The 71621-nt window shown below is 43.4% G+C and overlaps 4 protein-coding genes across 7 annotated transcripts; 2 read left to right on the top strand and 2 right to left on the bottom strand.

Annotated features, from left to right (window-relative positions):
* The first annotated feature begins 21587 nt into the window (after positions 1-21587).
* LOC121621285 (dexamethasone-induced Ras-related protein 1-like) lies at positions 21588-22801 on the top strand. The gene is made up of 2 exons (XM_041957696.1): positions 21588-21858; positions 21970-22801. The coding sequence occupies exons 1-2, from the start codon at positions 21588-21590 to the stop codon at positions 22491-22493; spliced, it is 795 nt and encodes a 264-aa protein (XP_041813630.1). The 3' UTR covers positions 22494-22801.
* Positions 22802-23010: 209 nt separating this feature from the next.
* med9 (mediator complex subunit 9) lies at positions 23011-24225 on the bottom strand. The gene is made up of 2 exons (XM_041957793.1): positions 24133-24225; positions 23011-23911 (listed from the first exon to the last, which is right to left on the bottom strand). Exons 1-2 carry the CDS (start codon positions 24210-24212, stop codon positions 23692-23694), a joined length of 300 nt encoding a protein of 99 aa, XP_041813727.1. The 5' UTR covers positions 24213-24225; the 3' UTR covers positions 23011-23691.
* Positions 24226-33328: 9103 nt separating this feature from the next.
* LOC121620471 (ubiquitin carboxyl-terminal hydrolase 22-like) lies at positions 33329-59825 on the top strand. 3 transcript variants are annotated; one of them, XM_041956510.1, is made up of 14 exons: positions 33329-33752; positions 34657-34689; positions 45750-45882; positions 47579-47692; positions 47788-47889; positions 50039-50205; positions 51893-52052; positions 52705-52810; positions 53995-54153; positions 55466-55592; positions 56399-56490; positions 56991-57053; positions 57534-57683; positions 57775-59825. In XM_041956510.1, the coding sequence occupies exons 1-14, from the start codon at positions 33633-33635 to the stop codon at positions 57815-57817; spliced, it is 1569 nt and encodes a 522-aa protein (XP_041812444.1). In that variant the 5' UTR covers positions 33329-33632; the 3' UTR covers positions 57818-59825. The 3 variants fall into 3 exon arrangements, with proteins under 3 accessions (XP_041812444.1, XP_041812445.1, XP_041812447.1); XM_041956511.1 differs by lacking the exon at positions 34657-34689; XM_041956513.1 differs by lacking the exons at positions 33329-33752; positions 34657-34689 and adding an exon at positions 42625-42673.
* A 3506-nt stretch (positions 59826-63331) lies between these two features.
* On the bottom strand, positions 63332-67202 carry LOC121620756 (somatostatin receptor type 2-like). 2 transcript variants are annotated; one of them, XM_041956937.1, is made up of 2 exons: positions 67141-67202; positions 63332-65125 (listed from the first exon to the last, which is right to left on the bottom strand). In XM_041956937.1, the coding sequence occupies exon 2, from the start codon at positions 65087-65089 to the stop codon at positions 63977-63979; it is 1113 nt and encodes a 370-aa protein (XP_041812871.1). In that variant the 5' UTR covers positions 65090-65125; positions 67141-67202; the 3' UTR covers positions 63332-63976. The 2 variants fall into 2 exon arrangements, with proteins under 2 accessions (XP_041812871.1, XP_041812872.1); XM_041956938.1 differs by lacking the exon at positions 67141-67202 and adding an exon at positions 66808-66932.
* Between the last annotated feature and the right edge of the window lie 4419 nt (positions 67203-71621).

The following is a 71621-nucleotide window of genomic DNA, read 5'->3' as shown; positions in this document are numbered from 1 at the left end:
TGGTTGAGAGAAATGTTTTATATGAAAACCCATCAAGTGAGAGATGATAGAGCACCAGAGGAGGATTTGAGGTATGGCTGCTGCTGCGGATCTAAAACAAGCAATTTTTAGCCAAAAGCCAAAACACATGCCAATAGTCAGTGCTTCTGATGAGGTTAATTTGCATTCTGCCCTGTCCTGATAACTCCCAAATCATTGCATTTGATTATGGACTGGGTAAGCAGGATTCTTTTAGTTGTATAGTTTGGCCTGGGTGAACAGCAGAATGTTTTCACACCTCTGAATAGCTTTAGTGTTTTTCTTGTGCATATAAGTAATTTGATTCAGCACATTCAGACATGACACAGTCTCATAAGAAGCTCAGTTGACATAGGGTCACTGTCAGTATATGGCATGGGCTGAGCGATCGGTCACCACATCTGCGACTACTGACTTTGTATCAGAGGGTGAAATCAGAATATTAGAACCGAACGTGATTATTGGTGGAGAGCATGAACCACTGGGGTAATTCTTTGTCTTTGCTCCGTCTTCCTTTCAGTTTATCAGAGACAGACACACACATCAAAGCACTGGCGATGATGACTCAGAGTAATACAAAACATAATTTAAAAGGGATCACTAAGGCCACCAAGCAGGCGGAGCGCTTAGATCAAAATCCAAACTGGCAGCTTCTCAATAGCCATATGGCGGGCCTTCAATTAAAGAAAAAACAAAGGCCTGTGGATTGTGATTGCTGCTGCGGGTACACGCCTCCAGCTCCCAATAACACAGGAGTACTTTCGCCACGTGGCCCTGGGACGCGTGTTTCAGATTGATCCGTTTATGTTATTTCCGCCTGTCGTGTGTGGACCAGTTACGAAACCATGATAAAGCAATTCCAGGCAACAGGTGTGAAACAATTCAGTCCTCTGAATTAGCCGCTTGTTTGTTGTTTTCCGCATCATCCAGTGTTCGTTTCATCCACACCGCATACAACACAGTGCATATGCTGATCACAGTGTGTGTGTGCAGCACATGATCTGCAGGATGGACTGTGCTTGTGCACTTTTCTTGGATCTGCATGTGGACCTGAATTTGCACCAAAAACTAAATACTTTACTTGTGGCCAACCAAATGCACACGAATCCTGCAAATACACACGGAGACACAGAGACATAGACCAGCTGATAGCAGATTCTCAGGTGTAACGTCAATGTGTGAACTCTGCAGCAGCAGCACAAAACACTTACCAACATGCGCCATGACAACAATGTCAACGACGGGAAATAAGCCAAATTAAAGCCACAATCATGTGGGGACTGGATCGCTGTGAATGATCTCCTGCTACGTTGGCGAGTTTACACTGGACACATTTGCCTATTATTGATTAATATTCTCACTCTCTGCAAAATTAACTTTCATGAGCCTGCATCAGCATGAACAGACTCCTGAGAAACCTGGAAAATCCATAATGATAACTAGATACCAGAAAATGCTCTCAGACCTGAGAGCTGCGGACAAGCAAACACTCACAACTCAACCAAAGCCTGGCAACACCAAGCATGTCTCAGCAGGATGTGTGTGTGTGTGTGTGTGTCGTATGTTTTCTTAGTTTGCTTGTGTTGTGTCTGTCCAAAAAAAGTCCAGACGCGAGTGTTTAAACAAAGTCTGAGAATGTCCTGCAGTCATTCTCGTGGCACGTCTTAGCTCCTGGTCCACTTACACTCACTCACTAACACCTGTGTCCATGGACCCTTCTGACAGCGTATCCCCCTCATGCTAGTTCTTTATGAGAAATAAATTGTGGCTGTTGCATATTCATGCATTATAAGAAGCAGCCACATGTCTTGCGCATTGAAAACATCCTGAACTAAGTGGGTGGAGGATTTTACATTTCTTTCAAAATTAGCCACTAATGCTTAGACAATGGCTGAATACGATTACTTGATAACGGTGGCTTTATTGCTGGGTTTGCTAATTTAGGCTATTAAATCACTCACAGCACTTTGACAAATTCATAAATCTCATTAAGCTGCTGCGTTTCCACGTTGCTAATGTATGTCAGTGATGGTCTTCATGAGCGCATGTGTGTGCATAACCGATGAGTGTGTGTCAGTGTGTCCAAGTGTATCTCCAAGTGGTTGTCTCAATGAGCACCAGGCACGTGTCCCTGTGTGTGAGCTGGAGAACAGAATCGACGTCAGCAGCTCAGTGGGCTGGTTACAACGTTGCTTTCATGTGCTCGACAGTGTTTTTTACTCCGTGTGTGTGATGTGAAGCACCCGCCTGCCACAGGGTTCTGTATCTCCCCACGTTGGGATGGTGGTGATTCACAGGCGCCACTACTCTAACCACCTGTTGTAAGTGCTGCAGTGTGAGAACAGATAGTAGCAAACATACAGCAGAGAGGCAAATATTGTACTTTTTAGATCAATGCATTTATTTGATTTTAATTATAAGGTACTTTGAGGTTGAGATTAATAAAATAAAATTTAATGAACAAATAAATTCTGATGTATTATTATAAGTTAAGATATGATAAAACTTTATTGATACCCGGGGGAAATTCACAAGCTCCCAGCAGTAGATCAAAATTAGCTCCACCTTTACTGGCTGCAACAAAGCAATGTGCTGCACACATGAATGCATTTATGATTATAATACATTAACATGATATATGTTATTTTGCTTTATTCTAGGCCATTCTGCATAATGAGCACTTTTAATGTTGGTTGAGTATATTTTGCTCCTACTTCTGTACTTATGTCAAATTTTGAACGTAGGGTTTTTACTCGAGTACATCGGCAACATACAGCAAAGCGGCTGACCCCAGTTTGAATTACAAACATTTGGTCAAGCAGGGTCCCGCATCAAGGATCACCCGGGTCACACAAGTGCCCGAGTTGCCTGATGCCATCGCATTATTTGTGCACACCTGCTACCTTTAGTCATCATTACTAACATTATGTTAAATTATGCTAAACTGTGGACATAATAGGTCAGCAGCAGCAGCAGCATTCTTAGTACCACCAGAAGAAGATGTTTCAAATGTCCACTACTTTTCATGAGGAATGAGCAAAGAACAAGCATAATGGCACTTGTTTTGCAAGTCAGCTGACAACATACATCGTTCAGCATAACCCCAGAATGAAGTTCTGGTCCTTCCTTATGATTAACGCGTGAGAATACTTCATTAGATATGTTTTAAGAGGCTATTTGCTGTAAAACCTTTATTGCTTTAATCATTTGGCATTTCACCACAAGACCACAAACAGCTTCACATGGCATCAGAAGACTCCTCAGTCATTCATAATGAACTCAGCACAGAGTAACTGTCTCTACAGACTGAGACAAATCAATCATGTTGCTGTGAAAGCTCCTTAATCCATGATGGACAAACTCTCTTGAAACACTGGTTTCTCAGAAATGATCTGACCAGTGATGAAAATGCACTTATTGGAAAAGCCGATTTATGTATTTAAAGGAATTGCAGAATAGACTGCATTTTTGATTTATTGTAGATTATCTAAGATATCTTTATCTTAGATAGATGTCTCCCAATGTTATGAAAAATATAAAGATCTGACCACAACTCTCCTGTACAGGGTCTCACCCCCATGTGCAGCTAAATAAGCATCAACCAGGCGAGCTTTGTTGTCAGTTATGTGGGAAAATCTTGCAATTGAAATAAGTGTCTTCAGCCAAAACCCGTAAAGCCAAACCTGCATGCTTGTGTCGATCTCATTAGGAAAATAATGTCTATCACCGGTTATACCTTCATGTTTGTCGGTATATACAAACAACAATCAGTGTTGGAGGGATCATTGAATCCAAATGTTGTTGTTGTTCCCTTCCACTGAACACATTTCCACTTCATTACACGGCATGTTTGAGGCATTAGACACAATGAAACCGCAGTCTGTCAGATGGGCTGATTACTCTACGAATAACCCCCCACTTCTTGCTACCCGTCTGTGCAAAGACACTGGCCACATGTTATCTCATGTGCCGAACCTTTCCCAATCGATTTTGTGCATCGACGCGGTAGAGGAAAGTTAAGCTTTACGGCTGTATGTACTTCATTAGATGTGATGGCAGGCTGCAGGGGATTAAAGCTATACCCCTTGACTACAGCGCTCCAAAATCCCCTGTTTGGAGTTCTAAACATACAGACAGTAGGCAAGCTGTGGACTTTAACTGCATTAAAAGATGCAATAGATCAAAATCAGAGATGTCAAAGAGTTTTCATTTAACATGAGAGAAGCTGGTAAATGCACACGTGTATTATGGAATAATGAACTCCAGCACCACCTGCACCACCTGGAATATGAAAGCTATGTGGACATGCTAAGCATCAGTTATTTAACAAACTTTTGCATGGATGTTTGCATGGATTTTATTTTACTCTTCATTCCAAATGCTTTTGTGTCTTTTTTTCAGAAAACATTAGGTCTTTTTCCACCACTGCTAGTGACCAACCTGACGATGAACCTGACGAAATCAACAAGAACCAACAAGGAAAATGAATCTAACGATGCCCAAAGCCAAAAGCAGATGCTTGTTCTGCTTGCAGGAAGCTCAGACTCTGACCATAAGATCTAATGACTGATTAAGACAATATGTTTACATGTATGACAAATGAAGCCCAGCTGTGAGAGGAACAAAGGCTGTGCATGTTCTCAAATGAGCTGTTTCTCTATTCCGTGCCACCCACCACCAACTCACCTACACTCTGACAGGATTAGCTGATACATTTGACACCCAAGCAGAGGAATAGCATGTTCTCATACGCACACGTACGGTTTTATCATCTGAAACGACATAGTTCAAGATGCTACCTGTCCTTGCATATTATCAGCGGGGATTAAAAGAGATCTGGCTGTGCGGTCCTGTGGAGGTGGGTGTCCACAGTTTTCCACAGTATGTTGTGTCTCTCTCTGTGTGTGTGTGTGTGGTTCAGCTGTTCTGATAAGGCACTCTGAATCAGTGTTTGAATCAGCAAGGTGCAAAGATGTGCACAACAAGAGCGCGAGCACACACACACACACAGGTTAGGCTGTGTTTGGCCTGCTGGGTGAGGAGCGAGAACAGCTTGTCCATTGTGTATGTTTGTGTGTGTGTGTGTGTGTTTGTATTTGTGTGTCTGTGTGTGCGTGTGTGTTAGCGAGCCAGATCTAGGCGTCCTCTCCTGCTAACCTTTTCCTCTACAGGCTCTACTTTTGGCCCAGGCCGTGCTAAGCGCCTCGGATAATGCCCAGCTCTTTCAATTGTGCTTTTTACTGTGATGGCCTTAGAGCGAAGGTCTTCTGGTACGGCCATCGAGCTTATGAAAGTCAGCAATTTTCTCGTCCGCTCCCGTCTTTCCCCGCGCAACTCCACATCCTCTCGAAAGAACAGACCGTCATGGTCAAGGTGACTGTAATTTGCATGAGATTTTTCTCTCTAATGGACTTGCTATGAAATGCGAGTGTCTGCTTGAAACGGTTTCACCCTGTGAGAGCTTCACTTACAATAAATAACCTGCCCAATAATTCGAGGAGCGAGAACAGTCTGTTCCGGATTGATCCAGAAAGACAGATTTTCAGACACGTGCACATAATTTTACGTTCCCTTTTCAGGTAAACCTTGTTACACACTTGCACAAGGAGGCTCATTTTTTATTTCATTCAGTTTTTCTTCAGCTCTTCTGGTAAACGTTTGACGAGCAGGCAGACGATCGTGCATACAGGGAGTTCGTGCCTCTCTTCAGCTCTGACACTCACCTGCAACAACACATTCTTGCTGCACTTGTTAAGCTTTTGTAACAGCGAGGTAAAGCATGCTGTGCATAACATTTCAGGGTTAATCAAGGATGTGCATATAAATGCTACTAAGCCCATTACACTTTAGTGAAGTTTTCTATATTCAGATGTTATGGGTCACTGGGTCCGCACCAGCCAAACACGCCTTTGGAGGTCTATTCGAGGGCAGGTGTGCCCTTGTCTCTGGCTGTGCTGAGGGAGTACATGTCTTAGATAACGGCCCTCCCTCCCAGCTGCTGCCGCCGCCGTGGCTGAAACTCCGTGTTCAGGGATATCTTCTTCCTGCGTATGTTCCAGCCGCAGCATTGTCCTGCTTAGTCCTTGTTAATGTTAATAACAACACCAAAATGTTGTGTTCTGGCTCATATAAATAGCTTGGACGGTGAGCGTTGTTTCATAAAGTGAACGGGACAAAACGAGAGGCCGCGACAGGAATAACCACAGCAAAAAGAAAAACTAATGGTAGATGCCAGGTTTACTGTTTTTTTTCTCTCTCTCCAGGTAGAAGAAAATACTGGTGTGCGCATCCACCCAAATTTCTGTTTAGACGTATGATGTAAAAGGTCTAAGTTTTGATATTTCTCTGAAATGTGTGCCATCTTTCTCTATTGAGAAAAATCCCAGGAATCAACATATACACATTTTTCACAAACACTGAAGTCAAGGAAAATCACTTTATATTCAAATTCTTATAACATGATCAAACTCACATGATCTGATCTGCAGATGTGCTAAAAACACAGTTTGTGGTTGGGGAGTGACAATGCATGTCAGTACGCTTATTAAAACAAGGTCTCGTTACATGTATAGTGCATAATTGCAACTCATTATGAACGCAGGCTGCTAATTGTTATGGTACATCTTGTATGTACAAAAAAGAACACATTTATCTTTGTCACATGCATCAGATACGGGCAGTAGGTAGATGGACCACTGTTACAAGTGTTTGCATTTATCTTCCATGCTTTGTACATACCATGAATGTGAATGCTCACAGTCATGTACGTGCAGTATGCCTATCGCTTTAAAAATCAGATATTCATACATAATGCAGATGGAAACAAACATAAAATACATGTCTTTAAATATGAAGTAAGAAGTTTATTTACCACGTCAGATTATATGACAAATACTGAGGGGAACTTTACATTGTTGTTGTGTATCTTTCTGACCAAGTGTATTTATATTAAGGCTCACTTTTTATTATAATTATGCGCCTGAAAAGGCTCAATTATATGGTCTCTGTACATCATAGATACAGAAAGGAAACAAATTATAAATCCATTTGCAAAAACTTCGAAATATACTATACATTTAATATTTTACAGTCATAAGATTAACTGTATTTGTGTCAAACATTTCTGGAGTCAATCATTTATTTTGGTCAGTAAACAATAACACAATTATGGCGTGAGCAAAGGGGGAAATCGGGCGATGTTGTTCTGCTGACAAGGTCTGACTTTAGCACAGGAGAACGCTCCTGCAGGCCATCGTTGGCTTTTTTAGTGCCATTTTTGTGCCTGAACTTCGCCAAACATTAGTTGTTTGTTGTTAGTTGTCACATCGTGCAACTGATTCATTTCACCAGTGATTTGTAACGGTGTGGAAGACACAGGCAAATGATGTCAACCTGTCGACAGAGGCGTCTGATCAGAAAGTGTCGTTCTGGGGTGCGTAGCATTTTGTTTTTTTCATTTTGAACACTTGCGAAAAAACAGCGATATAAATGAAAACCTGCAGCTTCCCATCGCTTGCAGGTGGCAAAGGTGTTGCAATTGCAGAAGCCGTTACTTTCCTTGCCTGTAGGTGGCGACATCGACATACACGTCTTGTGCATGAAGTGTTGTTGAAGTGTACTTTTTGTGCACGGTGATCCAACATATCAGTTGACCAGGCATGCTTGATAGCGAAGGCCTGATGGGCCCTACTCTGCCTCTGATTGGCATAACCGACCCACATAGTGAAAGCAGCAAGCACTAGCCAATCAGAGGGGGAGGAAGGCAGGTCATGAAACAGCAGCTTCACAAACTTCAGCCAGACTGGCAGCAAATTTGACACGCAGCGTCGAGTTGAAGCATCTGGCCAGTCACAGGGAAATATCTGCGCGTGAGTGATGATCACAAGAAATCATTAACAAGCTAACATCCGCAAAGTTCCTCCACACAGGTCAAACTCACAGCATTCATGAATGACCACTTCCCTTTATTTCCCAACACATGGACACACTTGTAACTTACTAGACTCTGTTGCTCTGATCTAGAGCTGCAGCCTTTGCAGCTCATTAAAAAACAAAAAAAAAAATGGATGTAATTCATTTTCATCTGAGTGAACTCACGCTGTCTGTAGGCCCAAACTTCAACTGCTTTTAATTTTCTATCTAATTGGCTGCCTTCATTTGCAGTGTGTCCCTGCTTCACGGAGTACAGATTGTCCCTGGAAAGAGTTTCCACTCAGGGTCAGAGCAACAAACAGTAATAACTGTGAGAGCTAAGCTCCCGGGGACACAGTAACATACAGTACAAGGTGTGTTGATACATTATGCTGGCAGAACTGTGAATGTATGGGGACAGTACGTACACAAGCAGACACATTCGATTAGCATTGGCTTGTGCAGCCGGCATTAGAGAAAAATGTTTTCATCATCAATTTTTTATTACAATTTAGCGTTGGAGGCTGAATAGTTACATAATTTTCTTTTCATTGGGTTGCTAACAGACAAAACGTCACAGACACTCCAAAGGCTCTGACATTTTGCAATTCTGCAGGATACGTGGTGTGAAAAGGCTTGTCTTGAAAAATGTTTTATGTGTAAGAACATTCCAGTAGCAACTTGTGTCCCTCCAATATTAAATTCAACAAATTACCTTGACGGGGGATTGTGCAAGCGCTGCAGATGTTCAGCCAAACATGCAGGTTGACATCAGTAAGTCTGTTTCAACTTTTATTACACAAGTGAGATGCAAACTGTGACAGTAGCAGGAATGCAGGTACTTTGAGGAAAAACGTCACTTACCGCTGTACAGTTCTGAACAGTAGAAATTCAAGACTAGTTGACCTGCACGTGCAAAGAGATATTAGCTTCGGGAAATCTGCTCAGTGAAATAAGCAGCTATTTCAAGGTACTGAATATCTCATATATTTGTAAATGGGTAGAGAACATCTTTTTTTTAATTCAGAGCGCTAAAAGTCGCCCATACGGCCTTGAAGGTATTCAGCCCCCTGCTTCTGTCATTGGCCACATTGTGTGTGAATGAATGCTCCACGAGGACCGGCGTTTGTCCTTGTCTGTTTCTTGAAAGCACGGCGAATGAAAAGAATCAAAATGAGATCTCCATATTTTCACCATGCCTCTTACCCAGAGTCAGTGAATAAAAAGCCGGCAGTGGTTCCACTCCAGTACGCAGAGTAAAATGGCTAAGAAACCCTGGTTTAATCGATGCCTGCAGCTCTTCACTGCCAAGAACCTGGAACACTTGTATTTTTCTAAGCAATTAAATCCTCTTGGCAACAACAGCAAGGTATTCCCAGGTGGCACACACTGGAGCCGGACACACACCGGTACACTTTGTACCTAGCAAGGCTTAAGTAGCCAGGTAGCCTGAGGTCAGCGAAACACTGGGTGCACAGGGTTGTCCATCGGGGATGTTGATCACTATCCCGCTCCATAAACATGGTCGGTCAAATTAAAATATGACAGATACTCCGAACACTAAAGTTGCCATGACGCACAGCGTGCTGGGATGGCTCGTGGGTCCAGGTGAGAGCTCAGGTAAGAGAGTGCGCTGAGGTCCAGCATCTGCATGTGTGAATGAGCTCATACCGTTGTTATGTGTGTTATGTACATCGGCTGTATATGATTGCACCTGTTCACCTCCGCGTCCATTCTCACATTACCGAACATCAAATCCTCCATATGGTTCGCCCCTGCAGCCACGGACACGACTCTGAGCCGGTAATGCACTCAGAGTGGCCGGGGTCAATTACACATAATTAGCTCGGTGCAGTGGCTAGGCTAACAGGCAGCCGGTATTGACCCAGTCTGTCATTTAGCCAGCTCACCGTGTGCTTCCGCTGCTGGTAATGACTGTTTTGGGCCCAAGAGTTCCAGCTAAGCAGTGGCGCACATATTGTAGGACATGGCCTTGTGTCCTCTCATCTTGTCACACGGTCCAACAATCTTCAGACATTTACCGCCGGCCATTTTTAGCAACAGGAACATGAGAGGAAATTCTATTTTGGTCATTTCCACGTGGAACACAGGATCATTTTGACTCCCTCCTAACCTGACCAAGTCACCCGTACTTTCACGCATTTGCGCACTCGTCTGTGTTTACGCTGAGCTGTCCTTGCATTTATCAGGTGTCAGCAGAAGGCCAGAGGGCCATACAGGCAGAGAGGACCTTGTCTCTCGCTCACTGCGACTCACTCTTATCCTCTGCCGCTGTCGGCATCCTGCACTCACCATCAGTCTGACCTGTTGGTATTTTGGGCAAATTATGAGGAGGTGAAACAAGCAGCTTTTGAATCAACTAGCCCACCAGCTTAGTGCGCCAAGATAAATGAAATCCAAAACTGCGGTGGAACATTTCACTCATCTAATAGGAAAAAAAGTTAAAAGTGGACTCTAGGAAAAAAATATATAGCCGTATAATTGCAGTGCATTTATGTACAATCACAACCATTAAGATTTTTACCTGAATTCACCCAGATGGGCTGTTTCATGGAAGGAGTATAATTGTTAAACTCTGTGAACTCTGTGATCCTGAAAACCTCTGTACTCAGTCAACCCTGGCCGCATAACACAGTTCATGCGCTCACAGATGCAACTTTCACAACTGAAACCACAGTACTCAGTCTTTTCCAATTGTGTCTGCCCCCCCACGACATTGTCTTTCTGTCGCAGAGGTGATACTGAAGGCATGTAAGAACCCTTCCGTCAGCCTTCTCAGTGACTGATCTCTACCTTTCGCTTCTTTGCTTACGAGCTTTCATTCACTCACTGCGCATTCAGGAATCAGGTTCGCAGACTTGGTGTGAAGCCACCCAGAACCTTCAGTTTCTGAAGCTGGAAGGAAAACTCAAGCATCATTAGGTGGGTAATATTAGTAATTTTCCTGTTTCATCTGCTGCCAGAGAGCATCGGCCTTTCCCTCAGAATGCATTTTGGCGTGCAGCAGGAAGAAAACCTCAGGTCCTACTGCACCTCACCCACGGGCACGTCTGGAGCGCCACCTAAAAAAGAACTGCCCCAGGACCCCATCAAAGTTCACCATGTGGTATTTGTTTGGGCATACAGTATGAAAACTAGAGCACAGTGTCAACCAAGAGACAATCCTACAGTGAATGTGTCAAAATCTATTTCTAGACCTTCAGCACCTCAGTTTAAACTGTGTTTAAATGGTTAATAGTTATGATCAAATTCCACTGTCTGTTGCGGGTATAACTGTGCTGTCGCATCCCCCCTCAGGTGTCTGCCATTAATCACGCAACCAATTGCCATCCTTCCAGCACAGCTGTTCTCAGTTCAGTCATTAACTCCTTACTATGAATAGAAGACTGTTCTGCCACTTTAGGTTTCCAGATTGTTGATGTTGCTACTGGAGTGGACTTGCCCTCTTTGTTCCATTTGCAGTACGTCACCTGACCATCTCAACTCGCTGACATTTTCAGTAACTTCCTTATTCCTGTGGGACTGCTGACTTTGTGCATGAAGGTAGAGCTGCAGACAGATTGATGCAGCAGCTGCACTCACACAGGAGAATAGGTGGATGGGCTGATTTGAGAGAGTATAGCCAATAAATATTAACCCACAATTTACTCTATTTTTAAGAATTTCTCTGGGACACATAAGCTTTGATACTTATCCGTGATAGAAAAAGATGAGATTTTATACCCACCAACCGCGGTTTAGCATTGCAACCAGGCAGGACTCAGGTGACCCAAAATGAGTGAATACAGAATGATTTATTGAATGACATTTGGCAGGAGCCCAGTAGCTGGAAGGGGGCAAAGACTGAATCGGGCAAGGAAGCAATACTGGCTCATCAGAGACCTTCCACTGCCGGTGGTTCAAAGGAAGTTACAAAGGTGAAGAGTCTGGCTGTGAGCAGCAGGAGACGAGCTTTTCTCGCTGCGGACTAATTGGCTGACCATCAGCAGCCACTGACAGTCTTTAATGGTGAAAATGTTATGCTTCTGCTAAATGATGTAATGGTGAGGCATTTCTTGAGCAAGTACAGGTTTGATACTCTAAGCTTTATTTTTGTAGGAGATTCCTCTTCAGATGCTGTATATTTTTGTGACAGCTATTTTGTCCACGTTAAAGTGACATATCAGTCACAATTTTGCTCCATTAGGAAATAATCTACTTTGTGGTATTTACACGCAACATAAAATACAACCCTGATTTCTCTGTGACATGTAAATAAAAACTAAATGCGATCATTTGCAAACCAACCATTCAGTGATGATGGTTGTACAAAGTGTTCCTGAGTCCATGCAGTAACATCCTTGTGTCCACAAAGTGATGAACCTCACTCCGTCCTCGCTTGTGAACACTGAGCCTTTCCAGGATGCTCCTTTCATATCCAATCGTGATACTATCACCTGTTACCAAGCAGCCTGTTTACCTGTAAATGTTCCAAACAGGTGATTTTGGAGCGTTCCACAACTTTCCCAGTCTTGTGTTGCTCCTGTCCCAACTTGTTTGAAACATGTTGCTGCAACAAATTCAGAATAAGCATAAAAATCAATAAAGCTGATGAGGTCAAAAATTAAATGTATATTGCCTTTGTGCTGTTTTCGGTTGAGTTAAAAACGAACGAACAAATTATCACATTCTGCTTTATGTTTTGCAGCGTCCCACCTTTTTTGGAATTGGAGTTGGATGAATGATGTCACACAGCCTTGTTGCATGAATGGCATCAAGGTGTTGAAAGGTTTAATAGTAAACATCGAAAGATATGTGGACACGAGCACTTGCAGCAATTCTAAATTAGTTTAAAATATTCTTGGCTCTTCTTTATACTTGCGATCCATACTCTGCATGAACAAACTGTGTGTGTGTGTGTGTGTGTGAGTGTGTGTGTGTGTTTCTTATTGCATTTATGTGTGGCTTGTCATCCATGTGATAGCTTCCTGTTGACATATCTGATCAAACTCCAAAAGAGGACAGAAACTGCCAAAGCAGATCAGCTCAAAGACACACACACACACACACACACACACACAAACATGCACATCAGAGGGCTATCATGTGTCCAACTTGAAGACCACTGTACCAGCACACTAAGCATGGCTGTGCATGCTGCCTATGCAATTATTAGAAGAGAACGTGCATATAATCCTCGTTAGCTGAACAGTAGGAATGTCCGTGCTGACCACTGAGCGCTAACCGTCCCAGCAGTTGGTGGGATCGGCGTCACACCGAGTCAGAACGGGCACCGGTTACACAGCGTTGATGTAAACAAAAACAGAGAAAATGGGCGGTTTGTGTGTGTGATGTGGGCATGCATATGATTTACTGTGGCTCATCGCGTGTTATGAAATCCTGCTTTGCCAGTTTGAGTCACAGCACCTGGGGCAGATATTCTCTCACACAAGGATTGCATGTGAAAATTCCAAAAGTGCTGTAATAGCAATAGTGTCAAAAACTTACACTTAATAGCAGGATTATTCGTGACAAGGTGTGCGTTGAATCGTGACGAATTGTGCCATGCAGGCCCGCTGCAGGGAGAGGGAGAGGATTTGGGGTGTCCAATAGGCGTCATTGCAATCAGCACAGTAACCACAATTAGAATTTTCTGAAATTTAGACGCGAAGATTTCTGGAAACAAACTGCATCGCTACTACTTCTCTGTGGAGAATACATGAATCATTGTGTAATACAATTGCACACACAGGCCGGGAACTGTTTCGTTGACGTTTTATACACCAGCCCAGGTGCCTGCTGGGGAGTTTATGTAATATTTGTTGGGGGGTGGGAGGGCGGGTTGGTGAGACATAACAGCCTGCGGGGAGGGTCAACTGATGTTGTTAGTCTTTGGTCTTAAAGGTGTGAGAACATGTGTTTGAGGTGAAATTAAATATATCAATCCTCCCCAAAGACTCGCCGCCTTTCTCTCTTTCCTTTCTCCCCTGCTCCCTCTCTTTTTGGTCTCTGCGTGAAGCTATTAGTGTTACGTAAACGGTGCTGCAAAGGGCAGCAGCACACTGACGTCTAAGGTTAAGCATTTATAAGATCACTCAGTGGTGGCCACATTTACCAACTACGCCGCTCTGTGAAGCAACACAGGTTTGGAATTGACCATTAGCACTGATACAAGTCTGCAGAATGCCTCATGGAAACAGTGAAACACCTACACGGCTAATTTTCCACAAGTGCTTTTCACTGAGCTCCTTTGTCTGCAGACTCACAAGAGGAAAGTCATCTCATGTTACATCTATAACATACAGCTCTGGATAATAGGCTGAGTATTCACCCTAAAACTTCACAGTGTGTCACCTCAGTTGCCTTATTAGTTGATACTTGTTGTCACACTACGTCCACAGATACAGGTAAGTATGAACTGAGGCCTAATTTGAGGGAGAACCTGTTACAGTTCACAGAATAATAACCCTGAGTGGACGTTTTATTTAAAGGCAGAGTGAGCAGGATTTCCTAAAAAACAAAACATAGACTCATACAAAAATAATATGTCTCAATCATCACTTATGAACCAGTAGAGGTGTGTGGCAGAGACCTTGCCTTCTGCCTGCAATTTCTTATTTTGTTGTGTTTGGGACATTTCTGGGCTGCAACCTTTGGGCAGTGGGTGTGTAGCCCCCAGCCAATAACAGCGGAGGGCGGAACTCCATGAAAACGTAGTGACCAGGTGCCAGATCATAATCCAAGAGAAAATGGTGCATGGTTTATGATTGTTGGTGGTTGGTGGTTGATTTAAAAACTCATACACTCGTACACACTGGAACTACATGCTTGAACTATTTTTTGGTCACTTGGGTAGTGTTGGAGGTAACGTGCTTGATAGCAATATATTGCTTGCAGTGCAGTAATAAAATAATACATTATTATTATTTCTGTTACTACATTACATAATGTGTTACCACAGGCTATTCAGCAGCTAACAGTAATGTTAATGTCATCACAACCGCTATTGTTCAGACCCGAGTGTTACTAAGTCATTCGCATCTTGGAACATAAAACAGCAAGCTTAACAAATGATTGATTCCAGCACGGCATAATGGGAAATGTTGGCCATCATGATAGCTCCAGCTTTCAGCAGGCTTGGTGTTGAAGTCGTATGTGTGTGTGTGTGTGTGTGTGCGTGTGTGTGTGTGGGGCCATGTATTACTAATGTTACAGGGACATAAATCTGTTTACACAGTCACATTGTTGGGACTCGCCTTACTTGTGGGGACGAAATGCAAGTCCCCATAATGTTGCTAATACAATTTTAGGGTGAAGACTTGGGTTAAGATTAGAGTAAGGTTAGGCTTAGGTTAAGGTTAAGGTTAAGGTTAGGTTTAGGGTTAGGTAAGTAGTGGTTAAGGTTAGGGTAAGTCTCCAGGAACTGAATGTAAGTCTGTGTAATGTCACCCGAAGTGACGGAAACATGACAGTGTGTGCGTGTGTGTGTGTGTGTGTGCATGCGTGCGTGCATGGCTGGCTCTGTCCAGAGAGCAGCACATCACCCAAATTGCAAATGTAGATAAATATATTTATTCCGGGTCTATTTATTGTGCATCACCTCACGTTTGTGCACGTGTTGTCGAAAAAATAGACTTGAAGCATAAATCAGTGAGTAAGTAATATATTACTTTTTTGCTAACCATGCTGGCATAGTGTATTAATGTTAAATCACTTAATTATATGACAAAAGTGATAAAACTGGAAGCTGAAACACATGATACGGCCCCGTGGAGCGGAGGGGAGGCTGACGTGCCGGCTGATAGTGTTCGGGATTAACCTGCCCTTCGGGTTCTTTCAAGAAGCATGCATATTGATTTGATTGACCTCCCTCTGTAGGGTGATTTCAGGTCTCCGGGTGCACATAATCAGACCTGTTTGTGAATTCACTGCTTTTGAGTCCATTAGGAAAATAACCACCTGTTCAGAAGAATCCCAGTTCAGACAGGTCAGACAAGGAGAACCCTCTGAACTGCCGTCTGCTCGGTGTACGCGAGGTCATCAACCAGTGCCAAATCGTTTCTGATAACTCACAGAAAGAGGCTGGAAATCTGAAAATACACTGCTGATAGTTCTAAGCTGTTCAGCCCAAGAGTCATCATCTTTCCAAAGGTTAAAATTACACCGACGGATGAAACATCATGATTTTCTGGTTCTGTTTCCCTCAGAATAAGATGAAATTGGACGCTGATATGCTCTCTAAAACAGATCAGGAACATAAAATACCAAAAACACAGGTGTTACCTTACTTGTGCATGTCTGCCATAGAGTCACACAGAGCGATGTTTTGTTTGACATATTTACAACCTCATGTTGTACGTCATGCAGGGAGCCTGACATCAGGTCGCATGTCACAGATAATAACACAGCTGACAGATTGCTGGTTTATCAAAACATACAGGTGGCCAGCAAACTAAAGCTGAACCGAAGGCCGGGACTCTGATTGGCTCTGAAGCCTGAAGCTTTTGTATTGGAAACGGCAGGCTCATGCTTCATTCAACAGTTTCTCTGCAAGATGGTCCAGTCTGACATGCAACAGCCCCAAGTCTCACGCCATGTACACGCAGAATGACCCCTCCTCCCCTCAGCGTGCAAGATCCATTGGCCTCTCCTGCACCATGATGACTGAGGTCATCAAGCTTTATCCCTCCATAGGGGAAGATTTTATCTCAAAGATCTAAACTGAGCAGTAGTTATTTCAAAGAGAAAATTAATAGCTTTAACTAATTATTCATCTGAGGAACTTGAAAAATGTAACTTCTTGGAATGTTCTTTTCCAGGAAGCACAAACACACAGATATCTCATGATTGCAGGCATAGTTGTTTGTCTTTGGTTTGAACTAGCCTGGTAAAGTTGGCTTATTGCATTTTTGTATTTAGTTGCAAGCAAACTGGGTCATGTAAACAGGTTACATGGACACAAAAACAGCTAATTTGTTACCTGTCACCTTGTGAGGTCAGAGATTTTGAACAGAAGGATGGGGACGAAACAAATCCATGTGGTGGACTTAATATTTCCCACAGTTTGCCTTATCTACTCATACTAAGGAACAATGGATACGGTACATTGCACCTGGACTAGAAAGTCCTCAATGAGCACAAACCTCCCTTAAGGCTGCACAAACTTCTCAAATTCATATGTCAAAAAATAGTATCAAGAAAAAGGCACCTGCAAGCCCTGCCATATGTCAGCATGTATGCGTCTGACATAATCAGGGCCCACACCTGTGCTGAATCAGGTGAAGCCTATGTTTGTTTCTTACTAACGCATATGATTGGAATGTGCATCAACTCCTTTGTGACCACATACCATTAAAAATAGAATTGCTAATCTGCATCTAGGTCTCGATCTGTATCAGAATTCACACACTGATAGATGGGTTAGATGGGATAGATTTTAAGAGTTTTTTGGGCTTTGCACAAGAAACAATTGTGCACAATTCCATGCAAAAAAGTGCAGAAATATTATAGCCCTGTCCATTTAAATTCATAATGTTTCTGTAGCGCCACCAATAGGTGAAATACCATGAAATTTTGCAGGACCACTTGGACGTGATAGGTGCACTGTATGTCCCCAAATCACCAAATTTAGTTTCAACTGCACAAATTGGTTCAAGAAGATTATGGTAGTTTGTGCTAAGTATGCATGCAAGAGTTGTGGAATCAATTAACAGAAAGCAGAATTCAGTGTCATTCACAAAATATTCACGTTTTTAAGCTTGGCCAAATATGCTGTGTATGAAAACTGACTCACCGAAATGAGCAGAGTAGAAACTGTTTTGCAAATAATTTGGCTGTAATAACTGGGAGCAGTTAATTTACAGTCTCACAGTCACATGGCCTGTTAATGCGTTGGAAAAAATATTCTGGAGAGCTCGTAAACCCAACAGACTTTCTTGGCCTTGCTGTGAGGGCAAATAGCTGCAGACACACTGACATCTTGATACACGCTGCCTCTGCGACACGGGCCAAAAACAGGCCCAGAAGCCTAAAGCCATGCAAGTCAATGTGGATCAGCTTGACGTCTCTCCAACAACACGCTCATACACGCACGCATGCAAATACTTACACGTGCACATATGCTCTCCTCGACTGTAAACCAGATTTCTCACTGAATATGTGTTGAGCATATTACGCACATGTGGCTGTTCATGTGTGACATGCGTAATAAAAACACGTCTTTGGTGTGCCTGGACTGAAAACTGCAACAGTATGTAGATTTGATGGTTCAGCCTATTCGCCGGATCAAAAAGCACAATTTTGTTTTCACATCAGCTGTGAAGCACTGTGTCCTCACAGAGGGCCACAACATCTTTTTTTTCACCAGTCTTTTCTGTCCTCTTTACTAATTGATGAAGGCAAACACGGCTGAGAAGGAAATTAGTCTAATGCGTATGATTGGTCATGGCCTGAGTGGGCTGCAGCTGGTGTGTTTACTCTGCTTGAGGGCCACGTTGCCAGGACAGTGCATGTGTCGAGGTCCGGCCATGTAACAGAACAGGCTGCGAACAGGCTGCGAACAGGCTGGGACACAAACACGGTTCAAGACTGTAGACTGAAGAGTCAAGACGCGCACAGACAAAGAGAGCGTGCCTGAGAGGCACATTAGACTGTACTGTATGTTTGCGTTTTCCCCCGGGACTGACCCTGAGCCGCTTCTCAGGTGAGCAGCCAAGGTCTGTGTGTTTGTCATTGAGCCTCAGCAGAGTGAAAAAAGCTGATGTTTCTCTTTCTCTGACAAAACAAATAAAGAAACTCTGTCGGCGAAGATCTTGCCATGACTTGTTCTGCGTCAGCTGATACCAAGAAATGGGATCATTTGTCAGGCATCCATTTGAATCTGAAGCAAGTAATATTTTCTGAAGCTCATTTTTTAAAATATTTTACAACGTATATATACAACGTATAACCTCTCTGTGCACATGCTATATACAGAGTATCTTAAATCTGTTCTTTATCAGTGCACTAAGAAAAACCCTCAGTTACCTTATTTACTACCACCAATATCACAAGAATTCTAAGAAAATAATCAGTTTAGTAAAGCTCTTGACGACAGCGATCTAAAATGCACAGAGACAGAGAAACATACATAATAGTCCCTCCATCGTGTTTTTCTGCAGATGATATATGGTAGGGCCTTGCAGAACGAGCCCTTCTGCACGTGTCCTATTATACACATCGCTGGGAACACACTGGCTTAGTTCCTGACCAATGGCCAAGGGTGCAGCACTGGTCCACTCCACCCTGGTTACACAAACCCATCGCTCAAGCCTTGAACGACCAGGCTTAAGTACACCTATCTGATTTCATCCCCAATGCCCCACAGAGGGCTAAAAAAGGTCATCCGCGTTGGCAAGTTTTAGGTTGCACATGAAATCAAGGTAAATACCAAGACTTATGACTACGTTTTTCTGAGACTTGTTGTGGCTGTTGTGTAAAAAGGTTGTTGTTGTTGTTGTTTTTTTAAAATATTTCAAGCTTAGTTAGAGCATAGAAGGAAAGAGATAAGAGGGGACAGAGGGAGCAATGAATAATTGAAATGTCAACCTTCTGAACCTTGCTGACAGCTGTGTTGCTTCATCTTAATCCAGTCATGATGTAGATTTGTAAACTCAGGGAATCGTGACACACGCTGTCAAAATGGGCACTAAAGAGCACAGGGCATCTTAAATTAAATGAAAAGTCCTTAATTTAGGTTATAGCCACTCTAAAATGTCCAAGAAGTGTGTGGTTTGGCTTATGCTCTTAATGCCCTTCAAAAGGATAAAAGATGGATATTATCTACATATATGTATATCCTTTTACTATTATTCGGAAATAACACACGAAGAACAAAGTACAGGCATGATAATACAACAGCAAATGCAAGAAGTAGTATGAAACGGGCAAAATTGCTTAAAAATAACAAATCAAGAAGAAGAGATCATTACACAATAGATGTTGACACTTGGCAGCACCAGTAACACATGAATCACAAGACTTTCTCTTTTAGGAGTAATTTTATCCCCCTCCACTGATTCACAGGTGACAAGGTAAGTAAAAGGTGATAAGTGCTTAAGGTAACAAAGTGGGTGAGCCGAGATTGAGTCACAAACAGCGGTTCTATCTTTAGACTGTCTGTGGGGTACTTCAATTAACACATATGAGGAAGTCGATACAAATTGGATTGGACGGCCTGCAGGCACCAGTCATGCACGGCTGTTATTCAGCTGCAGGGTTTCTGTCTGCTTTTTGTCTGATTGTGACATTATATACATTGTCACTTGCTTTCACAATGACATTTTTGTCTAATAGCAGACATGATTCGTTTTTTTTTTATTTTTGAAGGAGGATAATTCCATGAAACATCTTCATTAACTCTAAAGATTTGAAACGATCTGGATGATAGCGCTCCTTATAAATACAGTGTTTAACTTTTCGATTGGGAAACATCCTTGTGTTAAGACGAATCTGAACCAGATATTGTTTTCATTCTCATGAGTCCGTTGTCATGGCCTGTTTGTGTTCTATGGTGTTGTAACAATGTTTTTATGGTGTCTTCTTGGCAATTGCTGTTGAAAAACAGATTTAATTCCAAATGAAACTTTTTCCCTGAAATATAGGAAAATGTGATGTATGTCTGTTTAATTCTATGAGACTCCCCACTGTTCTGCTACTACTGATGAGGACTGAAAGATACAGTTTAATGGTTAGAGTAGCAGTACAAACTTATTTGAGATCAAATCAAATTTAGCTAGTTGCATAAGTGCTTTACTGACAACCTGATAATACAACAAATAGTGAAACTATTTGAGAGCAATAATGTAAAATGAAAAAATAAATAAAATCAAAATAGATTAAAAAAAACAAAAATGATAAGAGGACAATAACAAATAAAACAGATGAGAGGAAACAAAAACCTTTTAAAACAAGACAGTGAATAACACACAATGATGGGTTACACAGCGCCTTGGTAGACCGACACATAAAGTCGGACAATAAGGGCAAAAAGCACAGTTTCTCCTCGTTCACATGCCTCGCGTGCGCCGCCGCGCCCCCTCCGCTCTCCGAAACTCACATATTTCAACATCCTGTTGATTGCTGGTGATTGAAGATCCGGGTGAAGCCGATGGTCGAAAGCAATTCGACTGTTGCAAAAACGGTGCCTGAGGTTGCTTTTCTCATACATTAAAGCGCTGTGGTTTAGTGTGATGCACAAAGCAGAAGCAATCGCCTGAATACTGTGCCTGTGCCAGATTTAAAGCATTTCAAATCCTTTTATCCCAATTTCATTACTTAATTACGCACGAACATGTGGCGAAATGCTTAAACAATTCAGCATTCAACTTGGAAACGAGGCGGTTTCTGTCCCGTTTTCTGCAGACGAGGGTTGGACAGGGCTGACGCACAAAATACAGCCATAGTAACATTATAATTGCGGGTCTTGCTCCAGCTCCCCAAGCTGGAGCGTGACGCATGACGCATTGGGGAGGCGCGGCGAACTTCCCCCATAAATTCTCTCCTCGCTCCTCGACTGGCTTCAGAGAGACAGCGAGGTTAGACCCTCTCACATCACCGGAGAGGATTTAAACCATCTCTTGCTTTAGCACCGTCGACCACCGGGTGCAACCGCCGCAAGCATGATTAAGAAAATGTCGCCATCCGAGAACGAGTTCGACATACCGGCCAAGAACTGCCACAGGATGGTGATCCTGGGCTCCACCAAAGTTGGGAAGACATCCATCATCTCTCGGTTTCTGAACGAGAGGTTTGACGACCAGTACACGCCCACTATTGAGGACTTTCACAGGAAATTCTACAGCATCAAGGGAGAAGTTTATCAGCTGGACATTTTGGACACATCTGGAAACCATCCCTTCCCTGCAATGAGGAGGCTTTCAATCCTTACCGGTGAGTTGAGCTTTAAAACCCTTCAACCCCGCAGCACTTTGGCTGTTCACAGAGCTAATTATAATGTTACTGTTGCTTGGCATTGAACCTGTGTCCTCTCGTGTCTTCCAGGTGATGTGTTCATCTTGGTATTCAGCCTGGACAACAGAGACTCCTTCCAGGAGGTGCAGCGCCTGAAGCGTCAGATTTATGAGACCAAGTCCTGCCTGCGAAACAAGACCAAGGAGAACGTGGACGTCCCGCTGGTCATCTGCGGCAACAAGTGTGACAAGGACTTTTATCGTGAGGTGCAGGAGGACGAGATCGAGCAGCTGGTCGGTGCAGACGAGCACTGCGCCTACTTCGAAATCTCGGCAAAGAAGAACACCAACGTGGACCAAATGTTTCAGACTCTCTTTACCATGGCCAAGCTGCCGAACGAAATGAGCCCCGATCGGCACTGCAAAGTGTCCCTGCAGTACTGCGAGGTCCTTCACAGAAAGTCCTTCAGGAACAGGAAGTGCAAAGACGGGAACGCGTATGGGATTGTGGCGCCGTTTGCGCGGAGGCCCAGCGTGCACAGTGACTTGATGTACATAAAGGAGAAAGCCGTGGGAGGCAGCCAGACCAAAGAGAAGGGCTGCATCATATGTTGACACTCTTTGCCCGCGCGCATGGGACTTTCTGCGAGACTCTCCGAAGCTGAGGAAGAGGAGGCCAGCCGCTCTGCGCACAGAGCCCAAACACTGTAGACTCTGAGGCGACAGTGACACTTTGTGACCCACACTGCACTGACACATGGAGCAAGTGGCAGCTCACAGGCCTTTCGGTGCCCTTGTAGTGATGCAGTAGATGCTCTGAAAATGCTGTAAAATCTGCCTCTACATTAGTTGAGAAAAAAAATGTTTACATTTAGGTTTTTTTTTTAAAACTTGGTGGATCTTGAATGGTTGTTGCATCATGAACAAATTAGATTCTGAATGTGTATTTATTATGTCTGCGTCAACTTTTGCATAAAAGAGAAAATAAAACCACTTGTTACTTTCATAGTCTGTCTCCCTCTTCTCTTTCCTTTCAAGCAAAACACAAAGAAGTCACATAAAACACTTCTGCACATTGCAGTCAACAGTCCCCCCCTCCTAGAAAATGTCCCACATTTCCCTGAACACATCATATGTTGCCTGATAGATGATCCTGTCACTTCATGCACAGGCAGCCTACTGAACTGTGTCCATTAGGAGCCCTAAACACACTCCCCACAGCATTTTCACTACGGTGCTACTGATAACTATTTCAGCCTTTCCTGTTACCAGCTTGTAAATGTAGATACACATTTTCCATCATTGAATCACTGGATTCTGGATAAATCTCTCCAAGTCTAAAACTGAATGAATGATCGCTTTCCACACTGACAGCAGGAAAAAAGATGCTTGATTAATGATGAAGGCCACGGGATTCAATGAATGTGTACCACTAGTACGCTACTTTAAAAAGGCCTTTAAGAGAATCAGTTTTTACCAATTAATTTTATTACAAAATAGAGATGTTACAAGATATCACAGGATAAGAAAACGAAACACTGAAAAACTACATTAAATACAAATACAACTTAACCAAGTTTGCATTCTCGTAACGAAAAAGCAAAGAGAAAAAGAGGACATTGCCAGACGTTCAAACAAATCTCGAAATGCGACGCAACTGAGGAAGAATAAGTCTTTGTTCATCTAAACGTCCATCCCGTATTCATGAATCGCACGTTTATGTGCGCCATAGGCGAGCATGAAAAGAAGTCCTTCCAGCACCTGGCATGTCTGTGTGCTTCCTCCAGTCAGTACATTAACCCAGTCTTCACTTTCACGATGCTTTTGGCACGTCAAACATGCACAGGCTTTTGTATTTCTGCAGCAGCTGGTTCTTGGTACGGACCTGCTCCCGCAGCGTGGCCAGCTGCTGCTGCTGCTCCAGCGGACTGCTGTCTACCCCGGGCATGCTGGATATCTGCTCCCGAGCCTCCTGGATCTTTGCCTTCAGCTTGGCCAGTTCTTGGTGGACATCCTGGCTGTCCTTGTCCATGCTTTAAGAGAGTAAAGTGAATAAGGCAAAATGTTATTTCCACGATGTTAACGTTATGTCGTTTTGGACATTTACCTCTTTCTAAGTTAGCCTAGCTGTAACGTTAGCTTTAGCTAACAACAAGCTTAGCAACGTCACCACAAAGATTGTTTACGAGCAAAGGAGGTGACCACGGAGCCGTGAGTAAACACGTAACATAAACGAACCTGTCGGCAATCTTACCATTTGATAATATCATGAACTAAAGGCAGCAAAGAGCAATCGTCGCCCTCCTTCTCTAGCTTTGGTTGAGCCACCGCCATCACTCTTCCTGCTTCACGGCGCAGACAGTACACGTCATATGTCGCACGTTAACGTCACTCGGTAAAAGCCGTAAATGTTTTTTCAAATACGCGAAAAAGCTCCAAAAAACTTCCAAGCATTATTTATTTATTTATTGTTCCACGCAAAAAGGTCAACATTTCTTCTACAGCGAATAAGCTAAGTGAGTAAAAGATGACCTGATTTCTAAATAACATAAATTTTCTTCAATATTTTAAGCAAGATTACTTTTTTTGTTTCTTTCTTTCTGTCTTTTACAGCTTCAAAGTAACAAAAAAGGGAAAAGGACAGAAGCAAAAGTTTGGGCAACATGCATGGGCGACCCCCTTTCACAAGTACCTACTTCAGAACAAATTAGAGGTACTTAACTTGAGTATTTCCAGTTTATGAAACATTATGCTTCGCCACTAAATCTCAGAGGAAACTATTGCATTTTTTCCCCTCCACTGCATTTTTGTGACAGCTTTAGTTACTAGTTACTTTTAAGATCATTTTTTCTCATACCCTGCCTGCCCAGTGAAAACCACAGGTTTACGGATGAAGTGTTCCTTAATGGGTCTCCTTCATCTTAAAATAAACTTTAAAAACCCTCTTGGATTCGGTGGAAACACTGAAAACAGTGTTGTGTGGTTTTCATGGGACAGTGACACTAAGAACATATGATAATCTTAAAGAATATGATGCATTGATATAGACTAAACTAACCAGCAGTATATAAAGTATAAGCTCAACCTTAAACATCTACAGCGGTAAAATGCAACATATGCATGAATGCAGCAGTAATATTAACTAATTTGATTAATTAATACAAAAGCATCATTTATTAATAGTAAAAAAATGACACAATGGGTGCTTTTACCTTCTATACCATAACTGTGTGTTGCTTATAAATCTTAAGGTTTTTAATGCATTTTCAAAGTCTTATGTTTGACTAAACTAAGAGGATTTTACTCTTATTTCACTTCTTTCAAAACAAAAATAAGTGGAAGGATGGTTTCACACTTTACCATGTTTGCCTCCCTTAGTCCCAAATATAGGATTTGCAAGTCTAACTATAGTATATTCAAATGGGGAACTGTAAAAATATTATAATATAGTTGTTTTAGGGGCCATTGTGTTATATATTTTGGAGAAGCCAAATATGATTTTCTAGGTTTTAGTTATCCTGCTATTTATCAAACTTTAGCTAACACTGTTGCCCAAATGAGTTCTCTTTTGAATGAAACCCCTGATAGCCTATATTTCCCCTGAAATAGGCCACAGACGATCTATCAATACACAGAACAAACACCTCTGACCTGCGGTGGCTGAGAACGAACGCTCCGAGCAACCTCACAAGCACTTATCCCTAAATTCACCCTCCTACGTCTACGAGTGTGACATCACTTGGTGTGCATATAGAGTGAAGCATGGCAACCTGTGTAATCATGAGTGTGCGTGCCAATTCTGTGCATCAGTGAAGTGCTGTATTCAGGTCATGCCTTTTTATCTGGGTACCCCTCTTCCTCGGCTGTGTTGAAATTAGATTAATGATGTGGCGTGAAAAAGAAAACCTAACACTATATGGACAGGGGTAGCCATCGCCACTTCCTCTCTACCGTATTTCTGAGCAACAGCTTACTGCCTCTCAAACGCAGCTGGTGACATGTGCAAACGCATTCTCTCTCTGAAACGGGTACCAGTGCAACACAAATGAGATACACGGCAATACATTGTCTCTGCAAATGAAAACCCTTTTTTCATTGACCCATATTCCTGTGATATCAGGGCCTCAATCGCTCGCAGGTGTCCATCCTCTTAGTGCCGGTCAGAAGCCTCAGTAGCCTGGCGTTTTATATGGTTTTGCAATGGGCTCACTTAGTGTTTGACCACTGATAAGTCAGAGTGAGTTAACATTGATAATGGCCGTGTGTAGTATTGATTGCCTTGCTTATCGTCTGCCTGCATAAGGAGGGATTATGTAGACACCCGTGATGAACAGCATGGCAGCGTCACAGATTACATACAATGTTTATGATGTAGTTAATTCATCTAAAAGTATCAGAGGGGGACTGTCCTTTTAAAAACACACATACAGCGGCAGAGTCGGCTGCTCTCTGCTGTAGCTGTTGTAATTTTATGGGCTTTTTGATTTCATCTCTGGAACTTCTAAAACCCTCACTGACCTATATATTTTCACGTATGTTTGCATCAAAGGAGAGATTCAGCAGTTAATCCCCTCTGGCCCCCCCTCCAGCACACACACACACACATTACACACACCTGGTAAACACTGCAGGGACAAATTCTCATTAGCCACCACAGCAGAGAGACCACTGCCGTGACACAGCCAGTGAGGACCTAATTAAGAGTAGCTTCAGCCAGACTTCATTTAGATGTGAGGCTTATTGAACATTTTCTTTGGTCACACCTCCTACTGTGTGGTAGACTTACCACACTCTCATTTTCCAGGATGACCTTGAGCATTACAGGCTGCTTATACTTACAGAGGCGCTATATTTGACCCCGATTTGAATTTGTAAGGCATTATGCAGCAGCAGTGTTTTACCATTTGGGTCATGGGGAAAGCTCTGGCACCTCACATTTATGAACTGTGAAATGTGGGCCAATTCATGACCCAGCAGTCTCATCCCACACAAGCAATTCAACGTATTCGACTACTATAATTTGAATGATGTCCTACCATAACAGCTGTGTCATAGAGTAAATGAATTGCGGGGCAGTTGTGAAGGTAATAATACTTCCTGTCTGAGTAAGATAACATTAGTATGTGTGCATGACAGTTCATTTCATTGTGACTTTTGTTTCACCCTGATTCATCCTGAGCCACTCTGACCCATTTTCAGCTTGGCCACAAGACAGGAAGGAGCTTGTTTACCAGCCGACATATCGGTCACATTCACTGATATGTCTTTGACTGATTGACTGTGTGTTTTGTGTCTTTCAGCCTTTTAAAGGGAGACTAATTAGTCAGCAAACTATTTCATGAATAAAGGAAGAGAACAACAAAACCATGTCATCTTGTTGCTGTCAGCTTTGTTGACATGGCAATAAAGTAGCGAACTGAATTCTGATTCAGTTCACACTTACAGTTAACTCTCTGTTAAATTATGATCCCTCATTGGGCCGCTGTTCAGGATATTCAAGCAATATTTCATTTAGAAATCTAATGGCAGCGATGACATGAGGGTGATGATGTGAAATGAGATTAGGTTAACGGTTTTGATTATGTGCTACTTTTTTGTAATGATGTATAAATCAAAATAGAAAATGAAACTTAAAGACAAATACGTTTTGTTTTTTTTTTCTTTTCTCAGACATGGTGACAACTGCTGCTGTGCAAATGAGAAATGGTCAATGAGCCGACTGTGTATGACTTTTCCTCATTTCGACAATGAAGCATAATAATTGAACAGTGCAGCACCTGCAGACAGGCTGCAGGTTATTCTAACTATTAAAGAAACAATGATTTTTTTTCATAGAGCTTCATTGAGTTTTTTCAGTGATTCAGTCAACACAAGCGTTCTTGTTATGCTATGTGAGATATGCAGGATCTATCCGCCCCAGTTCGCATTTATATTGAAGCCCCACTGAATGAATTATTTCTGTTTCTATTATGTCTTTCTTGTACACAGTGTCATTGTAAGGCAGTCACAAAAGCATGCGGGGTAGGCTACTGTCCTTTCTTTCGAGTCTGAATTGGCGCTCCGGTTTTTAAGAAAGCGTATGTTTACATAAGAAGCCTGCACGTCTATGCCTCTAACAAATTTTAACAACAAACTATCAACAAAACACTTAAAATGAAGTCAAGCAGGAGTAAGATCGGTGAGAAAGGCTGGTTTGTGGTTTGTATAAATTCCAGCTTCTATAAATTCTCATGTTTGAACTCCAGAGATGAAGCGTAAACTTGTGCTTTATGACTAACGAGGGAGCTCTAGATGACTTTCGGGTCTGGGTGACCTCAGGCCAATTCCAGTTAAGCCCCTGTGGCCCGCCCCAGCCCAGCCCAGCCTGTGCGATGACGTGAAAAGGCCGCTGACAGCTTCCACCAGATGGGTCACCTCCCAGCCTCTCTAGCAGAGAGCTGGCAGGATGCAGATATCCTGTCTGCCGATCTGTGGTCTAATCTTAGCATGCTTCCCCATATGAACGATGGGCGAGGAAGCTGCATGTCATCAAAGCTTTCTGACAAGATAAACTTGTCTCAATTAGACACTGTCATTTTATTAAATCTAATAAATACTGAGCGGGACAGCTAAGGCCAGCTTTCCTCTGTATTTGACATGAAATGTTTTCTCATCATGTGAGTCCTGATTGCAGAGAAATTTCTTGGGAAGAAACTTTCACAAACTGTCCTTACGATGTGAAAGAACAGAGCCAGTCAGCTGCTGATCATTTTTCATCCCCAAGTCACATTTTTGTCGAACAAACAATGCTTCCCAGTCATGCGTATTTGGGGTAGTTTGGTCATCAAACCAAAATGTGTCTGGGAAATGGATCAAGATTAACAGAGTAAACCTCCATGTGCATGAGTGGTACTTTCAGTGACTTCCATTTATTTGGTCAATTCAGGCACAATTTGACACTTTACTGCAGCAACTTTCTGTTTTGTCATATTTCATTCAAAAGCTTGAAGCTCTTGAAGCTTCATATCAAAAACACATTAAATATCAATTACCTTAAATTATTCTCTGCAAAACTGAGTGATTGCATGCACTTCCTTTCACTCAGAAGTGGCTCTGACACTACTATAAGTTACCTTTTTGGTGTCATAGTTGCATTATTGCAGAGTCTACTCTCCATAATGTCAAAATCTCTGTGATTTCAGTAATAGTGAATAGTGAATTTCCAGAGAGTGATCAGTGTGACCCAGGAGTCCCTCAGCAGCGAGCTGCAGCTGGTGGCTTCTTCATGAATGTGACACACACACATACACACACGTACCTACACACAAAGCATGTCATGGAGTCAAATCTGCAAAGTCACACGCATATATCAAAATGTTTAATGTCAAATACTTTAACTTGCTGCATGCATACTGTGCATCTTGTCCAAACCCTGGGACCCCATCTGGTAGTATGAGCTTACTGGGGGACCCTGATGATGTATGATATTCAAATTAAAAGTCTGCAGATGGGAAGAGCTTACTGGGGAACTCTGAAGCGCATTGGTTTTTCAAAATAAAAGCCCCAAAAGGCAGCATGACAAACTGGCCCGTTGTGCAAGTCCCTCTTTTATTGGTCAGTTAGCTTTAATAGGCTTAGATCTTAATCTATTACACACAATAATATCTATTCACTGTCTGTCCTGATACTCACTGTCCTAATCATGATTTTATATTGCCTTCCCGATGATGCCAGACACCCATTGTCAATGCAAACACCACAAAACACTCAGCATTCATGTATTTGCACAGGAAAAACACAAGAAGTTAAAATGATGATTGAAACAAGGAAACTTGTTTACAACTTAAATATAATTTACTTTATTAACATTTAAAAATGACATACAGTACTGTGCAAAAGTTTTAGGCAGGTGTGAAAAAATGCTTGTAAACAAGGAATGCTATCAAAAATTAAGGTGTTAATAGTTTATTTTCATCAATTAACAAAATGCAGTGAATTAACAAAAGAGAAATCTATATAAAATCAATATTTGCCTTTAAAACAGCATCAATTCTTCCAAGTACTTGCACACCGTTTTTGATGGAACTTGCCTGGCAGGTTGTTCCAAACATCTGGAAGAACTAATCACAAATCTTCTGTGAATGTAGGCTTCCTCCAATCCTTCTGTCTCTTCGTGTAACCGCAGACAGACTTGATGATGTTGAGATCAGGGATCTGTGGGGACCTTACCATCACTTCCAGGACTTCTTGTTCTACTTTATGCTGAAGATAGTTCTTAATGGCGTTGGCTGTATGTTTGGGGTCGTTGTCCTGCTGCAGAATAAATTTGGGGCCAATCATACTCCTCCCTGATGGTATTACATGATGGATAAGTATCTGATGTATTTCTCATCAGTCCAGAGCGCCTGCTGCCATTTTTTTTTACACCCCAGTTACAATGTGTTTGTGCATAGTTGAGTCGCTTGGCCTTGTTTCCATGTCCGAGGTATGGCTTTTTGGCTGCAACTCTTCCATGAAGACCCCTTCTGGCCAGGCTTCTCCGGACAGTAGATGGATGTACCTTGATCCCACTGGTTTCTGCCAGTTCTGAGCTGATGGCATTGGTGGACATCTTCCAGTTTCCAAGGGAAAAAGGCATGATGTGTTTTTCATCTGCTGTCTACGTCTCCGTCTACAATCCTCAGCTTTGCCTGTTTCTTTGTACTTTTTTAAAAGAGCTTAAACAGCACATCTTGAAACCCCAGTCTTTTGACATCTTTGTCTGGGAGAGACCTTGCTGATGCAGTGTAACCACCTTTTATCTTGTTGCTGTGCTCAGTCTCACCATGGTGTTTGACCTGTTGCATAAAACTGTCCACAACCTCACCTTGGTAGCAGAGTTTGGCTGTTCCTCAACCAATTTTAAGACTCCTAAACAGCTGTTTCTGTTTCATTTACTGACTTTTTTAAACCTACGTGTGAAATTGATCATCATTAGCACATGTATGGTATAACTGGTTGATCATACACCTGACTATAATCCTACAAAATCTCTGAATGTGTGCAAGTATAGCTGTAAGAATTGATGCTGGTTTGAAGGCAAAGGGTAATTACACCAAATATTGATTTTTTTGTAGATTTTTCTTTTGTTCACTCACTTTTCATTTTGTAAATTAATAAAAATAACCTATTATTTATATTTTTGAAAGCATTCTTAGTGTACAGCATTTTTTTCACACCTCCCTAAAACTTTTGCACAGTACTGTAAATTACAAATCATAAGGGATGGAGCAAGCAAGGAAGACACAAATTGTTATTAGTAGTGGCATTAGTTTTGTACAGTGCTATGGGTAATAGCAAAATTTCCTCCTGAGAGCTGCAAAGCTCAGCTGTGACAATATATAGACCTGCACTGCCCCCAAGTGAACAATCAAGGGAAGTAAAACAATTTCCACAGTTTCACAAACAAGGCCAAATAGCTGTATTTTTGTTGTTTGTTTGTTTTTTGATATTGAGAATAAAATGGGTCTGGAAATCATAAAAAAAAGCTGACTATACATTAATGCATCATTAATTATAAATCCCGAGGATACCCCTGGAGACAGTGTTACATGTTATATATTATTTTGGCCTGTTTTCACCACATCAAACCCATCCATTGCCAAATCTGACCAATCTGAAAATTTCATTTAACGTTCCCACGTGTCTGTTAATACATGGTCCATTGACCATAATACAAACTAGAAAAAAAAAAATCTTGCATCTTCATTGAGAAAGGCCTGATTGGTGTTACTTTTCCAACACAAAGCAAATTGTGTTAAAGCCCACACAGCACCTTTATGCTCTATTATGGTTGTGTTAATAAAGTTTCCACTCCCGTATGACCCTAGTACTTGAGTTTAGACTCTGCATTCAGTGAGAATGTAAAATACTCTGAAAAAACAGTATGTACTTGTAGAACAGTTTAGTTTATTTATTCCCTTAGTGAGAAATGCAAGTTACCAACTTATGAGGGATTTTTCTTGCCAAATCAAAGCATGAGTTATTAAAGTGTTTATATGATCTAGTGGCAACGGTTACTCACATCATTCCTAATTTACTTCTTAATACTGTATAATATAATTTGTTCATTCTGATTCAACTGCTACATTAAGGCTCATCGTACACAACTCTTACATGTCACTCAAAGTCAGTGGTGCCAGTGGTGGAGGAAGTATTAAGATCCTTTGCATATGTAAAAGTACTAATACCACACTGTGGAAATACTTATCTTATTGTTAAATAATAAATTCATATTAATCAATTACTGCTGTAGGTGTTTAAGGTTGCACTAATTATCGCTACTTTATATACTGCTGAGCATTTTTAATCTACAGGAGTGCATTATATTCCATAGGATCATCATATGTTCTTGATGTCACTGTCTTGTAAGAACCTCATATGAACCCATATATATCAAAAAAGTCAGGTTTACACGAGCTCAGAAAAACAGCCCTGTTTTCATCTCTGTGACAAACGATTTTTCAGATAATCCAACACTCAATCCTTCAATTTATCACACACATTCAAAATCAACAGATCTGGAGATACATGGTTTTCACTGGACAGGAAGGTTATGAAAAATCTTCTGAAAAGTAACTTGTCATCAAAGCTGTCACACTGTAGTGGAGTAAAAAGTACAAAACTCCACAAAGATGTAGTGATGTAGAAATATTAAGTTGTTTAAAATGAAAATACTCAAGTACCTTAGATTTGTACTTGAGTACAGTACTTGGGTAAATGTACTTAATTATATTCAACACAAAACTGAGGTCCCAACAGAGACATGTGAGGCCCCAGTGGTTAGAAAAGCCTCCATGCTTTGGAGTAGAGTGTGGTATGCTGTCTATCACTGACAACATACATACACCATGTTGCCACTAGGTGGTAGGCTTTAATTAATGATACTGAAAGGGTTGAACTCCTACGAAGTATAACTTCAAAGAAGTACAGGGCTTTTTTCAAATTAAACTTTTTAAATTTATACTGTAGATGTCATTCAACCAAATACAGTCAGTAACTGACACTTTCACATGTGAGATGAGTGAGAAAAAATACTTGCAGATGCAATACGAGGAAGAAATCGGTCAAAAATAGCCGTCAACAATGACCGACATAAAGTTAAGGCAATAATCATTGGGTTCCTTTTTCAGAATATGCACAGCTTTGCACCATTCAGAATAACATTGTTTTAATTATTTTGATTCCAGACTACATTGAATATGAGTTGTTTTTGTCCAGTCAACGTCATCGATGCATCTCTTGCTTCAAAACCCCGAGTTCACTTAAACGGAACACGCTGGGTTACAAACCAAGCGCACCCAACGTGCTCTAAAACCAACGTAATGACGTAACGTCTTTGTGTTGGCAAATCACGATGTACGCTGGGCGGGCATTGTGAAGCTGTAGTTGAGTGTTAGCAGGCTAACTAGAGAAAGAAAGCTAACTAATCGTGAGAGTGGAAGTGGAGCTAACGTTAAAGGAAAAGGCAACTGTCAAAACAGCAAGGGGAACAGAAATTTTAGTGAAGTGATAATTCTGTTAGTTGGCTACATGAACAGCTTTGTTGGTAGTTCATCAAAGACCGTGTTTGTCAGATGCCCGAGGAGCATTTTGGATACTACATCGATTGTCCCATTTCCAAACGGAAACCATTTCTGGACAGACAGTTCGTGCTAGCTAGCTTGCTAGCTAAGTTAATCATCCAGGAGACTTTTCATTGTCACCTATAAACCCAAACTGAATGTTTTGTCTGTCATGAGTCCGGCCGGGTGCTCCCATGTGAACGGTTATAAGGTGGATAATTGGAAACAAAATCTTCGAGTCATATACCAATGCTTTGTTTGGAGTGGTACTGCTGAGACGAGGAGACGCAAGGTAAAAACACAGGAACTGCAACGTTAGCTTCAGAAACAAAAGTGAAATAATTGTTATGTGGCACAGACAGACACAGAAGTGGAGTGCAAATGATGTCCCACATGAAGCACAGTCACTGAACGTGTTGAACAAAAGAAAACGGTCTTGGTGAAAGTGTACTCTTGTAGCAGTGGTGTTACCAGCACTGGGGTTAGCCAGCTAGGTTATCACCGGTAAGTTAGCTAGCAAGACTCTGCTCGGTGAACTGCGGAGACTGGTTGCTTCCTTGCAGTCTCAACTGCAACATTCATTTTCTCCGTATTTAGCATAAGCAATGACTGTTCAACCTTCCTGTCGTGAGTCAGTCGGCTGTGTTAGCTGAGCGGTTCTGTTTAGTAGATGCTTAGCAGTTAGCTGGATGGCTAAACTTGGGTTTGAGGTGAGTTGTGGCCATGGGCTAACATCACCACACCAATTGGACCCATTGTGTCTCTCCACACGCACACACTGGGTCCACAGATTAGCGGTTCTCTCGCGGGCATCCCAGGTGCCAGGCCAGTGTTTTTTTCCTGCACTGGCCAATCACTCACGAGTTTGGATACTGGGACGTCAGCTGATTACTTTATTGCCAATTTCTTCTTGGACTCATCCCACACCTGCTCGGCCTACACAGCTCCGAATAGCTCTCTACAATGTGATGTCATCACACTGGACTGTGTTGCAGTTTCTCTCACTTTCCCACCTTTTCTCTTCCTTTTCTGTCAAGATGAACTTATTTTTTGTGCCATGATGTTCAGTTTGAAAAACCTAGACGCTACAGATTCACTGTGGATTAGCAACAATTTGTAGGTTGCTTGACTGTTCTCAAAAAATCCATGTTTCTCTTATATATGTCATACATTTTTATGTCGTTTTGATGAAATAGGTGCTTCAGAGTGATGGAGGATGGACAGAGCTGGTGAGTTGATGCTAATTCCCCTCCTCATCTACACTGACATACAGTAGTTAGTTCAGATGAATAAGAGCTGGCTTGCTTTCTCTTCTCTTGCTCACCTACCTATGTGCACCAGTGCCTTTTCATTTAATGGACTGAATATTATATGTAAACCTACATAGTGGAAGAATTCATCCTTGCATCTGCTGTGATACACTGTTAAGCCAGTAGGATTATGGGTGGGAGGGTGGACTGTGAGCGGCACAGCCAAAAGCATAGCTCAGTTACATTGCGGGCATGTCAAAGCAAATAGCTAGTGGAAAATGGACGATGACCCCTTTGTTTATACAGTGTTGTAGTGACACGCTTTGGTTTGAGCACAGCTTTTACATTGTCCTTACTAATCCTTTTTTTACACCATGAAATACATCATATTTAAAAGGTGCAAGAGCATCTGAAAATGCGGTCAGTCCTAAAAGGTTATCAGGCAGTGCAGTGGACGACACTGCAACAATTTAACCAGCATTTTATCAATGTTAATTTCGACTGTCTAGTTTCTTTCTCACACTCTGCCTGACAGGAATGCCATCAACGGGAGCTCTGTCATTCTGTCGTGGAAATGAGATCAGTCACGGGTTGCTCACTTCTTAAGCATTTCACAGTGGGCTGTTTAGCCACCTAGGCGTGTTTTGGCTGTTGCAAATTTGGCCACTTTTGGGGAAGCCAATTTGTGTATCGATTTGAAAGCCTCGCTGTCTCAGCACTGTCCCTGCCAACTTCACACCGCTACACTTTTTGCCAAGTTGATGTCTTTCACAGCTAGTGTGTCAACAGCAACCATCGCTTTTCACCTAAGATTTACCTCTGACAAAAACTCTTTACGCCTCTCGTGTTTCGAGAAACACAGTGACAAAATATGAGGGGTAACCATGGCCTGTACTTGGTGACGTTGTGCATGAATACCAGTCCTCCACGTTTGAAGCCCGCTAGCTCTCATAGTCGTCAAGGTTAGATGACATTCAAAGACAGTTTTTTATTGAAACCATTCAGGTTGTTCTGTCGTGAGCAGATTCCTGCATACTTTGAAGCTGTCATTGGCAGTTTCAGATTTGATTTCATTTTATTTTTTAACTCTCTGTCCTCCATCAGTCCATGTCATCTGTCAGTGCAGTTTTTTTTTTCCTTACAAATGAGCAACACCCAGTTCTTCTCACATGCCACTGCGCCACAATCCACCAGTGGCCTTGGAATCTTGAAGTAATCTTACATAACGAGGCCTTGTCTGTCGTTGAAAAGTTGCTTTTTAATGCCAGTACTGTATCTGAGAGTGGAATATTAGATATATAATAACTTTTACAGGTGAATGTTTGGCTGTGATGTGAGTGAAAAGAGAAGGGCAAGCTTCCGTTTTTATTCATTTATATTAGAAAAGCAGCTGAAAGATTGTGTCTACAAAGTGGTCATGCTGTTGCATTAATGGCTACAGTTGTTGAGTCAGTTTTGCTCGTGAGATCCATCCTTTAAGCTTTAGGAATGATTTTGTTAAACAGCTGTCTAACATCTGTTAAGGTGTGTACTTAGAGGTTCTGCTCTGCCCATCTGCTCCCGGACACTGATTGGACCGGTGACTGATTCGGAGAGAAAGGAGGCAGCAGCGGCTCCTGAATGAAGTGTTCTCTCTGCTGCCTAATTGCACTCCAGGATGGCTGTATGGGAGTGTTGTGTCTCACACCCCCTTCAATGAGGCTCTATACCACCTAACTAATCTGACATGCAGAGCAGGTGTAGTGCTGCTCCAGTGCTACACAGGCAGGCACCGCATCCTCCTGAGCTGCGGCAGTCTTGGTTTTTGTTCAGCACTGAATTATGAGGTAGAAGACAAGGTGCTTTTAACATCACATCCTGGTATGTACACGTTGTGGAACAAAAATACATACTGTGTGCAAATCCTGCATCTGTCCTTGCTGTGTCAAAATGTTTATTTGAATAGATGACAGTGGCATTGACGGGCACTCTAAGCGTTAGTATGGTTGATAAAACAAGAGCATATCACTGACCTGCTTACTGCATATTTGTCTTACAATAGTGCAACAGTGGCAAATACACATCAAGCACCGGTAGTAAAAGAGGCACGTTCTACATAGAGGGGCGATGAAAGACATTACCATTCAGAGACCAGGGGACACGTTTTGACATTGTATTCAGACTTGGTTTCATTAACCAGTGGCTTTCATCCTGAATTGCTGTTTTTCACCGCCTCTCTTTTTTCTCCCGTTTCTTTTTTCCCCCTGCAGTCTGTCCTCAACAGCCTACCTGCAAGCTGTCATCCTCTCTACCTCAGGCTAAAATCAATTCCCAGGCAATGTGCAGGAACATTGGCGGAAAATCTGTCACCTGCTCTGCATGCACAATCTGAAACCTACATGGGTAGCAAATGGCAGAATGAATGCCACGGATAGGAGATTGCAGAGATGACGTCACGGCCCAGCATGGCTTGGGAGCTGTTATCCTTTATTAGGAAACATTAAGATGATAATTCTTCTGGCATGTTGGTCCTAGATGAAATGCCCTATTAGCTTGGAATGAGGATGTAGATTTACACTTACAGTGTATGAGACAGTGTACTCTGGAATTGGCACATAAGTCTCCGCTATAAATGATGGATTTAACGTGGTGACAAATTTGATATTGTTGTGGACTCTTTAGGGCCTCCATTCTGATGTCCTGTTGCATTCACATATCTTAATTGTCCTATATGCACAAACACTAACTATACCTAAATAATTATACAATCTCCAGAGAGAAACCAATTAAATGCAAATTGAGCAGCGTAAGAAAGATGTCCCACTGAGGGACATGGCAAGAATAAACAAGTATGAAATTGTGTTTTCTCTTTGATGGTAATGGACATTAAATCAAGATTGTCTTTTGTGCATCTGAGCTTCATTATATTCTCTTCTGGTTGAGGTGTGCTACACGTCAAGGGCTGTCAGTTAGTACAAAGGTTTTGATTGGCCGTGCCACGTAGCCAGAGGGGCAACACCCACAGCTCGTGTCACGTAACAAAAATCAGCTCTGTTTCAGAGGAGGAACTATTTTTCTGATATACTTCCCCTTCTTGTCTTCCCAGGTCTTGACTTTGAACCCTGTCTCTTTAATCTGTTATTGCAGTGTTGTGAGCGTGTATGTTTAGTGAGTGATAGTTCGAGTACTGCAGGTGAACCTCATTGTGCTTTTGTCTGAACAGATTTCTTATCTTTCCTCTCATAATTGAAATTCGTGTTCCACCAGATTGCCAAACGCCATTTAAGCAGACTGTTACAGAAAGAAACGGCTCCTAGATAGAAACCTGCCCTTGTTTTTAACTGTGAATTCATTCTTCTTGAGGCCAAACTCCAGTCCTATTCATTATTTATAGTTTGTGAATGGGTGGTGGAGGGGTGGTGTGAATATTCATGAAGGTCATGGTTATTTATTTTTGTGTGCTGCTCCATCCAGCAGGATCGACTCTGTTTACTGTATTTATCTGTAAGAGGAGGTTTTAGGTGTACTAAAACACTACAACCATGAAGGAACCTGCCATGCACTTAAACCAGAGCTATTATCTTATGTTGAGTGGAATTGGACGAGATGAAAGCAGGCTGGGTGGGGTTGGCAGAATTTTACAGCCATAACTGCTTTGAAGAATGTGCTGTCACTTTGATTAAAGGGGTAAGGGTCGTGATTAGAGAGCTAACTGAACTCAACTTTTTTTTTTATCCTCTAGTGTTGATAAATCATATATGATCAGAGGAACCATAACCCCCACCCCTGCTCCACTCCACCCCTCACAAGTTCGTGCTTGTGATGAGGGAAGATGAGAGAGGAGTCGTTGGCTAGATGTTGCTGGGAATTTCAGTGCTTGGAAAAAGGATATATTTTCAAGGATGACACATTTACTTCCTTCTGTCACCCTTTTCTCCCTCCTGTTCTTTTGCTTCACACACACACACGCACACGTACACACACACACAAACGCAAACAAACACACAATATGCACTGGGGCACAGCCAATCCCAGAGAGCAGCTGATTCCTGTGCTGTGAGCAGATCTCTTTGTCAGATCAGTCTCCCATCACATCACAGGCCTGCTCACTGACTCATCAGCATACGTTTGTAGCATCAGGATCTTTTCCTCCAGCGTCTTCGTAGCCCTTGCTTGTTCCTCTTCTGCGCTCACTCCCACGCTTTTTTCTTCCTCTTTTTCCTTGCTTTCGCTTTTTTTTTTCCCTATTTGCAAACCTAGTTCAGCCCACGATTCTCATTGCCTCTTGATTATCCCATTAAATTTACACAAATAAATACTTGCATTGTGTAACCTTTTGATACTTGTGATACTGTAGTTAGAATTTTTTAAATTACACAAAAATATTTATCGCACTGTTAAACTGCCATACCAAAATGTAATTTTCTATCCACAGAGGTTTTCATCGGAATTTTTTGATCCTGTGAAATTCATCGCCTAGCCTTTAATCCTCTCATTTCCCCCTGTTCCCATCCAGTCCTTTTCCCTCATCTCTCTGCCTCATAGACAACACTCAGTGGGTTTGGTGATGTCAGATGCTGGTTTCTGGCCCCCATCCAGCCCCATTTCTTCCATGTCTGCGTGCTCTCTGTCACTCCCAGGTCTTGTCTAATGTGGCTTTCCGTCTGTCAGTCACTGTGGCTGTGGCTCAGTGACTCAGACTAAACAAATGGCACAAGGCCTGTAACCTCCTCCCAGAGTAATTGTCAGCCTGGTGTGTGTCGCTTTTCACATGCTATAGACACACCCAATTTTTCAAAATCAGACAATTCAGCCTCCCATAGACATTTGCCACCTTATTTAACATTATGAAGGTGCTATAGTGGACTTAAAGTCTTCATCATTGCACCAACTGTGCTCTGCCACAGTGCTTTCATCTTTGCTGTGCAGTTCAGGTCAGAGGTGCCGTATTTTGCCATCGACTGAGAGCTTGGGCCCTGTTAATGCTTAAGCAGTCTTCCACTAGAGAGCAATCCTAGTCAAGAAGATACAACGTGATGTTAGGCACATAAGGGAAATTGGTGGTAAACGATGTGGGTGGGATGCTGCACGAGGCTGGCAAGTGTAAGTGTTAAACTTTGCCTCCAGAGCAGTAATTGAGAGACATAAAAAATATATATATATATATAAAAAACAAGCATCATTTGGTTAATATAGTATGTGCAATGACCTTGTAAGCGTATGAGGATTGTAATGGGTTAGCTTTAAATTTGATTGTATGTATGTGACAGAGAACAAGCGTGACTTAGCGTTTTGATTGAGCTCATCTCTTTGTAACCTGCGTCCAGCTCTCCTCTCATTTGACTGTCCAGCAGGCACTGGAAAGACATCACTGCTACAAAGCATGCTGGTCAGGGCCTGCGCCAGCCAATGAGGCTGCTCTCTCCAGCCCTCCCTTAGTACCACCATCTGGCTAATGAGCTGTCAATCACTCTCCAGGGGCCGACCAAGCCCAAAACCAAGAGGCAATCAATCTCTTCGAGTGCGGACACTCAATTATTCCCTATTGTTAAAACCTTGGGCCCGAGTGACAGCCTTTCATGGGACAAGGCATTTTGTGTGGAAATGGTTCTCTGTCCTTGCGAAAAAGGTGAAGATTGTGGCATTGGACCTTTGCAAGATAATTTATTGCTTAGGTCTGCTCTATATATACTCCCTTTAAAGACTCTGTAGTGCACTAATAGCCCCACTGTGCCTCTCTTCTGTAGGTAGTTGTCATAGATTTTTCCTGGAGGTTACACTGAAGACTCTTTGCATCCTGATTGGTGCTATGGGTGATGAGAGTCCAAGGTGACCATTCAGAAGCTCTGTGCTATGGGCATCAGTCACATCAGTGGTCCCTCTTCTGTGCGTGTGTGTGTTTTCTTTCAGTGGAGCTGCGTGGTTGTGGGCATCTGGTAGCTGCAAGGTTTGACAAATGATCACCCAGCCTTTTGTTTAGCCGGAGCTAGACTGTTAACCATCTGTGCAGACACACACAAACACACTGCCGTCTGCATGATCTTCCCTGTTGCCGTACATGTTTGTCAATGTTTTACTTGATTTTTATTTTGATTTTACACCCTTCGGTCAACACACTGATGAATTGAATAAATGTTGAAAATAAATGGCTCGGTGCTCTTGTCTTAGGGGGTTTGTGTGAGTATTCATGGCTCCTCTCAGTGGCAGTTTTCTAAGCATGTGTGTCTGATGTGTATTCTACTAGTCTTGCGCTGTTCATGTGTATATGGATGATTCTTCCACACCATAATATCATCATTTTTCACTGTACTTGTGGAAACTATTCTGTAGTCTCTTCTTTTTTTTCCTCCTCCACCCTCTGATCTCTGGAAATCAAGAATGCACAGTCCCTAATCGAGTAATCTCAGTGAGATTCACGCGTGCATCCTATGTGCTGCAGCCCCTGCTTTATCACACCGGCGTACAGAACTTTCTCAAACTCCACCGACAAGCATCGGACTACATTTTTGATCGTGGCATCAAAGCTGCTCTGTGGATATCTGTTTAGTTCCACTCCATCCACATTTGATTTTCGTTTCCTGGAGATGGCAAGAAGCTAGTCTCCATAGGCTTGGGGCTCAGGGTTTAGCTATAATGTCCTTATAGCAGTGTGTGACAGTTTGAGGCCAAACTACACACTCCCAACAATCCCTCATCTCTCCCTCAACTCGGATTCATTTGGATGAGGTGGGAATATGTTCTCACGCAGAGACCACGCAGCATGTCATTGTCAACAGAGGTTACAATGAGCCGATGGAGGACAGAAGCAAAAAGAGAATAGAGTGAGATTCATATTACGTGTGTCTCTGGGGCTGCTTACTGAGACTGCGTTCTGCAGGCCAGGCATTGTCATGTGGAGATAGTGAGGAGGGAGGAAGGGAGGGAGAGTAGAGGGTAACAACATCATCCTGCCAAGGCACTGACAGGCTGCAGCCCCACGGGGTCAGTCGGCAGCACGGTTCTGGAGCATCACCATCAGTCTCCTTCCCCAGCCTCCCTCTGCTTGTTCACATTAGATATAGAATAAGAAAGACTGTGTGTACTGTATGTGTGTCCCATAACAAATGTATGTGTGTGTGTGTATATATATATATATATATACTTGTGGAGAAATTCTAATGGTCTTTTTATGCATATATGCAGTACGCATGTCAGCCATTGTTAATTTTGTTGATGTATGAACATGTGTGTCTAGAGGAGCATGCTCAGGCTTATGAGTGTGAGGCAGCATGGTGAGTCACTGCTCTCATATAGCCGTACTCTCGACGCTGTATTGACTCTCTCTCCCCTCCCTCCCTCACCCTCCCCGGACTGTTCTTTGCAGCAGCAGAAGCGTGCTCGGTAGAGCCAGACCTTTGCCCACATCATAATCGTCGTCATTCTCTCTCCTGCTCAGTTACAGCTCATCACATTACTGGCTCTGTTTGAATATATGAATGCATTAACCTAAATGCTGAGGGAGGAATAATGCAGGCAGAGATAGAGGGGCTGAGTGTAAGACATGGATCATTATATGTATATGCAGCTGCATTTAGAGCATTTGAGGATTCATCCTATTGTTGCTGGTTGTGACTCATTGTTAGCTTGACAGCCGCTCGCAGATTCAGTAGACCCACAAACATCTACGCCTTTAAGATGTATTGGAGATCTATTCATCTGCCTAATGCCTCTCTGCAACTGCTTTTCCATCAATCAGCAGCTCTGTACATTAGCGGGTCATTCCCCTGGACACAGAGCCCAGCCTAACTCGCCTCAACGAGCGCATCCCAGATGGGAGATGCAGCCTAGTGCAGCACAGACGTCAGCTCTGCTACCTGTCCGACACTTGTTCCAGTCATCTGAGCCAGCGGCTGATCAATAGCTGAGTTAATAGAACATTAAAAGCCGCGGGCGCAGAGAGACGCAGGACTGCTGACACCGAGGAATAGACGGCCCGTGAACCCTGGTGAGAGCACAGAGGAGCTGAGGGAGGGCTGGAGCAGAGATAGATTTTCTGCCCCGCTAAAGGGGTGTTGAAGCAGGAGGAGGGTGAGGAGGAGGGCAAGGCGTGGCATTGGCAGGGTTTCATGTTTTTGACTTGGGGCTCTGGTGCACTGGAGGAAGAGTGGGGATGAACTACGTCATTGCTTAGGAAGGACTGGCTTAAGTAGGCGACTAAGACACATTCAGGAATTCGGTTGGACTCACCTGTGTTTCCACATAATGTAGGGCATGTACGGTTTAATTTAGGCTCTGAAAACACAAGCCCTGCTTCACACTATCCCTTTTTATCTCCTCTGTGTCCTTCTTTTCTCTTAGCATGTCAATGACACAAGCTTTATCTTCAAAGTTTAATGAAGCTACTGTAGATGTCTGTCTCGATCTTGGTTTTAGTGACAGACAACACTTCTCTCTTGAAAAAGCACCCCTCGCTGATTTGGTGCTGCCTCTTGTCTCTCTCACACCCATTCAGAGCTGGCTGTCTAACACACCAATACGAATAAAAACAGAGCTTAGGGTCTGCAACCCTGAATATCCCCTCTCCTGCAATGTCATCACATTCTAGCCCACGCCTCCTAATGCTCAGCCAAAACACAGGCCTAACAGAGTATTGCAGCCCGTCTCTGCGACAGTGCATAGTGGCATATGTCTGGTGTTAATTAACATTGAATTGCTTCTGTACCTTCTGTCAACTCGTCCATACACATAGAACTCTGCATGGGACTGTTATTTCAATCTTGCACCCACCTGCTCGTGCAGAATTTCCAACCATTTCCGCCCACTCCCACAGATGAGCTATCCCAGTTTTGCAGAGATAGAGATCTCTTCCATCTCAGCGTTTTCTTATCTCACAGGGAAAATAAGGCGCAGCTGGCATATTATTTAATGTAAGGAAATGCACATAAAGTAAAGTAAAGCTAGGTGTTGTGGCATCAAGATTCAGAGCAGCCGTATTGGTGTTATTGTTAATACAAGAAATGTAAATAAGATGGAAAATTTGTGTAATCTTTTCAACTCTTGACCAAAAGAGATGTCTTGATTAGAGGGAGTGATTGATAGAAATAGAACTTAATTTGGCAATACATTTGGATGCACACAGTTTATTTGAACACAAAGCATTTATGCACAGTTAAGACCAATATCCTAATATTGGCCTCATTATACTGCATGCCCACTCCCAACTGTATTGGAGTCTACAGTATACTGAAATCCTTTGTTATATCAGCTTTTGCGTTGGTTGTTGTGGGAACCACAAGCTCCCAAACAAATCTTCGTAATAAGATTAAACGAAAATGCCGTGGCCTTGGATGTTGACGCTTTGAGTCATCCTGTGACTTATTTAGTGAGATATTTTGTGAGTTATTCCCACATAAGTGACATTAGTTTGAGTTGTGCAGTCACCCCATTGTTCTGTGCGATGTGTCACCCAGGGACAAGGAAGTTGAACTGACTGGCACAACCTATTTTATTTCACTGCAACCATACACTTTAATGTTGTTCAGATGGTGTCAGGTTCTACTATTGTATCTTTAGTCAAAAGAAAGCAATAGGCAGACAATACAGCACAGGGCTGTTGAGTTCATGTCCAGTAGCTTAAGCTAGGTGTGTAGGAGTGTGTGCGTCTGTCTGCAGAGCTAAATTCACACAGTGTACCAGAAACCAAAAAGTGGCAAAGCTCTCCAGCCAACGTTTTATTTCTCATTTCGTTTCTCTTCACCTTTGCTTCGTACCTCCTTTCCCTGTATCTTTTCTCTGTAAGTGGGTGAGTCATTGCGGCAGGTCGGCAACCTGAAAGGCTTTGATTAGATCGCCCTGTCTTTCCTCTCTTATTCAATTTCTCCCTCTCAAAGCGGGCGTGCAGACTACTTGTCTGCAGCACTTGCTTTCACATTAGCAACAGAACTGTTCCTTGAAAGCAGCGAATGTATTGCTCTGTAACGATTTTCCATTTGCTTATGTACTTTTTTTTTAATGAACCAATTCATGGCATTTTAGTATACAGTCTGCATGCTGTGCATTTTTAAGAGTGTCAGAAGTGAAATAAATCTTTCCTCGTACTACCTTAACACATCTTCAAATGCTTCTGCCGGGCATCACTTGTACATTCTTTTTTTTGTTAGCACCAGCAGAGCAGCAGGTGAAGCCCTCTCTACGGTCATATTGCCCATGTTCAGACAATGTCACCTCAGACTGCTCCACCCCAGTTGAGGCTCTGTGTTCAACAGCCTGTGCACTCCATATAGCTTTATAACTATATGTACAGCTGTAGTCTTGAGGCCTTTATAATGTTCTCACTAAGACTCATATACATGTGCGCTCACACTCTGGATCATGTTTCTCCCCAGAATTTCCGTCAATGTTTACCACACTTGCTTACCGCTCTTTTCTCAGTTCAGAGACTAACAGCCCTTCTCTGGGCTCCCATCTCTCACGGTTGTTGTAAAATGTTTATATGCATACAGCGTAACCACCTGTGCTCCTGCGCGGCCCCCGGAGGCCTCAGTTTTGCAGGTTTGCCGGAGATGTCAGGCATTCTAATGTTAATTTTTTCCAGGTTACCTCCGGGTGCTGTAGTCAAACCAATCACACAAACCGCGGCCGCTGATAGTGTGTGCTTCACACAGATCCTGCTTGCCATCTCAAGTGTGCCTGCCAAGCATTAAATCCCATCATGCCCTGCATGCGTTAGAGAGGGAAAGACTCAGTGTGGAAATATGTTGTTATTCAGCTGCATTGGATTTGTCAACAGGCCCAGCAAATCTTTAGCCCGTCTTCATATCAGGTCTATTCAAGCACCGTGTCCTCTGATGTGTTTGTGTGACTGACTGGAAGATAGAAATCTAATTCAGCTGGCAGGGAGTACCACTCTGTCTGCCTCCGCCACTCTACATTATTGCTCCGGGCTCTGTCCTGCTGCAGAGGATTTTCTCACCACACTGACCTGTCCTCTCCTCTCTTGCTCCCCATTCCCTTTCCCCGTTGCCCCCCCCCCCCCCCCCCCCCCCCCGATCCCCCTTTTTCCCTTGGGTCTTTCTCTCCAGGCCAAGTCGTGTATCTGTCACATGTGTGGCGCCCACCTGAACCGACTCCACTCTTGTCTCTACTGTGTCTTTTTCGGCTGTTTTACGAAGAAACACATCCACGAGCACGCGAAAAACAAGAGACACAATCTAGGTAAGCCACTCACTCACAACTGTTGAAGAAAAAACAAAATTCTGGGGCAAATCTGAATGAACTAATAGAAAAGAAATCTCACAACAGAGCTAAGATATGATCAATGATAATCTCAGTGTATTGTCCTTCCCTGCATCCAAAGGCTCCGTCCCATCACGTCAGTCCTCACATTCACATGCACCCTTGTGGCCCACTGCAGCATCAGCTATTATCAGTGAAGGATTACAGCATTACTTTGGGCAGCTTCCTCCTCTGAGCAGACAGGGAGCTGAACCTCTCTCTAACCGCAGCACATTACCATTCTGGTGGGAGCGCCTTATCCAGTCAAATGTCATGGATTTAAGTTAGTTCACTCCCGTTCGTACAGCAGCAAGGGAGGGGTCGACATCGCTAATCCACAGCTACCAGAAAGCCTGGCTTCAGCCTTACATGCTAATTATGCTAAATAAGACAATGACACTAATGAGCAAGATTTTGATATTACCCCGACGAGGACAACTAAATATGGAAACAGGGGAGATGAAAGGGTTGCTGTGTAGTTGTCTGAATGGCTTTAATTCATTTAATGCATATTAACAGTTTGATTACACACACACACACACACACACACACACGACCCAAGTGCACGGCTACAGTGTTAATTAGCTTTGAGCTTTCCACAGGAGCCTCTTGGACACCGGCGCTCTGTTCTTCTTCACTTCTAATCAAATTAATCCAAACTCCCCTGTCTGCTAGATAGCAAGCTCCCTTCTCAGGACTCCTTTTACATCCTTTTCATCTCCTTTTCCTAACAACCCCACCCCTCGGGACTCCTTTCGTACCTTCTGTCCTTTTTTCTAGCTCTCACTCATCATAAGGACGCCTTTCACGTCGTCCCTTGCTTTTCTTGCACCTCCCCGTCCTCTTATGCTTTGCTCTCGGCCTTCACTCAAGTGAGCAAGATTTATGAATTCCTGCCCGCGCCTCGTGCAGCACTCTTAGTCTATATCCCATTCCCCCTACTGCCACTTGTGTTGCTCTCATTTTTCTCTCTTAACCGGGTTGCTGTTGTCCAGACAGAAGCATCCTATTCAGCGCACTGTCACAAAAAAACAAATAAAGGTTGCCTTGGTTTACAGCAGAATAGAAAGATGATCAGGTTTTTAAAAAATAATTTTTCTGCATGACTTATTTCTTTGTATGATCTTTTCTTGTCTCGCACACATGCAACCACAAAGAAACACACGCATACAAAACATGTCACCATGGCAACACAAAATACACCAGTCAGGCTTTCTACATGATGCATTAGCTCACTTTGTCGGTGTGGGTAGCACCAAAAACAGAAAAATGTCCGGTGAAGCTAAAAATAGGTTGTCACGGCAACAGAGCTGAGGTATTGTTGCCGTGGAGTTTTAGAATGGAAGAGCATGGTGTGTTAGTTGAAAGCCCACGTGGGGCTGGGACACAAATACACCTATTCCATCACTGCTGCCCTTATATCTCTTATAATTGTTCAGTGCAGGCAATGAGATGGAAACGTCTCGCGGTGAGTGGAAAATGCAGGGCGGAGAAAGCACTTGTCTTGAGGCTGGCTGTGCCTGCGAGGTTGGACCGTAAAATAAAACCCAATGTGTGTTACTGCGGTGGAAAAATCTATTTGTAATTATGGTTCAATCTCTCTCTCTCCCTCTCTTTCCCTCCCTCCTACTTCCAGCGATAGACTTATTATACGGTGGAATATATTGTTTTGTGTGTCAAGACTACATATACGACAAAGACATGGAGCAGATTGCCAAAGAGGAACAGAGGAAAGCCTGGAAATTGCAAGGTACATAATTTTGTTTTCTGTCAGAGAACTTAATGCAGCTCTCGAAGCGGCTGATGTCTCAGTGCCGTCAGGTTTATATTTCTTTGTGTCCTCAGGCATAGGAGAGAAGTACACGACGTGGGAGCCAACCAAGAGGGAGCTAGAGTTATTACGACACAATCCAAAGCGGAGGAAAATCACTACGAACTGTACCATAGGTGGGCAATAGATTGTGCTGTGTGTGTGTGTGTGTGTGTGTGTGCATGCTCTGGGAGTCTTTATAGCTGTTTGTGTGTCTCAACATGTGCCTATGGCGCAAGTGTACTTGGGGTCACTCTTCCATTTAAGTGTGGTACCCAAGGTCAGCAGGGCCGGGCAGCCCCACAGGCAGAGCACTGCGAGGGCCAGAACACAGTGTTCCCTCTCTGATAGATGCACACCGCAGTGGGCCTTAATTTGTCTCTGTGTCTCCCCACAGCTTGTTTTCCCTCTGTACTGTTTTCTCAGTGATCTGTTGCTTTGGTTTCTTCCTGCTATCTCTATTGGGTCAATGATTTTGTAGATGTACTTCAGCTGATTTTTATCTTTCCCTCTGCCATCCTTCACCTTCTTATACTGTATGTTTCAAGAGCTTGGTCGGTAGCCCTCATTGGGCAGTAGACTATGCATGTGTTTGTGTGTGTATACGCACCTGGACTAGTCTGAAGCATTAGCGCTCTAGCTGAGCGCTCTCTTCCAGAACCAAACCTTCCTCAATTGGATTAGACCCAAGAGCTCGCTGTGTCTCACCTGTTCTACGTGCCGTCACTGGAGGACTGTACCTTCTCACTCTAAATGAATCCATTCACAGATTCAGGGTCTGCTCCAGGATACACATGGTTTTGCTGGCAGACCCGTCCCAACACTATGTTGTTAACTTTTCAGCCGCACACACGCACACAAGCACACACACACACACACACGCGCGCACACAAGCACACACACACACACACACACAAGAATCTGGAAGTGCCAGTGGCTTTTATGTTAAATATCTATACAGGCACACTGAATGACATTCAAATTGCAGGGTATATGTATAGTTTCATAGAGCTGCAACTACCAAATGTTTACATTATCAATTAAGCTGCCAATTATTTTCCTATGAATATATTAATATTTACACTTCAGAACATCTCTAAATGGGGCAAAAATGCCCATTTCAATTTTACTGAATGGAAGGGTGACATCTTCAGGTGCTTGTTTTGTCTGATCAGTAACCGAAGACATCCAGGCTACTGTCAAATAAAAATAGAATAAAGAAATAAAGAAAAGGAACTTATTCACACAATAGAGAATCTTTGACAAGGTTATATTTGATTTTGTTTTTTTGCTTGACAGATGACTTAAATTATTAACAATTAAAAATGTCAATATGATATGTTCGGTTATTTTGGCTTTCAATTCAGTAATGCTCTCTGATTTTGTTCATATACACACACGCACACGCATTTCTACGTTTGGATGATATAACATACGGCATTTTTGTTACCTTCTGAGGAAAAGCATAGATGCATATATACATACCCATATACTGACACATACATACACTTAGGGCTGCCCCCAACGAGCGATTGTCCTAGTCTACTAGTAGCCATCACTTCAAGCCATTTGTCATGGAGTCATCGTTTATGATTTTAGTTAATTATTTGAAATATGACATAATGATTAATATTTTTACAACATTGCTAATGACTGAAGCTGTAATGTTAATGATTCTAAATGTGTCGGAACAACCAGCAAGGAGACTAAAAAATTTATCAATGTCAGTATTTAAAAATTACAAATATTTCACACGTATCCTTCAAAACATGGGAGTAAATAGCTTCTTACTTTCTAAAAGCACAATGTGTGATGGATGCTTACAAATTAACTTGCTCTTCTGCCGCATCACGCCTCTGCTGCCCCCACCCGAACCTGCCGTATCGTCCCCAGTGTCAAAGTCCTGGTTGGAACTGCTGTAAAATCACCTCAGTACTGAAACATTGCTCCCCGTCGTCAGTCTGACCACATCGGTTCCGTGTTACAAGAAAAAAGTTCTGTGTTGCAACGTCTCTGCCCTGATGACAAGGCGCAGCTCCCCAATGACAATTCGGGGCAGCCCAAATGCACCTAGACATACATATACGTACATACACTGGCTTTTGCTTTATGCTTGTTCGCTCGATGCGCACAGTGTAAGAAATGCACATAATGGCCAAAATAACAGCTCAGCTCCTTCGTGGTGATGCAAGTTTCCTCCATTGCCAGCGGTGTGAATCACATCACGATTAATCATCGCCTTGTTGTTCTCACACTTTTTCTTTGTCTCTGCTTCTTGTCCCGCAGGTTTACGAGGGTTGATAAACCTGGGCAACACATGTTTCATGAACTGTATTGTTCAGGCCCTAACACACACACCGCTGCTGCGAGACTTCTTTCTCTCCGACAGACACAAGTGCGAGATGCAATCAAACTCCTGTCTGGTGTGTGAGATGTCGCAGCTCTTTCAGGAGGTAGGATGCATAGGTCTTTGCGTGTGTGATCTTGATACATAGGTTGGCTGAATCCCACAGATAAAAGATCTTATGAATTAAAATGTGCCATGATTTGAGAGGGTTTTTTTTTTATTTATTATCAACCATATAATACAGAATGTTCCCTCGCAGTGTAACCCACTGCAGAGGGCTGAGTCACTGTTGCGCTCTTTTGTCGAGTCCAAAAAAGGGAGGCAGAGAGGAGGGAAAAATCCTGCTTGAAAGGAATGTACAGAGCCACGTCCAAATGAATGAGCAGAATGCGGTAATTATACATTTATTGAACCTGATCAGTCAAAGTGAATTATGCTGCACAGCCATTTCTATCCTTTTAAATCCCGGCTCTTTGATACAGAAGTTTAGCATTTTACATCTAACAAACTCATCGGCCCTGAATGTTATGTAATTTCTGCCTGGTTCGCTCCCACACTGCCTCACTTTTTTTTTTTCCTTCTTACACCCTCTCACTTCCCAGTATATATGGGCCCACAGATGGCAAGTGGTGCTATAATGAGTTGAGTCATCACCCCCCTTCCTCCCCCTCCGAAACAGGCAAACGGAGCCCTGCCCTGTCTCCGTTGGCTGAACCGTTCAGCTGCATAACACATGAAGGAGATAATAGCTCACCTCTATCACCCAGGGAGGCAGACATTGATTGAGTATTCAGCTGGGTTTGAGACAGAAAATTCAGGGTCAGTCATGCAAGAGAAATTAATTTAAACACTCCCTAACACACACGGAGTATCATTCCCAAGCCTTTCTACCTCCACGCCTTGTCCCCAACTCTCTAATTTCATTGCTTACTTCCATCCCCCACCTTCGTTCTTTTTTAACCCGCCTCCATATCGTCATAAAAAGCTGTCTCCTGACTCACACACACACATAGCTTTTTAGATATGAAGGTGAGAGGCGCGGCCCGCTTTGATCACCACTCTCCTCCCTCTCTCTCTCTCTCTCCCTCTCTCTCTCCCCCCCGTTTCCTCCTCCTCCTCCTCCTGTAGCGTCTTTTCGTTTGTCAGCCACCTTCAAACTGCCAACAAGAAGCAGAGTTTGTAGGATTCAAGAGACGTCAGCGCGGCATGTTTTTGCCCTCTCACAGCTCAATCAGATTTCAGAGAGAGCTGTGGAGAATAAAGCGGGGTGCGCGCGCGACGTCTGCGTGTCGAGAAACGAAAGCCCCTCTCTGGCATTAATGAGCTCTGGTTGGAACTCCATTGTAGATGTTTGCACCCCGCTAACTCTCACGCTCTGCTCAGATCTGTTACTTTCTTACCCGCGTCTCCTGACCCTGACCTGGATTGTCACTCACTCAAATTCCCATGGCAACCAAAAGACTGTGCAGCACTTCACAGATGGATGTTTTGCTCCTAACGCTCCCGTTTTCCAGCCACTGTGTCTCCTCTGCTCTCCATGGATGCGCCACCAATAGAGCAGCCGCTGTTTGGTGACATGTAGAATTCATTCATATCTGATGAGAGTCATAAGTAAAAAATTCACCTCGACTTGTTACGGTTCAGTGAATTGTAGACCACAGCGAGCAATGCAGCTATGAGCCTGGCAACGAGGTGATAGAATATAACGCACCCAGTAACACCTGTAAAAATAGGCTAACCACCCTCTCCTCTTCTTCCCCACCACCTCTCCCATCTTCCTTCCCCGCTCTCAGTTCTACTCGGGCCACCGTTCGCCCCACATTCCCTTCCGGCTGCTGCACCTGGTGTGGACTCACGCACGCCACCTCGCAGGCTACGAGCAGCAAGACGCCCACGAGTTCCTCATCGCAGCGTTGGATGTACTGCACAGGCATTGCAAAGGGGACACCATCAGTAAGCTATATCACCAAACAAAATACCATCCCAGTGTGTACACTGCATTTGGAATACAAAAATACTAGTTAGAAAGGATTACTCAAGATATATATATATATATATATATATATATATATATATATATATATATATATATATATATATATATATATATATATATATATATATATTTTGGATGTGCATTCTTCAGTATTGTCTGCCAGGTCAGGATTGCAGCTTATTCAAGTCAGACTAAATGGGAAAATGCAACAAGAAACAGTGTCAGTTGAGGTTGAAAGGAGTGTGCCTGGGACTGCACTTAACTGTGGAGTTATGCCTCACATCTACTCACAGAGCACAGTGGCTTACCTCACTGGAAACACGCTGAAGGAGACTGGCGTTGGTGTGTTACCAAGGGGACAGGAAGCGAGCAGTGTGAGGAATGTCAATAGGCCCCGCTGCAGTGTAATAGCGGGCTGACCACAGACCCTGCAGTAAGGCTCGCTGCTATTAGCTGTAGAGAATCCAGAGGGTTGTGAAGTGGCAGGGAGGCTCCGCTGCAGGGGAATGGTAAAGTGAGAGGGCCAGACAGAGCCATTCAGAGGTGCTAAAGAGGCTGTTGGTGTTATCTGCGCGTGTATTTATACTTTCTGCCCTTTGTGGTCCGCAGGAGACGACAATGGGAAGAAGGCCAACAATCCAAACCACTGTAACTGCATCATTGACCAAATCTTCACTGGGGGCCTGCAATCAGATGTTACTTGTCAAGTTTGCCAGTAAGTTTGTGTCTTTAAAAAAGTGTCAAGAAGCAAAGGAAAAATTCCCAAAATAAAGTCCCATCTGAGATGTGTGCTGGCCATTCATGTTGACGGAGCCTCACATCACCACACACACCCCTCCCCCCCTCTTTTCCTACATTTACCCATTCATCCATCATCCCTCTGTCCTCCGATGCAGTAGTCGCCTCTCACCGCTGGGCTGATCGATGTGGACACCACCCGTCCTCCCCGGAGTGGCTGAACCACTGGTTGTGTCCTCTCCACTGCTCTTATTTAAAGGCCCGGTCCCTGCAGAGCTGCTGTAAGGGGGGGTTGTCTAGACAGTAGCACAACCCAAGCGTTGCCTGCCTGCCCCCTAGAGCTGTCCTGTCACATTAACACCAGCACGCTGCACTGAACTGCAAAGCACCTCACCAGGGCTAGCAGGCAAGCCGAGCACAGCTCAGTGCAATGTTACCTGCCTCCACAGTGAAGAGAGAGACTGCTGATGTAGAGCTAGTGATACTGTCTTGTGTATAATTCTGCCACAAATTTACCCCCTTTGTAATTATTACAAAACTCTTATTGACTGCATATTGCATATGGGCAAAGCCTCAAGCAACAGAAAATGCAGCCTCAAGGCTTTTTGAACACAAATGGTACCATATTGGTTACTGCAGGGTTGCTCTCTCACCATCATAAATGTGTGCATACTTCCCTCAATAGCCACCTGCTGATACCATTGGGTATTACAGCACCACCACTCATCTAATCAACAGTGGAAATGTGCAGCAGCCCATCCCCTGAGCTCATGTATGTTTGTGTATACTGCACGCATTCCACACTGCAAGCCTCCATTTTCCCCGGGCCGCAGTCCATCACAGACGTCGGGCTCTAATAATACAAATTCCTTATGTAAAGCCAATTTTCTCTGATGTAACACTTCATTGAATTGCAAATGGACCTGGAAGAACAGCGCGGATATTATGCACATGCACACACTCAATCTTTCAGCAGGCTTCAACAAAAAACACGATCAGAATCTTCAGTGGCCGAGTGATTTTAAGCTCATGCCTTGCCAGCAGTGTCATCATCCTTTCATCACAACCTGTAATAAGTGACACACAAACCTACACAAGGCACGCACAATAGTAATCGAATTCCCTTCTTCTCTCTCTCTTTTTTTTTTTTTCTTTCTCTAGTGGGGTTTCCACGACGATAGATCCATTCTGGGACATCAGTCTGGACCTTCCTGGCTCGTCCACGCCCTTCTGGCCCCTCAGCCCTGGAGGAGATGGCAGCACAGTGAACGGGGAGAGCCACCTGTCAGGGTCCACCACGCTCACAGACTGCCTACGCAGGTACAGCTTCGGTCTCGACTGACAACAGAAGGGTTGTCTTTTATTTTCTCTGCCTGTCTGGGTTTTCTTTCCTCTTTGTTCTGTCTACACCACCTAAGCAATCGCGATCGTAAAAGGTTTAACAGTGTGAATCAGAGATACTTCATGCAACAGATCAGATGCCTTTTGATGTACGGCACCATAAAAGTCATAGTGTCAAAGATTGAAACTGAATCATGTTCATAACATTTGGAAAGAAAAGGAGGCACTGCTGCTTTACACTGATTTTTTGCTTTCCTCTATCCCTTCCTTCACCTCTTTCATGGATTTAACTAGTCTCCACTTTGCGACAGTGTGACTTTCTGTGGTCTTATTGTTTTTAATTATTATTAATAGGTTCAGGGTGTCAGCCAGGTCTCAATCCAGACATTTAAGACTGCTCAGTCAGGCTTTGTTTAGTTTGGTCTTGGGGGTTAATGTTTGTTGTTGCTTTATGTTAAATCAAGCCTCACAAAAGGATGCACGCCAGTCAAAGTGTCCAAAATCCTGTGTCTTGTGCAAACCACAAAATACTGATTTATTGAAAGGCTTTCACAAGATTGTGTGAAAAGGGATGTTTCCAGGGATGTACACAGGTGGTGCAATCCAGTTAAATCCAGGTTGTCACGACTTGTACTCAAATGAATTTCATTCATCCCTCCACTTGTGCGTGGGGTCACATGTGGCGTCTGTTCGGGCACAACAACCCTGTTATCTCCAGCCATCACCAGCGTGGCAGAGCAGGTGTGACCCCTCATATCTCCTCTACTGCCTCTTCATTCTTGCAATTTCTTTTCCCTTTCTCCTTATCTTATTTCATTCCCTCCCCTCTCCTCCTAATTCCTTTTCCCCCGTGCCCTCACTCTCTACCTCTCGCATTCGTCTCATCCTCCCCCTCTGTTTCTCTCGCCTCCTTTCCTACTTTTTTTTTTTTTTTTTTTTTCATACTGCAGCTCCTCACACACCCCTAGTTGCTGCAGCAAGTCTCTTAAAGGTACAGAACTGGTTGGTGCTGTTGCTTGGGCTGGGTGGGCTGACATACAGAGTGGCTGCACCAAAACCCTGCAGGCAGACTTGATGCACAAGCCCTCATACATTCACTTCAAGCTACAGCTGTTGGACTAGAAGAAAATACCACGGGGCGCAAAAGGCGAGATCAGGAAAATGGAACCATAATAGTCTTCTTCCTCTTTTTCCCGGTTTTCACTTCCTGTTTGCCCACATGTCCTCCGCTCTCACACACACATACACACGCCCTCTCTTCATCTCTATTATTCCAACCCTCTCGCTGCAGGTTTACGCGGCCCGAGCATCTAGGAAGCAGTGCCAAAATCAAGTGCGGCGGTTGCCATAGTTACCAGGAGTCCACCAAACAGCTGACAATGAAGAAGCTCCCCATCGTAGCATGTTTCCATCTCAAAGTGAGTCAGCCAGTGTCGACGCGCTGCCAATTATCACTTGTTGCATTATTTGCCACTGTGTGACATTTTGATTATTTAAGGGTACACTGAGCTTTTAGCGTTCACACCTCTAATTTTGTCCGTCCTTACTCCAACAGAGCATATGCAGTAGTGTTTTGTAAACAGGCCTGTGTGATGTTGCTTAAACAATCATCAAAATGTGGATCCTTTCATCCTATTTACTTTTGACGTAATTTATTATAACTGCATCCTTTAATATTGCTCTATATACATGATGTTTATATGCTGCAATATATTATCCATTTTGCCCCGTATGTGATGGAGGCAAAGTTCAGATTTTGCAGCCACTCGGCTGTCTGGTACATCGCTTGTGCATAGGTGTGTTCATAATTGGATTCAGTTGTTGGTGCGTTACCTCCTACTGTGTAGCCCTCTCACACAGTGTCCCGGGACACCTTTGATTTTAATGACTTGTACAGTCCTCTGCTATTCATGTTTTATTTATCATAACAGCATTGGAGGCCCCATAATGTATTTATGATATTCATAGGAGCAGGCTGCAAAGAAGATTGTCTTAGATCAATCCAAGCCTGTTATTATCTCGTTATGAATGCGTAAATGTATGATAGGGGTGGAAAACATGCATTTTCGTGTCTTGCTAGCTGTGTTGTGTTTCACATGTAGTAATGATGACGCCTGTTATTCTAAATATGTGTCCTCTCCCTCCCCCCTCAACTCTCTCTCTCTTGCCATTTTTCTGCCCCTCCCCCCCTCTACTCTCATCCTCCCTCTCTGGCCATCCCCAGCGGTTTGAGCACTCTGCTAAACTGCGGAGGAAGATCACTACATATGTTTCCTTCCCTCTAGAGTTGGATATGACGCCCTTCATGGCATCCAGGTAAGCCTCCACCCAGCAGCCCCTTGGCTTCTCTGCCCCATATAGTGAGTCCTGTCCCATCAGTTCACATCCAGAAAAAAACAAACTCTGTAGCAGCTTCTTTAACCGGTTTGTTTATCTAGCTTATTTTAATGTTTGCACATGTACATACTGTATGATGCATCATAAACACTGTGTGCTCGCAGTACGTGTATGTTTTGGCATAGATGCACACATCTGCATCTTTGCCAAAACAGCATTATCAAATGCACCCATTAAACATACGCAAGTGTCAGTAGAGCATGCGGCAGCAGTCTTGCCCCACCCCTGGTTGTAGCATCCATTCAGCTCTGTTCAGAGACAGGAAGATCATTAAGAGGTACAGCCAGGAAAGCTATCAGCTTTCATAGATAGGATAGTTCTGCCACCTAGTGGATTTATGTGCCGGTGTAGCATGTTTACACATGCGTGCAGCTTGATAAATGTTAACAGCGTGGTTTTTCTTTCTCTGTCTCCTGCAGTAAAGAGAGCAGAATGAACGGGCAGTATCAACAGTCGGTTGATGTATTAAACAACGACAATAAGTGAGTACCCTTGGAAAACATGTATCACAGCAAACTGATTTATTAACACTGCCTCTTCACAGCAGCACTGACATCATAGTGGAAATTTCTCCTCTAGCACAGCAGCACGTGCTAATGACCTGAAGCATCCGGCTGTGACTTCCCCAAATGAAATCAATTTGTAGCCTATTAAAAGCTGCTTAGTTTTCTTCATCCATGACAGTTACAATAGCTTTCATTTTCCAGGACATTTATTGGGAATTTACTGCACTGTCTTAACACCATTGACAGGTTTCTTGTAGTAGAGGCAGCGGTCGATATGCACGGTGCTCCTTGATGAGACCTTGAATTCACAGAAACGTCCCTGAAAGAGCAGCAGAATGGGGTGTAAGGCACTGGTGTGTGAGGAGAATAATGCGGCTTTATGAGACGCCTGCGTGAACGTGAAGTCAGGCATCAGAGGGAAGATAAAGTCACATCCCTTTTTCCTTTTATTTCCAGGTATTCCTTGTTTGCGGTGGTCAACCACCAAGGCACATTAGAGAGTGGCCACTACACCAGCTTCATCCGCCAGCACAAAGACCAGTGGTTCAAATGTGATGATGCCATAATCACCAAGGCCAGCATTAAGGATGTACTCGATAGTGAAGGGTAAGCATGGAAGCAAGACATCAGCAGGATTACAAAAATGTTCTACAGTATGAAATCTCAATCAGTTTTTCTTTATCCCTCCCATCCTCAGGTATCTCTTATTCTACCATAAACAGTTCCTTGAGTACGAGTAGTCTTTGCTACCACTGACCATGAAGAACCACTGCTTCTGATGAGAGAGTCAAGGGACTGGGATGACAGGATGAAACACAAACACACAAACCTACCTGAAACTCTTTGACTTAGCAGTCTGCTCCTCCGACCCCGGAGGACAAAAATAAAGAGACGTGTGAAATCATGCAACCTTTCAAAAGAGGAAAAAAAAAAAAACAAGCACTGAGCTACTTCTTGGCATCTACTTGACAAAACTGAATGAAGAGGAGAGGAGGAGGAAGAGTCGGGCGTCGTCAGTTCCAGGCTTGGGCAGAGGGAAGAGGCCCCACACCCCTCGCTCTCTCTCTCTCCGTTCCCCCCTTCCTGCTGCAGGGGCAGAGTCTGAGCGTGACCGACTGTCATGTGGATTGGGCACATCTGGATTTTTTTATATTTTTTTTTTAAATCTTACAGTATTCTGTCCCTCACCCCTCACACACACACACACACACACACACACACACACACACACCCTCAATTTCTCTCCCATGGTGCTCTCGTTTCAACTGACCAAGCATTTAACTTCGTCATGATGGACAAAGGTTTGTTGTCATATGCATATGGGACTGAACGCAAAAAAAAAAAAGAATCAACGTATTATGAACTTTGCAAGAACATTTTTAAAGGTATGGTTCTGATTCTTATTATTTGTGACTTTAGTTATGAAATACTGTATGAATCCTAGTATACATCTATTTTTGAAGAGCAAAGAAAACATGGGAGAGCTTAGCGATGCTGCCTTTGCCGGTTGCTGGGGAAGTGCTGCCATGGAAACTAAGCAGAATTGGACCTGAGTGTGCTCATGTTCCATTATTTACTGTGTTGATTGTTTTATTTTTAAGTCTGGTTGAGGGCAGGGAATATATATTTTTTTTTAGCAACTCATTGAACTTTGAGTTTTTGTTTACTGTTCTGTCTTTTTTTTTTTTTTTAAGTTTTCAGTACAGTCATATGTCCCTCGCTGTCCTGGTACTGGAAATGTTTTTGGACGTATTATTATACTTTCATTCTTGTGGAATTGTTGGTATAATGATGGTGACGATTAAATTGGCTCACCTCTTGCTGTTTATGAATTGTATGTTGAATGTGAGCTTTGGGTTTCGTATGGCATTCTGAAGAGAAGACTCAATACGTGAGCTCCAGGGTCCTGAGGTCCTATGACAGGCGAGAACGCTGTGGTCTCTCCTCATTGAACACCTTGAATGCTCTGTGCAAAAAAAAAAAAAAAAGAAAAGAAAAAAAAAGAAGCCCATTTAACAACATTGCATGCGACTGGGCTCATGATCTTATAATATGTGAAAAATTGCCCTCAGTAATGCCTCAAGGCCTGCTGCCCATCACGATTTTTGTGGGGATGGGAAGACGATCATGTGAGATATATGGAGGGTAAAACACATTGCACGTGTATGGGCACTGTGCGACCACAGCCTGGCTCTGAATCCATCAGTGTTAATCTTCTCCATGGCAACTGTGTGGCTGGTGTAGACCGGTGTGGTTCGTGGTGTGTCTTGCCTCTGCAGTGCAGCAAACCCAGTGCTCTATTCAATCAGTATGCTGTCAAGTCGGACTTTAGATAATGCACATACACATCAGGGTGTTGTGGTCTGTTTTGTTTGAATATCACTGATTGTGTATGTATAAAAAAAAATAACAATTAAAAAAAAAAATATCCACTCATGTATAAGATGAGGGCTCTAACCTATCACAAAGTAATGCCACATAAAAACCACAACCCCCGGTTGTTTAGCTGCTCTGTAATTGAAAACAAACATGCATATCCTTTGGTCTGCTGCAGAACCTCGGCTAGAGGGCAACAGTGGGTTTCTGAACAGTAAAAATCAAAGACTTGTGTAATGCTCGCACTATGGATTTGATGTATCATGGAGCAGTTAAGGCCACCCAAGGACATTCAGGGACGCAGCTGAAACGAAAAGGAAGAGGAGAGCTTCATTATCCGTTTCAGTGATTAAACTCAGAACAAAACTGGAATGTGTATGTGCTGTCTTTTGTCTCATTCTTCCATTCACTCTTCCCTTCATTAGGATGATATACCTGCCGGGCATGAAGGGCTGTAGTGTCGCTGACTCGCACAAGCTCCATGAGTAGTGTTTGAAGCTATAAGAGCAACAAAGTACTGCAAAGGAATAAGGACTTTATATTTACCAAGAGCTGATGGACTGAATACTGCGAAACATGCAAACATGCACTCTCACTTTTCTACTTTAACTCAGTGTTGTGTTTCAGGCCTCGGAGCGGGTCTAGTCATGCAGTTGATTATGGCGCCACTTTGTGGTCAAACCAAGAAGTTCAATTGAGGTCTGAAAAAAAATCAAACCTGCATTCAGGACTGTGCAATGCAGGCATGTGAACACATTCCAGACGGAAAACATGTAAATAAAAGGAATTTGTGCACCTTCATGAGCGAGTCTCGCATTAAAAATTGTTTTGATACTTTTGTTATGAGATGCTGCACATTCATCCAGTGATTAGGATCCATTACTATTACCAAAAAGACGAGCTTCAATTTGTACATGTGTGAATTGTGATGACTTGTAATGACTTTGGAAATAACTGTCATGTCGAAAATACAGACTTTTAATTTAATAAAGCACAGCATTTTGCTATTAATTAAAAAAAAATGCATTGATTAAATTGGCTTGTTATTTAAATATTTTGTATCTTATAGCATTGTTTTCAAACAAAGAAGGCCATCCCACAACACTGCACCACGCGAATAAATGACCGCCGTTAATTACTAACTTTATTTAGTTTCAGCACAACTACACACAATCTTTGTTTGCTCCATCAAAATTGATGTTTCAGTACAATTGAACAAAAACCGGAAGAACACACGCACAATGCAAATGTTCCACAAACAGTGAAACCTTCAACAGTTGTGGTTCCGTTTTTCCAAAGCTTGTTAGACATTTGAGCAATTCAAAGAAAGCTGATCATAAAAACTGCACAAAACTAAAACACAGACGGAACAAAGACCAAGTAGAAAATCTGCAATTTGTCTTAATGTATGTTTTTTTTAAAAAAAAAAAAAAGCTGAAAAATAAATTACAAGCATTGCTTTAAGAAAACTCTTTGCCATAATCATAACCACGACAACAGCTGGATGATACTGTACAACGTATGCACGTCCAGTCGGCGTTAACTAACAGCAGACTATGACGTTGGTTCTCTAATATCTGCGACTGTGACACAATAAGCAAGGCGTTTGGTTTGGCGTCCCCTCTTGCTCTGCACGCTAACACAAGCTACGTTTTAACCAGGTTTGATGCGACTGAGGTGTTTGCTTTCACAGCTCGGTGGACGGTGGTCTTGATGCGTCAGTCATCTGAGCAATGTCTACATTCATAATTCATGTCCAGAGCCATCTCTCTATTATCATTATTATGCTAATTAATGTAACCATGGGACCAACACTCTTGGTCACTGTTGCTATGGAAATATAGGACACTAGAGGTGTGCCGTGTCTCTCATTACAGTCCAGGTAGCAAATTCCGCAATACTGCAGAGACAGAGATTGGATATGGAAATTGATTAGTCATGGCTGAAGGTTCACAGTGTGTCTGTCTGCGCACTTGTGCGTGTTATGTAATACTGACACATGAGGAAGTTATATGCACATAGTCAAAAGAACATGCTTAGAGTGGTTTGTATGTGCTGAATATTTAAATATCAACAGTAACACATGTTTTACATCTGGCAGGCTGCGATCAATGCAATACACACTCAGGGTTCTTTGCACATTCATCATAATCTGTCACCGGCTTTGGGTGCACATGTGGGGACCTGTACATGTTGGATAAAGGTTTAACAGCTTCTATAGATAGCGATCTGACCGCAGCGGCAGACAAGGAGTCACAGGATGGCGGGGTGAAGTGCGGACTCCCGGAGCAGCATGGCGGTGATGATAAAGGAACACCAGAGCCTCTTGAGGATAAGTGTTCTAGCCCTTCACAAATCCACGTCTCTCAGATACGCGGGGACAGAAACGACACTTGAAATGTGGCCTCCCAAATGCCACGGGTTATGAGAGGAGGATGGGTTGGCCTCAAATGAAGTGTAGCGTGCAATGGGAGCTCTTTGCAATAGTCAAAGAAAATGGAGGAGCAGAGGAGACAAGACACAAGAGACAGCCAGCAAGCAGTGTTTTCAGTAATACCGCACAGTGAACAATAACAGTGAAAGTACTTCAATCCCAGCGCACTACTTCCAGGGTAGTGACCCATCTGCTTCTTACATGTCCACCCAAATACAGGGAAACAGCGGCCATGAGTTAGGTAGACAGGAAATAGGACTGAAACAATAATTTGTTACACATTATCCGAGCACGTTTTATGCTCTCAGCAGACATAAAAACATGAAGCTGAAGCCTACTCAGCATTCCTAATGAATAATTCAGAACCATGCACTCACGCATTTGTGATAGAAGCAGGTAGTGTAACAATTGCAAACAATGACAGCAACATTATTACATGATATTCAGAAATAATGGTAAATAAGTCACCACAAAGAACAGCTCCCAAACAGGCATACCCTGACATTATATAATACTATACAACACTGTGGTAGAGTTTCTATACATCTTAGCAGCACTTTGGTTAGAGGCTGGCTCGGTATATCGTCCAATCCAGTACTATTAATGTGATATAAACGATGCGTGTAGCTGTAAGGAAGCAGGTAGCGGCACGGTTCGAAATACTTGCCCGCTGACTGAATGTTGTCATTCATGTTTACGTTAAAATTAGCCGCACATTAAATCAATCTGATGTTCTTACAGGACACGAGAATCGATGGCACTGACGTTCATTACCTTCTGTGTCTGGAAAAAAAAGAAAATAATCACATATTCACAGATTTAGAGTTTCAAATCTAAATAACACTATAATATAAAATCCTCTGACTTCGCCTCTGCCTGTTTACTGTACAGTTATTTACAGTCAATCCAGCCTCCAGAGAAAATAACCTGGAACAGGAATAGAGGAACGATAAAGGTTCTCAGTTCTTAACAACAGCGTGTTGTTTTACAGCACATGAGCACACTGTTACATTGTTATTTTTAGACGAGACTGTGGAAACTTGGTGCAGGCCCCTCCGCTGTAAACTATGTATGTAATCCTGGGTTTCCAGGGAAAATTCATGTCACCCAGGGGACCATTTGCCAGTGGGCGTTCGCCTCTCTCCTACCTCAACTCAGAGTCAATACAAAGAACAAACAGTCAGACATATTTCATTTACAGCACAGAGCAAACAGCTGTATGAACATCTGGTTGTGTTACAATGGGTTTGTTTACAGCCGGGGGAACCCAACAATGTGTCAAATCCAAATGCGGGACCGGTTTCTGTTGCCGCTTTGTCCTCCTTAACAAGGGACATGATCCTCTGTGAACTCCTTGGTTAAAATTTAATCATGTCCCCTCCTCTCGGATGTGACCTTACATATGTTGAGCTGACTGTTGCGTCCGAAAGAGTGAGTCCTACAGCCTTCCTCTACGGGGACGTGCACAGAGGTTTCGAGGGACTGCTTTAACTTGAAAACGGTAATGCTGAGCCTGCCGCCCGCTAGCTCAGATTGGTCCACGTGATAGCACAATGCAAGGCATGATGCAAAAGCGACAAGCTGCGCATTGTTCGGAACCATACATGGAGGTTTTTATTCACAGTGCATCCCGTTCGTCATTAATCATTCCCAGCAGCTACTAAAGGCTCAGCCGGAGCGCTCACACAGTGAGCAACAATGCTAAGTTTGGATGCTACAGTGTCACATGACAAAGGTCATGGGGCATCGCTTTGTGTGTGTGTGTGTGTGTGTGTGTGTGTGTGTGCGCACAACTCCGGGCCGCCCCATCTCTGTTTCCTGCAGAGGTGCAGTATGCTTATCAAGGTTTGGATGCTATGGCGATTCAATTTGGTCTAAGTCAGTATTTTTCAGTTCTGGTCCAAACATTAAAAATGCAGGTCAGAGAGTCGGAACATGACTGAAAAATAATGGCGAACATAAGCAATTATGGGTTACTCATATTTATGCAGCCACAACAGCAAAAATAAAACCATTACTCTTTTTTTTTCCCCCAGAGGGCTGTTGCCCAGGCAACTTCAGCCCAGCCTTGTGCACGTCCTCGTTCCTCTCAGATGCTGGTCTGCAGGTCGCCATTCAGCAGGGTACTTTGAGTCTCCGTGGGGTCATTCATCATGCGAGACTTGTCCTGCCGGCTATCGCTGCGCTCAACCTCATCCAGCCCGCCCACCTTCTTAAGACACAGAACATTCTGGAAACTCTTCTTGAAGTTCTCCGACAGGAAGGCGTAGAGGATGGGGTTGGCGCAGCTGTTGGCGTATCCCAGAACCACCACAAAAGCAAAGGTGCTCCTCAGGATGGGAGTGGTGCTGATGGTTCCCGTCACCGAGGTGACGTTGAAGACGTAGAAAGGCAGCCAGCAGAAGACAAACACTGCCACCACGATGGACACCATCCGAGTCACCTTCCTCTCTGAGCGCTTCCTCTTGGAGGAGCCCACGCGGATGCCCGAGGACTTCACCTTAATGATGATGAACAGGTAGCAGAGGCAGATGACCATGAGGGGCAGGAAGAAGCCCAGGATGAAGGTGTAGAACATGAACGCCGTGTAGTAGGCCTCCTGAGGCTCAGGCCACACGATGGTGCAGAAGCAGCCATCGTGCTTCGTGATGACGCCGCTGTAGATCACGATCGGCAGGTTAACCATCAGCGACACCCCCCACACCGCTATGTTAATAGTCTTCGCCATGCGCGGCTTGCGCCACTTTGTGGACTTAATGGGATGCACCACAGCCAGGTAGCGGTCGATGCTCATGACCATCAGGCAGAAGATGGATGTGAACTGGTTCAGGGAGTCGACGGTCATCACCACCCTGCAGAGCACAGGGCCGAACGGCCAGTGGACCAGCGCCAGCTGGATGGCGATGAACGGCAGGCCCAGCATGAAGAGCACGTCAGCCACTGCCAGGTTGAGGATGTAGATGTTGGTAACTGTCTTCATCTTGGCGTAGCGCAGGATGACGTAGATGACGAGGGCGTTCCCGCAGAGCCCCACGGTGCACACCAGAAAGTACATGCAGGTGATGACCACCGTGCTGGTTTTGTTGAGGCTGTGGTCTGTGTAGTTCCCATGGAGGTCGGACTCATTGCCCTGCACGAAGCTGTCATACATGAGGTGCTCCGACAGGTTCGGAGGGAACGATGGGAAGATCCAGGAGTCCATGATACCTCACTGCCTCAGCGGATTATGGCATCTCACCTGCACACATAAAGACTCATGTCAGCAACAGTGTAAAAAACTATAAAATAGCCATTTATTCTAACAGCTGTGGTGTAGTTGACAGCACTGATTTTATGCTTTCCACAAGGAGAAAAATGAGATCCATAGCCATCGTCTTCATCAGATAATGAACGCGATCTCTCTTCCCTCCTCTATTCAGAACTCTTGTGGATGGATGTTCGTCTATTGAACCAGTTGATCTGAATGTAATGGGTGGCCATCACATGGCATTTTTGCATTGCAACACTTTGCGCATGAGCGACGAGACACAAGACAATAATCTCTGTGACATCCGTGTTATCAGTCAGAGCAAAGGCTTTTCCTTCAGATGCTACAGTATGTTCACTCGTGTCTTTTTGAAAAAGAAAATGTGCTTCATCCAGGCACCCTCATCTTCATCGGTACCTCTGAGGATTTCATACATTTTGTACTGAATCCTCTTTCCGGGGACGAGGCCTGATTGATAGCACATGTGACGAGGGTCTTTGGCAGCCCTCTCCACCTGAGGCAGAGGCGTCCCTCGTGTCTTTACTTGGTCAGGCATTGCTGCAGAGGGAAATCACTCCGCACACCAGACAGCCATAAGCTCTCCCTGTGGAAATGCTTGCCCTTCGCATGATCAGCCGCGACAGGTTACACTGAATTCTCGGCTGACGCCTTTCTGTTCAATTTATTAGGGGGTGGGCATGGATGTAAATTAATCCCAGCCTAAGTAATTGAATGAGGGGAATCGCTGCACTGCCAATAGCCTCACCACGGTCAGATTGAAGTGCTTGTCGGAGGCAAACATGGTCTGACAACTTAGTTTGGTGCCAATAACATAAGAGGTTTTCATCATTTTCACCATGGGCGCAGGATTGAGTGGATGCTGCCCGAAGTCTCGTTTTTTTTTGTTGTTTTTTTTTGGTGAATAGGCGACCAAATGCTTCAGCTGAGAGGAAATACAGTTATCTGAGTCAGGTGGACAGACAGACTATTGTGTAATGTAAGCATCTTCTGTTTGTGTTGCATAAGATAACATGCAATGATTAATTATTATGATGATTAATTATTCCTCCAGAAACAGACCACTGAGATGAAGCACAATGCCCCTCTGAAGCATTGTGCACATTGTGCAACAGGTATTCTTCCTATAAAAACCAGCCCAGGCAAAAGAAAGTGAATGTGGTTTGCCGTGAAAACAACTGGTGAAATGAAAAAAGTTTTTTTTTTTCATGAGCCATTTCTCTCCTTGACTGCTCAAGGCCGTGAATTGAATCTAACTTTTGCTTTTAGCAGCAGAAAGGTTGGAGGTGGACGCTCAGCTGAATAAATTAGCACACGCTCCTAGTTAGTCATGTAAATCCAGCTGATGGAAAAGAAAGTGAGAATGAGGTCAAGCCAGGAATTTAATTTGCAATGTTAGCAAACTCTGCCAGCTGAGGATTGTGTGGCATTAAGTCACATTTCTGTCCATGCACATCAATACAATAAGCATCACCATTTTAGCAGTTGACAGTGAAACTGCAGGCTGGGGGACACTGCAGTGAGCGTTACTGAACATGTTCAATTTGGCAAATTTGAATGGAATAATCACGTTAACCTTTGGACACTCACTGACATGTGCATCTGTGCCAATTCACCAATCACTCTGCTGTAAATCAACAAAAGTATCCTCTTACCTCCAACTAGATTTACTCTCTCTATTTACAAAATACGCCACTTCTGCGCGGATGAAAGTATTCATGACAGATTCGTCTTCTTCATCTCGAAATAATTCTCAAGTTTGTCTCAGTCGAAGTGGAGCACCTCTCTGCGTTGTGACTTTCCCCTTTTAATAATCCGACAATTTATCCCGCGTTACATGCGAGGAGAAGTAAGCGCAACACAGACACGCCGCTTGCTTCGCACCGCCTCGATGCGCTCCTGGTGTGATGGCGCGCCGTGACTGTCTCCAGCCGGAGAGCGCGGATGCGATAAAAGACGCGCGCTGAGGAGGCGCTGGAGAGACTCACCTCTGAACAAGAGAGAGGCTGCTTCCTGTGATACGCGGGTCCAGTCCTGCAGGCAGATGGAGCCAAGTTGAACAGAACGCACATGCGGACGGCAGCGTAATGAAATTCACTGAGCGTCAAAGCAGCACACGCAGCGCCTGGTGAACATATTGATGAGATGGAAATGAAGATGTCAGTGGGGAAACACAGCAGTTCCTTTGGACGCATGGGAGTCGAGGCGCAACTTTTCTTTTCAGTCATCCAACCGAAACGTTGGTTCCGTGTTTTCGCAAAATTCACACAGACTTGTTTTTGACAAGTTTCTCACTGCATAAAAATGTGTTATTAAAAACCGGAAATTCTCACCAGAATTATTTCCCCTCTGACTATCCGGACTTTCAAAATGTGCCCAACATCAAAATTACGAGCAGTAAGTGAAACGAACCAAAGCGACGCCGTTTTTACGCACGCCTCCATGTCCGTTTAGTAAAGGTACACAAATGAACTCCCACTTTTCACCCTGGTGAGCAAAACCAGACCAGCTGTCACTGCAAGTCCACCCTTCAGCATCATCTTCACTTTAGCTTCCAGCCATCAGAGGCAGCACTGAGCGCGGATACGCAGAGAAGCGCTCGAATTACGCGCCGCGAAAATCCACCCAAACACGCCACCTGAGCGTGTTTTGTCTTTAATCAGAGTTCCATCCATCAGGTAAAAGTATAAACATATCTGTGGAGAGGTGTGGGCCTCTATGCTGAGACGTCTCTGCCCGTAAGATCATACTGGCGACTGATATACCCAAATGAAGTCTACTGAACGTCTCTTCAGCATGCTGTGAGTAAGGCCGTGTGCATGTTTTTCAACCCTTCAGCCCTTCGCCCTTTGATAGAGACCCACCCCTGTGTGCTGGCCTCCCACAGGTGAGCTAAATTTCATTATCGCTCAAACTGGTGTACTGATGTTTGCACTGGTGTGTGCGGATGCCATCTCAAGTTTGAAAAAGTAAAGAGAAAGCTGTGATGTATCAAGTTGTTTCACTTTACAGGGACCTTCATGCCAGGTTGCGTTTGACATTTGCTGTGTGTGTGTGTGTGTTTGAGCAGCAAGGGCGGGTTTGTCAGGAGGTTGTTATCAGGGGAGATTTAATAGCACAACAAACTGCTTAGCATTTTGTGTCTGTCAGCTGTATTCTTAAACCCTTCACAGCGTCGGTCAACTAATGTTGCTCTTGTGGCAAAAAAGAAAGTTAAAAGAAAACCAAAAGAGCTCGACAGCTGCGGTGGCTTTTATTTATTTCTTTATTTTTTATCTAAATGTCATCTGATGACTAAATGTCTCATCCGGCTGCATGGGATCAGCTGCTTTAGCTGTCACTGCAAACTCCTCTGCAGCCTCTGAAGGCAGCGGGTCCTTCGCACAACTCGCCACCCCGCTAGGGATGCTGACGGTAACACATGTGGAGGCAAAGTTGGTCTCAAGGGCCGCCAAGAAGCCTCCGTCACCCCAGTCATGAGGAGGATGCTGAGGTTACGTAGAAGCTGATTGGAGGGTCAGCCTTCTTTTGAAGTGCGTTGAGTATTTTTGAAAAGGGGCGTCTGTTTCATCTCCGAGCAGAACCTTGTTTTGCTGATTTGAGTTACGGGACATGTCAGACGACTTGTTGTCCAGCTCGCCTGGTCGGTAATGGGCAGGCGCTTGTTTGGGATCAGAGTAAAGAACCACTGATGACAGTAATTAGCTCAGTATTGATATATTGCCATCACACAGTGACACTCCAGCCCCGCCATGACTCAGAAAAAGCTCAGTTGCATCAAACCCACACTTATAACCAGCCAGGCCATTTTTTTTTTGATTTCATAAATAGCAGGTCAGGGGAATTAATCCGCTTGAGTACTGTACTGTCAACATGTGCCTGTTGCTTCTCTTTGTCTTGGCATTATTCTTCCACCAGAAATGAATTTAGCAACAGCTGGAAAATTAGCACTTGTCTCACTCTCTGCGTGTTGCCATGAACTCCTCACGGTGCGGGTGAAACAGCTGCAGGGAAACCAGACAAATTAACAAGGAAACGCAGTCATTTCTTAGAAGTTGTCTCGCCACAGGGCGCAATCAATGACCCATTAACTGGATTTTGTGTTAAATACAACACAGCGAAAGCGAAGCTGAAGTTCAGCTGCGACATTTTAGCATTGACATTTGAGCCGGAGCCGCGTTTTTTATTTATCTCCCCGGGATTTAAAGGCAGCTGAAGATTGAAGGCTTATTGATAACTCAGCAAACCTAAAGGACCCTTCAGGTAGTGGCAGTGTTTATCAGTATTCTGCCACAGCGAAACAAGCATGTCAATACATGTTGGCGTTGAATGATTTCCGGGGGTAAGTCTCGATGACTCCCGGGGCTGATTAGTTCTGTTTTACTTCAACTAATACTGGTGATATAATGCAGGAGAGGGCCCGAAGCTCGGGTCTTTATTTGCTTTCTAATTACTGAGGCCTGACCAGGCAGCCCTCTGCTTCAGGCCCTGAATTGATAGCATTGATTATACACCCCGCCAGGGTAAAATGACAAACAACTGGCAGCCCGCGGCAGCTGCAGAAATACTAAATGGAGGCCGCTGATGCTCGTGGCATTGTTGTAACAACGAGAGAAGCACATCAACCAGGTGTTCTGAAAGGTATTGCTGCAATATGTCAGCGCAGAGCACAGGTAGTGCGTTCTTCAGCGGCCATTTTCACATTCATTCAGAGGCGAGAAATAAGACTTGTATTTTTTTTTGTCAGATGCGTGCCGAACCTTTCATAGGGTCCCTTTCATGCTGTCGTAGATGCAGCTGTGCTTCGTTCACATCTTCACTCTAAGGCGTCTCAGTCAGCGCTCCATCCGCCCACTTCATGTGATATTACAGCATTTTTTTCTCCGTCCACTTCTTCGTAATGACACTCGCACCTTTTGGGTATAAATGGTCACCGTCTCACTTCCTCTTTCGTCCCCTCCTATCAGCGCGGAGGGTCGCTAAACTACCGACATCGTGACCCCTCGCAGTTTGAACAGTCGTCTTGGATTGAATTGAAATCTCTTCCAGCTCATCCACTGACCTGTGCTATTATTACCAAGCTGGCAATTGTGCTCACATAAAGAAATGGAAAATAACAATTGCCAGCCAATAATAACGATTATATGATGGGTTTGAACTGATATATTGTTTTATTTGCTCTGCATGGGGGTGCATGTTATTACATTTTTGATTGCACATTATTGATTTGATTCATCTGTTTATAAAATGTCAGATAATAGAATAGAAAAGTGTCCATTTAATTTCCCAGAGCCAAACTCGAAGTCTTCAAATCACTTGTTTTTTCTAATTTACAGTCCAAAAGCCAAAAGAAAATAATTCTTCGATTATCAAGTTTTGCTGATTCATTTTTTGTCAACTAATCATTTTTGCCTAAAAGGGCCCCGCAGGGCGCATTATTGCACCTATGTGGCCATTTATCACAGGAAAAAGGCAGGAAAGAAGCGTTGAGACAGGAATGCTGTTGCTGTTTATCTGCAGTTAAATGTACACTCAGTTGCAATGGCACAACCGACCTGCAATAAATCACACCTTCATGAAGGTGATAAGGTGAAGGTGGTAATCTGTTGTATTAGACTGCAGTAGTTTCAGCTACGTGCAGCCAATAAACCGGCAGCTGGGCGTATTTTGCACGCTGATTTAGAAAAGTAGAACTTTTCTAAATTTATTCCGACAGGAAATATGTTTGAGCCGGTCTAATATTTGCTATCAGTTTGTCCGAAGGTCCACAAAGTACACAAACAACATTCAACAGTTTTGCTGCTCTTTACTCATTGTGACTCTTATCAAGTAAAAACAGTCATAAGCCTCAGCCCCCTTGCACAGCCTGCCGTGTGTGTGCTCTTTACACATTGCTGTTTATTTACGTAAAATGAGTCTGGCTGCGGCGATAAAGCCCGCTGAGGCTCACTCCAGCTCCTAGGAGACTCAACCGTATGTTGTGGTGACCGGGTGGTTCTAGAGAATGTCCGCTGTTGATGTTTTTCCAGCCTCTGTTGAAAAAGCCACACCAAGAGAGGCAGAAATCTGCCTCATGATGCTGCCGTCTTGCGTTAAATGAATTTGTTGCTCACATCTCTGGCCCTGAAACTCCCCAACACACCTCTTATTTGGCATGCATATATTTTATTTTTGCTTTGTCGCTCTTAGATCGTGACTTAAACTTAAACTTTTACTCTAGTTACTCAAAGCGCTCTCTTAAAACCTCCATAAATACCAGCTCTGTGAGGCTAATGATGCACAGTTTCTATCAAGTCATTGTTCACTGACTCATAATGAATATTTGGGAGTTTGGGAAAATAATGAAATCCACTTATGAGGTGCTGAAAACCGATGTGATCACCTGCTCATATCACCACTTTCCCATCACATGACCAAAGTCCCACACTTGGATCACATACTGACAACTGAGCCATCTCCACGACGACCG

The sequence above is a fragment of the Chelmon rostratus genome, chromosome 17 (genome assembly GCF_017976325.1).
Source record: "Chelmon rostratus isolate fCheRos1 chromosome 17, fCheRos1.pri, whole genome shotgun sequence".
Taxonomy (NCBI): Eukaryota; Metazoa; Chordata; class Actinopteri; order Chaetodontiformes; family Chaetodontidae; genus Chelmon; species Chelmon rostratus.
The sequence above is the reverse complement of the archived record's forward strand: the minus strand, read 5'-3'. Positions and strand labels throughout refer to the sequence as shown.

Bases quoted from the DNA above. Each gene is read 5' to 3' on its own strand.
- LOC121620471 (XM_041956510.1), top strand. From the start codon at position 33,633: ATGAGTCCGGCCGGGTGCTCCCATGTGAACGGTTATAAGGTGGATAAT. The intron at 34,690-45,749 runs GTGAGTTGATGC...CTTTCTCTCCAG, and splicing joins ATGGAGGATGGACAGAGCTG to GCCAAGTCGTGTATCTGTCA. The intron at 52,811-53,994 runs GTAAGTTTGTGT...TTCTTTCTCTAG, and splicing joins GTTACTTGTCAAGTTTGCCA to TGGGGTTTCCACGACGATAG.
- med9 (XM_041957793.1), bottom strand. From the start codon at position 24,212: ATGGCGGTGGCTCAACCAAAGCTAGAGAAGGAGGGCGACGATTGCTCT. The intron at 23,912-24,132 runs GTAAGATTGCCG...ACTCTCTTAAAG, and splicing joins GTTCATGATATTATCAAATG to CATGGACAAGGACAGCCAGG.
- LOC121620756 (XM_041956937.1), bottom strand. From the start codon at position 65,089: ATGGACTCCTGGATCTTCCCATCGTTCCCTCCGAACCTGTCGGAGCAC.
- LOC121621285 (XM_041957696.1), top strand. From the start codon at position 21,588: ATGATTAAGAAAATGTCGCCATCCGAGAACGAGTTCGACATACCGGCC. The intron at 21,859-21,969 runs GTGAGTTGAGCT...CGTGTCTTCCAG, and splicing joins GAGGCTTTCAATCCTTACCG to GTGATGTGTTCATCTTGGTA.